At 35.1% G+C, this 72,089-nt stretch overlaps 4 protein-coding genes and 2 pseudogenes across 5 annotated transcripts; 3 read left to right on the forward strand and 3 right to left on the reverse strand.

Annotated features, from left to right (window-relative positions):
- LOC120193582 overlaps nucleotides 1-7,592 on the forward strand; it is a 7,917-nt pseudogene extending 325 nt beyond the window's left edge.
- A 10,566-nt stretch (nucleotides 7,593-18,158) lies between these two features.
- Nucleotides 18,159-23,558, forward strand: LOC120193738 (cyclin-dependent kinase F-4-like). Of its 2 annotated transcripts, none has more exons than XM_039196177.1 (19): nucleotides 18,159-18,339; nucleotides 19,085-19,342; nucleotides 19,570-19,985; nucleotides 20,098-20,133; nucleotides 20,212-20,290; nucleotides 20,518-20,586; nucleotides 20,658-20,747; nucleotides 20,841-20,979; nucleotides 21,074-21,176; nucleotides 21,268-21,320; nucleotides 21,410-21,476; nucleotides 21,644-21,752; nucleotides 21,883-21,948; nucleotides 22,041-22,109; nucleotides 22,233-22,296; nucleotides 22,397-22,513; nucleotides 22,812-22,843; nucleotides 22,941-23,019; nucleotides 23,317-23,558. In XM_039196177.1, exons 3-19 carry the CDS (start codon nucleotides 19,954-19,956, stop codon nucleotides 23,487-23,489), a joined length of 1,377 nt encoding a protein of 458 aa, XP_039052108.1. In that variant the 5' UTR covers nucleotides 18,159-18,339; nucleotides 19,085-19,342; nucleotides 19,570-19,953; the 3' UTR covers nucleotides 23,490-23,558. The 2 variants fall into 2 exon arrangements, with proteins under 2 accessions (XP_039052108.1, XP_039052109.1); XM_039196178.1 differs by having other exon boundaries at nucleotides 18,160-18,339; nucleotides 23,335-23,555.
- Nucleotides 23,559-24,713: 1,155 nt separating this feature from the next.
- Nucleotides 24,714-25,805, reverse strand: LOC120193584 (protein BREVIS RADIX-like). The gene is made up of 3 exons (XM_039196055.1): nucleotides 25,369-25,805; nucleotides 25,121-25,250; nucleotides 24,714-24,920 (listed from the first exon to the last, which is right to left on the reverse strand). The coding sequence occupies exons 1-3, from the start codon at nucleotides 25,767-25,769 to the stop codon at nucleotides 24,714-24,716; spliced, it is 738 nt and encodes a 245-aa protein (XP_039051986.1). The 5' UTR covers nucleotides 25,770-25,805.
- Nucleotides 25,806-32,384: 6,579 nt separating this feature from the next.
- Nucleotides 32,385-34,308, reverse strand: LOC120193454 (protein BREVIS RADIX-like). The gene is made up of 5 exons (XM_039195942.1): nucleotides 34,192-34,308; nucleotides 33,289-33,683; nucleotides 33,056-33,185; nucleotides 32,605-32,915; nucleotides 32,385-32,522 (listed from the first exon to the last, which is right to left on the reverse strand). The coding sequence occupies exons 1-5, from the start codon at nucleotides 34,306-34,308 to the stop codon at nucleotides 32,444-32,446; spliced, it is 1,032 nt and encodes a 343-aa protein (XP_039051873.1). The 3' UTR covers nucleotides 32,385-32,443.
- Nucleotides 34,309-49,232: 14,924 nt separating this feature from the next.
- On the forward strand, nucleotides 49,233-49,586 carry LOC120193585. The gene has a single exon (XM_039196056.1). It carries the CDS (start codon nucleotides 49,233-49,235, stop codon nucleotides 49,584-49,586), a length of 354 nt encoding a protein of 117 aa, XP_039051987.1.
- A 17,004-nt stretch (nucleotides 49,587-66,590) lies between these two features.
- LOC120193722 lies at nucleotides 66,591-69,241 on the reverse strand (annotated as a pseudogene).
- Nucleotides 69,242-72,089: the final 2,848 nt, after the last annotated feature.

Consider the following 72,089-nt stretch of genomic DNA (forward strand, 5'->3'; position numbering starts at 1 on the left):
ATCATTTTTATTCTCATTTTATCTAAAAGTATATGAAAAGTAATGGTAACGAGTGTCTTGTATTTTTATAAGGTAAAGTATACAAATAGTCCTCAGATTATAGAACGTTATTTTGTTAAGTCTTTAAATTATTAAAAGTTACAAAATAGTTCCTAACTATAGGATGTTATTTTTTGAGTCCCTCTACTATTAAAAGTTACAAAATGATCATCCGACTATTCATATATTTCAAACTCGTCATTTCCCGTTAAAAAAATATTTTAATGATGTCTACTAACATCGTCGTTGCTTTCAAGCACAGCCCGATAAATCTTTCAAGTTGTCCCTGCAACGTTACTGGTCCTTGTGCTGTGTGGATTTTCTTTCTACCTTGTGGAATCTTCCGTTCCGAGAAAAATCGGTTGGAGGGCAATATAGTGCAGGATGTTTCCATTACTGTTTCTTCTCTAAAGGCGCCGGTAAACCTCCTTCCAATTGAAACCGTTGCTTTCCCGGAATGCAGCACTGATTATCAGGATTATACTCCATGCACTGATCCCAGGGTAACACATGAGTGTTCATTTAATGATGTTAAGGCTGCTCAATGTTAGATTGTTGTGCTGATGAGTTTATTGATTGTCACAGAGGTGGAGGAAGTAGAGCTCGCATCGGCTTACTTTCTTGGATCGTCGCTGCCCTACAATGTTAGAGAGGAAGCAATGCCTGGTTCCACCTCCTGATGGCTATAAGCCACCTATCAGATGGCCGAAGAGCCGTAATGAATGTTGGTACAGGTACTAATATAGCTTGTTTTTAGCTATGCTAATTTAGGTCGAGTGGATCGAGTTGCTTCGTCTTTAGTTTGCATGATTCTAACCTGTTAATGTGATTTCAGGAATGTGCCGTATAATTGGATCAATAAGCAGAAGTTTAATCAGAACTGGTTGGGGAAACAAGGGGAGAAATTCATGTTCCCTGTGGTGGCACTATGTTCCCTAGAGGAGTTGGTGCATATGTAGATTTGGCGCAAAATATGATCCCTAGAACGAAAGATGGCACGGTTCGAACTGCTATCGATACTGGTTGTGGGGTGAGTTACTATTGATACTGGTGATTGTCAGTCTCTTCTATGCCTCAAATTTTCTCTAAATCTTGAACTCTTGTAATTGATATATTTGCAAGTTGCTAGTTGGGGAGGTGATCTATTAGATCGCGGGGTTTTGACAGTGTGCTCGAGCCGAGAGATAATTATGAAGCTCAGGTGCAGTTTGCTCTGGAACGTGGAATACCTGCAATCCTTGGTGTCATTTCTACCCAACGGCTTCCTTTCTCTTCAAATTCATTTGATATGGCTCATTGCTCAAGATGCCTTATCCCATGGACTGAATTTGGTAAGTAAATTGTCCTCTGCTCAGCTTAAAACTTGTTTTGATGTGCTTTACTTTGCTTTTCGTATCGACCTAGCACTCCTTTTGGCCGTGCACTTGCATTTTCTAAACAATAAATGCTCGTGATTTCAGGTGGACTATGTTGGGGAAAACGGGTTATTTCCCACACGAACGTAGTTTTAAAATTGACCTAAAATGTCAAGATTAAAACCACCAAAGGTTGCACAGCGGATAAACCTGTCAAACTATTGAATATTGAAACACAATGGAAAAGAACCAAATAAAAAACAATAAAAGAGAGAACACACCAAATTTACGAGGTTCGACGAGAATATCGTCTACTCCTCGGGCACCACACCGGATGATAACTTCACTATATCGCCAATATTACAACAAATGGAATTCTTTGGAATTCTCAAAGTGGGAGAATGAAGAATACAAGAGGAAGAGAGAACTTGTTTTTGGGATGATTTCTAATGAAAATACTTAGGCCTATTTATAGTTGAGTTTCAAGAACAATATGTTCAAAGTTTGGCCACCTACCAAAGAATTTTCCAATGTGTACAAGTTAGCCACCAAATATGAAATTCACATGTTCAAAGTTAGGCCACCAACCAAGATGAAATTTCCAATAAGTTGGCCACCAACCAAGATGAAATTTCCAACTTGTCAACTTAATTTCTAGACAAATCTAACAAAGCTCCACCTTGGCTTGAAATTACCAAGCCTACTCAACTTCTTCAACTCCCCAAATTTGTAGTGCGTCTAATTGCGCTCACAAGCGCCACACACCCGAAGGTGTTCATACTCTCAGGATGTTAATCAAGTTCAAACAATGATTGAACTTGGTTATTGTTACCACCTTGGTCATCATATCTGCAGGATTTTCTGATGTCGCAATTTTCTGAAGTAAAATCTTTCCTTCTTCAAAGATCTCCCGCACAAAGTGATACCTCACGTCGATATGCTTAGTCCTTGAATGGTAGACTTGATTTTTCGCTAAGTGAATAGCGCTCTGACTGTCACAATAGAGACTAATGTGACTTTGAACAACTCCCAAGTATTCCATCAACCCGTTAAGCCAAATTGCTTCCTTTACAGCCTATGAAACTGCCATGTATTCTGCCTCTGTAGTAGACAAGGCCACCGTAGATTGCAATGTAGACTTCCAACTTACTGGGGCTTTAGCAAGAGTAAACAAATACCCAGTAGTTGATCGACGCTTATCCAAATCACCAGCATAATCGAAATCAACATATCCAACCATACACTGACCAAGTGCTTCATCCTGTTCAAAAACTAAACCAACATCCACGGTTTGTTGGAGATACCGTAGAATCCATTTCACAGCTTGCCAATGTCCTTCTCCAGGATCATGCATGTACCTGCTCACAACTCCAACTGCTTGTGAAATGTCAGGACGCGTACACACCATTGCATACATCAAGCTCCCAACTGCATTAGCATATGGAACTTTTGCCATATACACTCGTTCTTCGTTAGTTTTAGGAGATAATTGAGAACTAAGTTTCAAATGAGAAGCCAATGGGATACTTACATGTTTGGTATTTTCATTCATGCCAAAACATTGTAATACCTTTCTCAGATATTACTTCTGTGTTAAACAAAGTTTCCCTCTCTGCCTATCTCTGCTTATCTCCATACCAAGAATCTTCTTGGCCTCACCTAGATCTTTCATCTCAAACTCTTGATTCAACTGAGCCTTTAATTTGTCTATCTCCTTTTGACTCTTCGAAACGATCAGCATATCGTCAACGTACAAGAGAAGATAAATGAAAGATCCATCTTTGAGCTTTTGCAAATACACACAATGATCATATTTACTTCTAGTATACTTTTGCCTCCTCATAAAGCTATCAAATCGCTTGTACCACTGCCTTAGAGATTGCTTCAATCCATATAGCGATTTGTTCAGCTTACAAACCCATTTCTCACAACCACCATCTTTGTATCCTTCTGACTATGGCATGTAGATCTCCTTGTCTAAATCACCGTGCAAGAAAGCCGTCTTTACATTAAGTTGAGCTAGCTCCAAATTCAACTGTACTACCAAGGCCAACAATATTCTAATGGAGGAATGCTTCACAACAGGGGAAAATACTTCATGTAGTCGATTCCTTCCTCTTGAGAGTAGCCTTTAGCTACCAACCGTGCCTTATAGTGAACATCTTTCTTGTTATGAGATCCATCTTTCTTTAAAAATACCCACTTGCATCCAATGGCTCTTTTACCTTTCGGTAATTGTGCCAGTTTCCAAGTGTCGTTCTTTTGGAGAGAATGTATTTCTTCATCCATGGCACTTTTCCACTTATCACTTTTCAAGCTTTGTATTGCTTCTTGGTAAGTGATAGGGATATCATCATCAACAACTGGAAGAGCATAGGCCACCATATCAACAAATCGAGCAGGTCTATGAATTTCTCTCCTTGGCCTTGTAACTACAAGTGTTTCTGGTGTCTCCAATGGTTCTTGGGTTTGAACCTCTTCATATTTTGATTCTTCTATTGGAGTTGAAAAATCAGCTGCATCAACTTCTGGGATCATCATCTGCTGAAACTCCACCTGTTTTGGAGTATGCTCCACCTGCTGCGGAGTACTACTTGTCTGGACAGCTTCACTTGTTACCTTCTTTACTAGGGCAGATTCATCAAAGGTAACATCTCTGCTACAAATTAACTTCTTGGTGTCTAAACACCAAAGGCGGAATCCCTTCACTCCATGGGTGATTCCCATAAAGAGAGCCTTCTTTGCTCTCGGATCAAGCTTGGATTCCTTCACATAATAATAAGCAGTGGATCCAAATACATGTAAGGAATCATAATCAGTAGCAGGTTTTCCAGACCATACCTCCAATGGTGTTTTTCCTCCTATCGCTGATGACGGCAGACGATTAATGAGATGGCCATCATATGTCACAGCCTCAGCCCAAAATGCCTTGCCTAACCCAACATTAGACAACATACATCGAACTTTCTCCAATAGTGTTCGATTCATACGCTTTGCCACCCCATTCTGTTGTGGTGTATATCTAACAGTGGAGTGTCGAACAATGCCATACTCATGGCAAACGTCAAAGAATGGGTCACTTTTATATTCCCCTCCATTATCCGTCCTAAGACGTTTGATCTTTCTACCAGTCTGGTTCTCGATCATATTTTTCTATTTCAGGAAAATTTGAAGCACTTCATCTTTAGACTTCATCGGATACACCTAAACTCTTCTGGAAAAGTCATCTATAAAAGTTACAAAATAATGGTTTCCTCCCAAAGACGATGTCTTTGAAGGACCCCATACATCTGAGTGAATATAATCTACAATACCTTTTGTATTATGTATAGTGGTGCCAAACTTCACTCTCTTCTGCTTTCCCATAACACAATGCTCACAAAAGTTCAATTTGCAAGCCTTTGCACCTTTCAACAATCCTTTCTTTGCCAGAATTTGCAAGGATTTCTCTCCAGCATGTCCCAACTGCATATGCCACAACTGGGTTGCGACCAAATCATCACCTCCGGAAGCTGTTGCAACTGCTCCAATAATTGTACTACCTTGGTAGTAATACAAATTATTTTTCCTGATGCCCTTCATCATCACAAGTGCGCCATATGTGACTTTTAAAACTCCATCTCTCATAGTGACTACTGAGCCTTTGGATTCTAAGGCTCCCAACGAGATGAGATTTTTCTTCAAACTGGGCACGTATCGGACATCCGTCAGAACCTTGGTTGATCCATCTTGATTCTTCAATCGAATTGAACCTATCCCAACAGTTTTACAGGCATTGTCATTGCCCATATAAACAACTCCTGTATTTAGTTCCACTAAATCGAAGAACCACTCCCGATTAGGGGACATATAATAGGTGCAACCCGAATCTAATATCCACTCATCGGAATGGAATGTTGTTGATGAAGCAACCAATGATATGTCAGAGTCATGTGCATCATGCTCTGCAATACATGCATCTGGTTCAGCTTCGGACAATCTTTCTTCCAATGGCCTTTCTCATGACAAAAGGCACATTCATCTTTTCCCAGTCTGGACTTCGACTTTGATCTCCCTCTCCACTTTGGCTTTTGACTTTTCGAGCGACCTCTTGCCACCATGGCTTCTGCTGCTTCGTACTTGCTCTCCTTCTTGGTTTTCTTCCTGAGTTCATAACTATACAAAGCAGCAGTTACATCTTTAAGGGTAACATTATCCTTACCATGAAGTAACGTTGTCTCAATGTGCTCAAATTCATCTGGAAGAGATGAAAACAACATCAAAGCCAAATCTTCATCTTTGAAGGTTTCATCCATGCCCAATAAGTCTTCAACTAGCTCATTGAACGCAGTGATGTGTTCATTCATACTGGTGCTTGGTTGATAATCAAATCTGAACAATATTTTCTTCATGTGGAGACGATTCTGAGAGCTTTTCTTCAGGAATTTTTCCTCCAAAGCTTTCCACATCTTACTTGCAGAAGTCTCGTTCTTGTAGCCATACTTCTGCTCCCTGGAAAGACAATATCGAATCGTGCTGCACGCCAAACGATTGATTGTTCCCCATTCTTTCTCCTCCATATATTCAGGCTTTTCTTCCTCAATAGCGATGTCTAGACCTTATTGGAATAAAGCGTCTAACACCTCGCCTTGCCACATGCCAAAATGAACGGATCCATCGAATAACTCCACCGAGAAATTTGCATTTGAGATCACCCTCCTCACCGGTCCAGATGAAGAGCTTGATGTCTCAACTGATCCGTATTTTGGCATTTTAATTCTAACGAACAATATTCAATATCACGAACTGTATCTTTTCAGCAACGGAACCACCATGATAACCTCAATCGAAGCTCTGATGCCAATTGTTGGGGAAAACAGGTTATTTCTCACACGAACATAGTTTTAAGATTGACCTAAAATGTCAAGATTAAAACCACCAAAGGTTGCACAGCGGATAAACCTGTCAAACTATTGAATATTGAAACACAATGGAAAAGAACTGAATAAAAAACAATAAAGGAGAGAACACACCAAATTTACGAGGTTCGACGAGAATATCGTCTACTCCTCGGGCACCATACCGGATGATAACTTCACTATATCACCAATATTACAACAAATGGAATTCTTTGGAATTCCCAAAGTGGGAGAATGAAGAATACAAGAGGAAGAGAGAACTTGTTTTTGGGATGATTTCTAATGGAAATACTTAGGCCTATTTATAGTTGAGTTTCAAGAACAATATGTTCAAAGTTTGGCCACCTACCAAAGAATTTTCCAACGTGTACAAGTTAGCCACCAAATATAAAATTCACATGTTCAAAGTTTGACCACCAACCAAGATGAAATTTCCAATAAGTTGGCCACCAACCAAGATGAAATTTCCAACTTGTCAACTTAATTTCTAGACAGATCTAACAGACTATATCTCCTTGAAGTTCATCACATACTCCATCCTGGTGGTTTCTGGATCTTGTCTGGTCCTCCTGTAAACTACTAAAACCATTGGCGTGGATGTAATATGACCGTCGAAGAGTAGAATTCAGATTATAAGAAGTTGCAGGACTTGTTGACTTCAATGTGCTTTAAAATGTATAACAAAAAGGATGATATTGTTGTGTGGCAGAAATCACACTCCACTCCGCCCGTGTGTCTTGGTTCTGAGGCCAGAACTTAAGAAATCAGACTTGGGGTCCCTGCCAAAGTGGCCGGAGAGGTTACAAGTTGCACCTGAACGCATCTCGGATATTCCGGGTGGGAGTGCCAGTGCTTTGAAGCATGATGACAGCAAGTGGAAGGTGCAATCCAAGCACTACAAGAAGTTACTCCCTGCACTTGGGACCAATGAGATTCGAAATGTTACATGAATACGGTTTACGGAGGTTTTGCTGGAGTTGTTATCGATGATCCCCTACGGGTCATGAATGTTGTTTCTTTCTATGATGCCAACACACATCATGTGGTCTATGATCGGGGCCTTATCGGAACTTATCATGATTGGTAACTTAAAATGCACTTACATGAAATCAGAATCCTAGGCATGCATTACCAGATAACACTGATGTTTTTCATGGTGTCTAATCCGGTGAACCTCTTTTCCAGGTGTGAAGCATTTTCAACATATCCTTGGACGTATGATCTCCTTCACCTCGACGGCCTCTTCACTTCCAAGAGCCACAGGTAGACATCGACTGCATTTCCATCCGATGTTCCTTTATATTCAATACTACTCTCATTGAGCCCTTCGCACTCTGCACTATGTTCTGGGTTGAAAACATTGTTGGTTTTGGCATATTTGATATGAAGTACATTCTCTTGGAGATGGACCGAATCCTACGACCTAAAGGGTAAGCATTAATCTGAGAATCCGGCGATTTTGTCGGTGCAATTGCCAGCAATGCAAAGAGATTAAGGTGGAGCTGCCGTAAATAAGACACTGAATACAGTGTAAACAAGGAGAAGGTATTAGTTTGCCAGAAAAAGCTATGGTATTCCTCTAACAGCAGTTGAAGATGACAAATCTTCCCAGCGTTGGAGCTGAAAAAAAAGGGAGTTCCGTAGTTGATACAGAATATCCATAGAAAATCAAGAACCTCTAAATTCATATTCATCAATTGGAGAATTAGCCTCCCAATTATATGATTAAGTTATAGATATATTCTTTGTAAAGCTTCTATACATACACAGTTTTTCTTTTCTTTTTTCACTATAATTATCTTTATCCGCCCTATTTTGTTTATCCCATGGATTCGAAAAAAAATTAAAAAAAATTTGAGTTATAATTATAACTTGAATAATTTAAAACTTTTAATAATTAATTTTTATGTTTCAGTCGAGTGACTCAACTATTCATTATATATGTATTGTACATATAGAAAGCTATAAGATATATATATGTATATCGTACATGGTTATATAAATCTATTTAAATTTTAATGATTAATATCGTATTATTATAAATATTTATAATTGAATTTAAACAAAAACTCGAAAAACTTGAATTTTATAAATTTGATTCAATTAAATTTTAAATAAAATTTGAGTTATATAATATGACTAATTAATTCAATTAATATAATTTTTTATTTATTTTAACTCGACTCGATCGAGAATTTATCACTAACAAAAAGTGATCCAATCGCGCGCTTCCAAGTGCCGATTCTGGAGCAACTCCTGATGTCGAATCACACGAGAAGGATGAAATTGTTAGACCGCTTTGCAGTGCATTTTGTTGGGATTAGAGGACATTTTAGGAGGTGTTTGGATCAAAGAATTTGAGATTTTCATGAGAATGAAATTCATATTCCTATATTTGGTTGGTCGAGAATCTCATTCCCGGTAATGTTTTATTATCAATATGTAATACCCAAAAATTCAGATAATGACCAAAATGAAAATTTTGAAAGTTTGATGGTCAAAGTAGTAAATTGGGAAAAGTTGAGGAAATTAAGTGATAAATTTCCTAAGAAGAATTTTATTCCATAAATAGATGGTTTACTCTTGAGAGTGGAGTTTTATGGAAATTATATTTTTGGAAATTGAATTTTAGTAAAGAAAAACTAGAAAGGGTTAAAGCCGGTAAGGAAATCGGTATTTCAGATCAAATTGGAATTTTACAAAAATTTGAAGGATGTTATAAAATAGTTGGAAATATTATTTTAATATTTTGGATTAGAGAAAATTGGTCTGGAAATGTGCAAATTTTCAGATTTAACCGAAACAATGGAATTTAGTGACTAAAATGTAAATTTTAAAACTTTGTTGAACTATGTTTTGATATAACAATTTAAGGCAAAATGTTTTTGGACTTGAATTGAATTTGCAAAATGTTTTTGGATTTGAATTGAATTTATTCAAAGTTTTAAAAGGTTTCAAAAATAATTCAAAGTCCATTAAAATCGGATTTGAGCAAAAATGCTAAATGGTGTCAAAGTGCATCCATGCATCCCTGCAGTGCATCCATGCATATGCACTAATGCATCGATGCATCAGGCAATGCATCCATGCATCCAAACATCGAATGCAATTAGTGCATCGATGCATCCTTGCCATGCATCGATGCATCCTTGCCATGCATCGATGCATCCTGCCATGCATCCATGCATCAAGTCTGCAACGGCTAGTAACGGCTAGTTTATTTGAATTTAATGAAGGGGTATCGATGCACCTTGATTATGCATCGATGCATAATGTTATGGGCAGCCTTTTTGAGTAGAAAAATCATCCCTAAACAACTCCAAAACATCCCCAACGGCTATATACAACATCAAACACATTCCAAGCTATAAATACAAGCTGAGGACACTTGAAGAAGCAAGAGAACAACTATCCAAGCAATCAATCATAAGAGAAGAAGTTTTTCATTCTTATTTTCATTCTCTCTTGTAAATATTGTTCTTGTGAGCTAAATTCTTGTAAACACCTACCTTTGAGAGGTTTATTTGTTTACTTCTTTTATCCTTTTGTAAAGGGGAAATGTTCTAGCTTATCCCTTTTAAAAGCTAAGGAAAGGTTCTAGTTTAACCCGGAAAAACTAGGTAGATTGTAAGGTTACTCTTTATCCTCAAAAGAAAGAACAAATTAGTGAATTTATTGGAAAATCCTTGGTGAGGAGATAAGGTAGTGGACGTAGACTTTGATTGAGAAAGTCGAACCACTATAAATCACTGTGCAATTCTCTATCTTTCAATCTCCTTACTCCCTAAACATAAAACCGTTCCGACTTGCAAACCGTTTCGGTTGTCGATTCGAGCTTCCGAAAATCCCAATAATTGGCATCAGAGCCTAACTCGTTAAGAAGGTTTAACCACCTTGAGACGATCCTAGAAGAAGCTATACCAATTCCCGACACAACCGAGAAGATGATTTCCACATCCGGCTCGTTCCACATGGAAGACTCCCTACCAACGGACAAGCCTCCATACTTCAATGGAGACAACTATCATCATTGGAAGAAATTAATGAAGATATTCATCCAATCCAATGATCTTGATGTATGGGAGATAATCGAGAATGGCTACTCTTCTCCAAAGAAGAACGAGAAGAAGCGGAGTGACAAAGAATGGAAGAAAGCTCAACTTAATGCCAAGGCCATGCACATGTTGTTTTGTGCATTTAGTCCTGAAATCTATAAAGGGGTTTCTTCATGTTCAAGTGCCAAGGAGCTTTGGAATAAGCTCGAGGAAATCCATGGAAACAAGAAAGAAGAACCAACAAAGGTGGTGTCTCTAATGGCTTATGAAGAGCCCGAGGTATCTTCTAACTCAAATGAATTTAATTCATATACGTTTTATGAGTTACAAGATGCTTTTAATAGGTTATATTCGGAGTTTGAGACCATGAACTCCAAATATAAGAAAATGATTTCAAAATTTAAAATTGAAAACGATTTTCTTTTGAAAACAAAAATAGATTTTTGAAAGCCAAAATGAAATTTTGAAAAAGATTTAGAGCTTTCAAAAATAAAAATTGATAGTTTTGAAAAACAAAATTTTGATTTAAAAGTTAAGCTTGAATGCTTAACAAAAGAAAAAGAAATCATTTTAAATAATTCATTTAGTTCAATAATGACAATATGCTCACATTGTCATTATCATGGTCATTTGGAACATACTTGTCCTTTGAAGAAAGGAAAACGTTTTAAAATTAGGCAAGTATGGGTTCCGAAAGGAACAAGGGGCATTGAAACTAACGTCCAAGGATCCAAAGCAATTTGGATACCAAAATCTACTTAAATGTCTCTTGTTGGTGTGTGGGAGGAATGGTGATGAGAGTGATAATATTCAAGATGCTCTAGCCACACATGAAAAAGGAATGGGTAACCTCTAAGCTTAATGCTTTTAATTTTGGTTATTTGGTTGCTCATTTGATTTTAAGCATGCATGAGTTTTGTTTTTAAATGATTATGCATCATTGTTTTAATCTCATGTATGTTGAAAAGCTGATTATGATGAACATTTTAAAGTTATATTAATTTTTAAGAATTTTTAGTTCATCATAATAAAATTTTGGTCAAAATTGGTTTTAATGCAATTGATATCTCTCTAACAATTGATATCAATTTTTCAAATACTTTGATTTTATAAATTTTAATTTTTGGCCTAAATTTGAATGTTTATGCATGTGGTCTAAATGAAAATGATATCTCTTTACCAATTGATATCAAATTTTTTAAATTGCATAACATTTTTTGGAAAACTTTATGTAAATGCACTTAATTTTAACAATTGATATTGATATCAAATTTCAACAATTGGTATTGCATAAAGTATTTTAGACTTGGATATATTGAATTTCATGTGCCTCTAACATATTTGTTATTCTTTGTAGAAATTCAATATTTTTTTTAAGTGTCATGAACTTAAAAGCTAAATTTTGTTTGGAATGTTATTATTGAGGGGGAGCTTTGATTTTTCAAATGATTTTTAAAATGTCAAATTTACTACTTACTCTCCAAAGTTATTTTGAACTTCAAAGATTGAATTATTTTTGATATAACAAAAAGGGGGAGAAGTTATGGTTTGAAAATTTCAATTTCTTAATGAAAAAGGGGGAGCTTAACATTTTCATATATTTTCCAACAATTGGTAACAATTGATATCATTTTGTTAACAATTGATATCTTTTTCATTAAACATTTTATTAAGGGGGAGTTTTGCCAAAACCAATTTTTCAAATGTTTTGTTATATCAAAAAGGGGGAGATTGTTGAACTATGTTTTGATATAACAATTTAAGGCAAAATGTTTTTGGACTTGAATTGAATTTGCAAAATGTTTTTGGATTTGAATTGAATTTATTCAAAGTTTTAAAAGGTTTCAAAAATAATTCAAAGTCCATTAAAATCGGATATGCTAAAGGGTGTCAAAGTGCATCCATGAATCCCTGCAGTGCATCCATGCATCTGCACTAATGCATCGATGCATCAGGCAATGCATCCATGCATCCAAACATCGAATGCAATTAGTGCATCGATGCATCCTTGCCATGCATCGATGCATCCTGCCATGCATCCATGCATCAAGTCTGCAACGGCTAGTAACGGCTAGTTTATTTGAATTTAATGAAGGGGTATCGATGCACCTTGATTATGCATCGATGCATAATGTTATGGGCAGCCTTTTTGAGTAGAAAAATCATCCCTAAACAACTCCAAAACATCCCCAACGGCTATATACAACATCAAACACATTCCAAGCTATAAATACAAGCTGAGGACACTTGAAGAAGCAAGAGAACAACTATCCAAGCAATCAATCATAAGAGAAGAAGTTTTTCATTCTTATTTTCATTCTCTCTTGTAAATATTGTTCTTGTGAGCTAAATTCTTGTAAACATCTACCTTTGAGAGGTTTATTTGTTTACTTCTTTTATCCTTTTGTAAAGGGGAAATGTTCTAGCTTATCCCTTGTAAAAGCTAAGGAAAGGTTCTAGTTTAGCCCGGAAAAACTAGGGAGATTGTAAGGTTACTCTTTATCCTCAAAAGAAAGAACAAATTAGTGAATTTGTTGGAAAATCCTTGGTGAGGAGCTAAGGTAGTGGACGTAGACTTTGATTGAGAAAGTCGAACCACTATAAATCACTGTGCAATTCTCTATCTTTCAATCTTCTTACTCCCTAAACATAAAACCGTTCCGACCCCTCTTTGCAAACCGTTCCGGTTGTCGATTCGAGCTTCCGAAAATCCCAACAAACTTCAAGGGGAATTTTGGAATTAAAAGTCAAAATAATTCAGCTTTGACTTTAAAATATGATAAGGATGAGTTGTCATGGTTTTATAGTGAATATGGAGATTCATTAATAGCAAAAATGAAATTTCCTATTGAATTGAATAAAATAATTCTATTATACTATATTAAGACATGTGCTAGCTTTATTTAATATTACAGTATTATGATGGGGGAGCATTTTCAGCTCATCTTCTTCTCCATGCCGTGGGTGTTCTTCAAAGGTAAGAGAAACTCAATTTTCAAGCAATTTACTTAGGATTTTGAGTAAGTTGTAAAAACAAAATTGTTATATGCGAAAAACGCTATATTTTGGTACCAATATTGTATGATAATCTTGTTGGTGTTCAAAGATACCAAATCTAAGGGTTTGTGTTCATATAAGGGATCATGAAATTAATGATGGATCTTGATGTTTGTGAGGTAGTTGATTCATATTCTAGCATGAAAGATGATTAGAACATGTTTAATCTTTCTATAACTTGTTCTTTAAATTTCAGCCATGAATGGTTTCAGTGAGAAAAATTATAGAAAAATATATATGGGTTAGAAATGATGAAGGAAGTATTTTACAAGCCTTAGAAAAATTGGGGATCATTTTGTAAGTTTTAAAAAGTTGGGGATCAATTCATAAATTCTGAAAAATTGATGGGTTATTGTGTAAGTGATATATAAGTGATGTACTATGCTGGAAAATGTTGTTTTGGAATTGAAATGAGTGTTAGAATGTGAAATATGACTATTTTAGAAGTTTGAAAGATTAGTGATTTAAGTATAACAATTGCATAGTTGGGGTAATTAAATATAATTATACTTTTATAAAAGCATTTGAATGGAAATAATTTCAATGCTTGAATTATTGGTATTAAGAATTTAAGTGGTAAAATGGTGAAGGACCATTTTGTGTAAATTGGAAAACTTAGTTCCAATGTTAAAAGGAATTATTAAGTATATTTTGGAGTTATTTTGGAATGTGTTTATGTTAGTACAATACTAACATATGAAATCATTATGAATGGTGATTTATACAGATTGTGATTAAATTATAATCGAAGCAAATTGAATATAAAAAGGGCTTATGGTGGACAATAGTGAGGCTCATATTTTTTTGAAAGACATAAAGTGTCAAGGTGAGTGCAATACATGCATGAAATTATATATGGATGCTTTATACATCATAAGGAAGACTTGCGATAAGTCGACCTTGTTTATATCAGCATGATTTTATATCATTTTTTATAAATTGACATTGATATGTCAGAGTATGAAATTATAATGCATTAATTTTGGAAAATGTGATATTTTATCATGAATATTATTTTGGGTATGAACTGCCCATTGTTAAATATTGATAATATACTTTACCATGGATGGATCAAATAAAATAGACTGTATGCCCAAGTCAGTTATTGAGGGACATGGTATAGTTGGCATGCCATAGAGTCCAGCAGCAGGCTGCATATTCGGGAATACACTAAAGGATACCTAGTGTATATGGTGGGCACGACCTTATGTGTCATATTCGGGACTGTACTTAAGGATACTTAGTACAGAAGATGGACACAACCTTATGTGTTATACTCGGGATAGCACTACGGTGCTTATATTTGACTCGTGTACCCAGGGTCCTCAAGGTTGTATATTGGGTTATTGTCTATGGTATATAGTTACGGAATAATGGCAAGTGTATTAGTAAAAATAAGCTTACGAGCTTATAGAAAAATGGTAAGTATTTTGGTAAATTAAACTTACGAGCTTATGAGATAAATGGTAAGAAATTTTATATTATTTTGATAATGGTAAAAAATTGAATATGCTATTAGCATGGTTTTATTGCATTGATTTTGAAATCTAAATTCATGCATGAATTGTATTGCATTGTTTATTGTTTTAATTGTCTTACTAAGTTTATACTTAGCGTGTGATGATTTTCACGCGTAGGTAAAAAGCCAGTAGTAGAATAAAGAGTTCGGAATGACATCAAGCATAAAGGAGTATATTTCAATATCAGTAAGACATCCTAAGTTGTAATGTTAATTTTATTAGTAGCATGTAATTATAAATGTTCTATTTGTTTTGTTAGACAAATTTGGAAACAAAATGGAATTTTATTGAATTTATATGTATTTTCGAAAGTTACTGTAGTGGTTACTGTAGCATGAACAGTAACCACATTTTAAGCAAAATTTCCAGAATGCATTTGGGGTACCGATACCCCCTACAGGGTACCAATACACCCACTGTTCACGAGTAATGTTCACTGTTACTGTTCTTACTGTTCATGGGTACTGTTCAGAAAAAAAATAAAAATCTTTTGAATTAAATTTGGTTATAATGAAACTTAATTTTTATGATATGATCTTTTTATAATATCATTTACCATTTTAAGGAAATAAATTTTAAATCACTTTTGATATTGGAAATGAATTTTAAAATTCGGGTAACATCTATAATCTGTATAAATATAATTATACGGGTTATGGGTGTTACACAATAGTAGATTTTTGGGGTATATTATTGGTAATATCATTACCTCTCTTTCCTTAAGTATTGTTGGATTACCGGCGTTTTGGATTAAAATGTCCTTAAATTTTTTTCTTCAAAAATATTATTTTTCTGTTATTGAATAATAAAAATTATACGAATGTTAAATTACAAATTTATCTTTAAACTATTTTAGATTTACAAAAAAGTTTATAATTAAAATTTTATATGAAGTTCAAGGGTTAAAATAAAATTTTACCCTTTCATTAAACCTTTTTATATTTTTCAATTTAAAAAATATATATATATATATAAATTTTATGAATTTAATTTTTTTTTGAAGAAAATATATAAATATTTTTTAACTTGTTAAAAAAATATATATAATAAGGATAATTTGGTCAAATATACATTCCAATAATCTTTTATTTCTTTAACCAAACACGATAATCTTACATTCCTGCTAAATCAACCAAACACAAAATATAATATTCCCAGTAAACATATTATCTGGTAATCTTACATTCTCATTAACCCTATTCTCTGATAATCTTACATTCTCATTAACTCTATTCTCTGATAATCTTATATTCCCACTAATAATCTTACATTCCGTAAACCAAACGCACCTTTAACGTTCAGGAAAAGCGGATAGAAAAAATAGTTTCAGAAATTTTAAAGGGACTAACCCAAAATGTTCCATTTTTTATGGTGCCGCCCCAGCAGGTAAGTTAGTAAATGACGTATTGACGAGTAATGCGAGAGGTCACCTAGAATACTTAGTTGGACATGTGGCTTTAATTTATGAGATTTATTAATGGATAGAGCCATTAAAAATATTTATATTATTTTAACTTTTTAATAAATTTGAAATAAATATAAAATAATATTTGTTTAAAACTCCCTACCCTTTAATAATGTTTACTTATATTTTTTTCATGCACGATACTTAAACCCAAGACTTTAAAATATAATAATAAATCTCTTGATCAGCGAGACCACTTGATTCATGTATATATTATCTAATCTTATATAAAATTGAATCTCAGTTGGTAAGAGCGCAAGGCTCTTAACCTTGTGGTCGTGGGATCGTGTCCCACGGTGGGTAATTCATAATTATGACTGCCGGAGGTCTCCCACGAAAGCTGCTATCAACTTGACGTTGGGGTAGCCTACTATCCTACCTCTCACTTACTCCATTACATATGAGAATAGGGTCAGCTAATTTTAGAATTGCTCGTCCAGCTCAGTTGGTACAACGCAAGGCTCTTAACATTGTGGTCGTGGGATCGAGTCCCATGGGGGGTAATTCATAATTTCTGACTGTCGGAGGTCTCCCACGGAAGCTGCTCTCAACCTGGCGTTGGGGGCAGCCTACTATCCTACCTCTCCCTTACCCCATTATATATGGGAATAGGGTTAGCAAATTTTGAATTGCCCGTCCAGCTCAGTTGGTAGAGCGCAAGACTCTTAACCTTGTGGTATTGGGATCGAGTCCCATGGTGGGCAATTCATAATTCTGATTGTCAGAGGTCTCTCACGGAAGCTGCTCTCAACCTGGCGTTGGGGCAACCTACTATCCTACCTCCCCTTACACCATCACATATGGGAATAGACCCTATCTTTTATAGTACTCCAAAATTTTCGATCAAATAAATTTATTTTTATAATTGAAGTATTTGATTTTTTTTTAATTTTTTTCTCTTTATAATTGAAGTTCATGATTGTTGTAATCTCATATTTTACTTTTATAATTAAGGGTTTAGGGTTTCTAATTTTTAAATCTCACCTTTTATATTTATAATCGATATTAAAGGGCCTTAATTTTTAAATCTCATATTTTACATTTATAATTGATGCCCTAATTTTTAAATATCATATTTTACATTTATAATCGATATTTGAGGCTCATAATTTTTTCAATCATACTTTTTACCTTTATAATTGAGGTCACTAATTTTTTTAATCTTACTTTCTACCTTTATAGTTGAAATTCCTAATTTTTTAAGCTAACTTTTTACTATTATAATCGAGGCCCCAAATTTTTTCAATCTCACTTTTTACTTTTATAATTTATGACCCTAATCTAATCATCCTTCTAAGATTTATTAATGTAATATTAAATTAATTATTCAAAGTAATAAAAGATACTTTCGGTCTATGAGGACTTCTTTTTTTACTTTCATTAAGGGTCTTAAAAATGTTCAAGATGACTCGGTACTTAATAAGAAAATAATTGAAAAATAAATAAAAAATGAAAATATTATGATAAATATAGTTTTTAGTTACGTTTGTTTTGATGGAATATTTAATGGTTTTTTTCAAATAGAATTTGATTCAAAATTTAGAGATGGTTTTCTTTTTGAAATAAAAATATTTATTTTTATTAAAAATCAAAGATAAGTAAAAATGATATAATATTTATTTCTAAATTTATCAATTTTATTTAAATATAAGAAATTAATTAAAAATATAAAAAATAGAGAATGATTAAACAAGATCTTATTTAACAATAAATTTGATTCCGACTGACCTAAAAATAGAATCGAATCAGAATTACGCCTTTTCTTGGTTCACACACAATGTGAACTGCCGCCTCAACCAATAACAGTATATAAAGCAAAGGCCATACCGTGTTTCGCATTATAATTCCAAACGCACACAAAATTCTACTTTTGCTAGAGAGAAATAGCGACGCTCTGGATTCAACCTCCTCCCGTCCTTGGCGACGGTGTTTATACCGCTTCATCTTCAGGTTTCTCTTTTTACCTAGATCTGATACGATTTCATCTTTTCCTTCTTTTTTCTTTCGTGTTCAGGGCAGATTAGGGTTCTTCTCAATTGGATATATTCTTCGATTTTTGCGTATCTATATTCTATACTTTGTTTTTCCGCATGTTATAATTACGGATTCCCATTGCTTAAGGTGATTTTACCGGTAAGGGTTTGCGTGTTTGATTTTGTTAGAAAATATATTAGGATTTGTTGCTCTCTTCCTAAATTAATCCGTTGATATTGCTGTTTCATGATGATTGTTCCACGGGGTTTCCAGCATGTTTGATTTTTTTCATAAATCATCATCAACATCATCACCACCAACAAACCTTGAGCCATCGTTGGTATCTAGAATTGAGCATTGATTTATTGTGATCTTTTGAGGTCGCAGCTAAGTGAGAATGTTGATTGAATGTTGCTCTAGACACTCTAGTCTCGGACCTTTTTTAAAAAAATCGCTTCATAAAATGAAAATTATTCCACTTTTTTTGCACATAGTTGCAATATGCATATTATATTCTTGAATTAGCATGTACCCTTTTCTGAGCGATACTATTTTTTCATCCCTTTATTTACTAGCAGCGATAAGTTTAGTTTAAGTATTGTTCATCAGTTATGGTACTATATCCTCATTTTGTAGTAGAAATAGTGTATCATATTGGTTTATGCGCCCTGGTCAGATATATCTAAACTGCAAGTTTCAATTGATGTTGTTTTAAGGTTAGATTGCACCTGACTTGGATTTAAAGAGATTCACTTTCCTTTTCAAGACATGGAAAAAGTGTGCTTCTGGTCAAATTGTTACCTTCTCCGAGTGTTTTCATTCCAAGAAGTACTAGATCGGCGGTTTCTTTTTCATGGAGATTTCCTTTTGGTTTCCTTTGTCAACTGCACTTAGTCCCCAGTCTCGTTTCATCACTCAACACAGGAGTCATGCTAGTTTCTTCTGAGATAGGTGTTGGATCTTTCGCAAACTTCTTCAAGTAAGCAGTTCTATCTTCTCTGTTTGATTAAAAATCATATAGGTAGGATCTGAATATTTTATTTGTAGTGAATTGATGACACAACATCCAGTTGAAGACTTTTGGAAAATGCCTATGCCTTTCAAGTGCCTTTATCTTTGCATAATTGTGTTTTGTTATACTTGTCAACTATTTGTGCCTTTTCTATCCTCTAATGTATTTTCCTTGCCATTATTCTATTTTCACAGGTCTGAACACTCTTGTTAGACAGTTGAAAGTTGCAGGCTAAGCATTAGCAGCTCTAGTTTTCAATTATTTTTCTGTTGTTGCTCTTGATGGGAACTTATAAGTGATGAGATATTGGTGTATCGAGCACTCTGCACCAGTTTCTATTTAGCCGATATGAGTTGACTTCAATTAAAGTTTTTAAACCAAGTGAGAGGATTTAATCTTGGGATCTTTCCTGTTTGATAGATCAAATCATTCATTCTGGTTGCTTCCTGTCAGTATGTTTTGTGGAGCTCATCTGTTCCTTATGACGATGCCTTGTTCTCTGCTTGAAGCTGTGGGTATAGTAATGAATAAAGCTCTGAAGCCCATCAACCATATTGTTTCTGATTTTATGCTTTTGCATGTTGCCTGAGGAAATTAATGGTGAACTGAGGTGACCAGCAACGCAGTTTGTTTATGTTTTATTGTTTCTAATACAATCAATCTTCTACTGAAGATATATGTCATAGGACTACCGTTGTTTCTTACACAACTGTTGAATAAAGAAAGGGCTACTTTTTCTTCTGCAAGAAAATGGAGAGGTATGTTGTTTTATCTGGGGGATGTCTAGAGGGTAATCATTTCTGCTAGTTTTTCTTATCAATTTTCGCATGTATTAGGTACAAGATAATTAAGGAAGTTGGTGACGGGACGTTTGGCAGTGTATGGCGAGCTATTAATAAACTGTCTGGTGAAGTTGTGAGTATGCCCACAATTTTATTTATTTGAAATTGTAAAAGCATGTCTTTTAATGTGCCGGTTCTGCTTCAATATTTTTGAATATATATTATCTGTTTTGAAGGTTGCAATTAAGAAAATGAAGAAGAAATATCCGACAATTTTATTTATTTGAAATTGTGAAAGCATGTCTTTTAATGTGTTAATTCTGATACAATATTTTTGAATATATATTATCTGTTTTGAAGGTTGCAATTAAGAAAATGAAGAAGAAATATTACACATGGAATGAGTGTGTGAATCTGAGAGAAGTTAAGGTAGTACGAGGCACTTTCTTCTGATTTTGCTTTTTTTTTCATATGCATGATAGTCTGTCTCATTTGAACAGTCACTGAGGAGGATGAATCATCCCAATATTGTGAAGCTTAAGGAAGTTATCAGGGAAAATAACATTCTGTACTTTGTGTTTGAATATATGGTAAGTTACAGCATGTATTTGTGTTGTACTTATAATTAGCTCTATGATATTTGGGGCTTTGATTACCTTTCTCATAACATGCTAATATTCCAGGAATTCAGTCTTTACCAACTCATGAAAGACAGAGAAAAGCTTTTTTCAGAAGTTGAAATCAGAAATTGGTGTTTCCAAGTCTTTCAAGGTCTTGCATACATGCACCAGTGTGGATATTTTCATCGTGACCTAAAGCCAGGTACCGAATGAATTTTTTGCCTACAAATTCATGTTTATTTATATGATATTTTCCCAAAGAAATATTTTGTAACTAACCTCCCTTCTCTTTGCAGAGAATCTGTTGGTTACTAGAGATACAATAAAAATTGCTGATTTTGGTCTTGCGCGGGAAATCAGTTCACAACCTCCATACACAGAATATGTGTCAACACGCTGGTAATTTGATACTTTGAGGATTTAGTTGGCCTTCCACCTTTTCTGTTCCTTTTTATATTTATTATGACTGTCTAAGCCTCGACTTGTTTAGGTATCGTGCCCCTGAAATACTTCTTCAGTCATACCTATATTCTTCAAAAGTTGGTAAGTTTTCATTGTAGTCGGTACTGATTCCCTTAAGAATTGAAATGCTGGCAGTCCTGATTATGTTTTTTTCCCCTCTTTGCTTACAGATATGTGGGCAATGGGTGCAATAATGGCTGAATTGTTCACCTTACGCCCCCTTTTTCCTGGTGCTAGGTATGTTCTTTTAATTTATTATTTTGTGCTGTGAACCTCCTTGAGATTATGCATAGCTTAGATATAGACAATAGGTTATATCTATTTATCTTTCTTATTTGTTTGACAGCTACAGGTATTCACCTTGTTGTTCACTGGCTGATGCTAACCTTTCATTATTCATGCAGTGAAGCAGATGAAATCTACAAAATTTGTAGTGTAATAGGTACTCCAACTAGGGTTTCGTGGCCTGACGGGCTTAACCTTGCAAGAGCCATAAACTACCAGTTCCCACAGGTCTTACTCTCCGAGTCATGTCATAGCATAATTCAAAGTTTTCTCTACCAATGCACAGTTAGTGTGGATTATCATATGAGTGACTGGAATCTAATATAATTTTTTTAAAATCTGTCATTGAACATTAAAGTTCCCTGGTGCACATCTGTCCATGTTGATACCATCAGCTAGTGATGATGCTATTAACCTTATTACAGTTAAGTGCATATCTGCTCTCTGTTGCCTTTTTTTAGTCCTCGTGATGGGATTGTTTCAAGAGAAATTGACATTTGCTTTGCTCGTTTTTAGTCTCTCTGTTCATGGGATCCTTCCAAAAGGCCAATGGCTGCCGAGGCCCTTCAACATCCATTCTTTCAGGTTGTCTTTTATAGTTTATTTTAGTGTTCTTAAATATTGTTCTGGGATGTTCTTTTAGGGAGTCAGAATGACAATCATGTTGTAGGTAGGGCTTTCCTAACATAATTTCCCTTTGATTTGCAGAGTTGTTATTATGTTCCGCCCTCTCTCCGTACCAGGGCAGCTGTGTCTAGAACTCCTCCAACAGGTTTGTTTGAAACTTTTACCAATTTTCCCCTTTTTTTTCTTTTTGGGAGAGCCTTTTACCGGGCTTTAATTTATTTGTTATTTTTAATTTGCATGCTTAGTTGGGGGGAAAGGAACATTGGAACAGCAATCAGGTAGGAGATTCTCTGGGACTCTACCTAATGCAAAACTGAGTGGCAACTATTCAACTGTGAAGACAAATGTATCTTTGGGCACAGGTAATGGAATTTAGAGAGTGTAACAATGCTTAAATGTTTCATTAATGATGTTGGATAGAATGAATATGCATTTGATGAATATATCATGTTTTCTTTTTTAGTTTGTAGTATAACTATAAGCATACTGCTCTTTTGCATTAAGTTTGAGTCTTCTCCTCGGTGATGGTATTAGCAATTAAATCATCAGTATTGTGAGCTATAGTTTAACCCTTAACTTGTGCTCCTGTTACTTTGTACAAAATGTAACTCATCAAGGTTTTATACAGTTGGATTCTTTAGTAATGGTTGATTCTTGCAGGTGTGCAAAGCAAGCTGAATATGGATAATCAGGTAATTGTAATCTGATATGCCCCGGTTTTTCTGCTTTTCTAGTAGTGTTTTTGTGTGCATTGCTTCTAAATATGGTCTTTCTTTTCCCACCTTAAAGGATCTTAGTTGGAATGACAAGTCCTCGAAGATCTCTGCCAAACAACCAAGGTGTTGGCCACCCGGAAGAAAGAGTCCATGTAAGTATATATATAATTGATTGGTCGTGTGTTTTTTTATCATGACTACTTGTTGAGTATTTCTCTCCGAGTATTAACCGCCCTTAGTAAATAAGGAAAATGAACCCTATATATAAGGTTAAATTTGATTCATAGTTGTGCTTTTGGATGGCAATAAAATAGTTCACTTTCTCGAATGATACACATTTTGGTTGTTGAATATGATTGTAATTGAACTTAAAGAATTTTCAAAAGCATGTTTTAGTGTCAGTCTGCTTTTGTATTTTGGCATTGGCATGAATATAAGTTCTGGTCCAGTTGCTGCTGCTGCTGCTGCTGCTGCATCCATCAACAAGGATCGGAGTGCCATTGGAGCTGCTGATGTAGCGGATAAGTTGTCAAACGTGACAATTGGGAAAGGGCGGCCCTATGTTCCACAGTTAAGGCACTCTACTTGTAAAGGCTGGGATTCAGTGGACAGCGGAGTCTAATGACATGTTTCTTATACCGACCCATTTGATAATTGAATCAGCAGGGAAAGTAGTAGCATGTAATGTTGAGAATTGAGATTGGCCTAGCGTCATGATTTCTAAATATTAATTATGCTTTTATGTCATCTGTTTGAGTGTTTTCCTAGTACTTGAGTTTATGTGTTGAGAATAGTTTTGTGTCTCTTTGACCTTTGGTTTGATAAATAAAGTGCAGCTTGCCAAATGTTGTTTTGTGTTTGGACTTAATATCAAGTGATTAAAAGAATTTTTCATTAAAAAAAGTTATATTTTTAGGTGTTATAGTACGTTTGTTAAACCATAAGTAATATGTGTTGATCTCCTATTTCTTTGAAATTTTTTATTCTATAAAAAGTTTTAATAGTATTATTAATCTTGAAAAAATCAAAATATTTTAAAATTATAAAATAAACATCAAAATCTTAAAAGTTTTCTTTCTAACTACTATGTCTTTGTCTTCGTTTTTTTTTTTGAATGGTCATTCACTCGTCGTCGAATTTTCACTACCGGTCATCCTTATTGTTGTCTCAATTTTTTTAAATCTATAAATCCTTAAAACTTAAATTTCAAATTCCTAATTTTAAGCCCAAAATTATTAGATTATTTTCCTGTTTTTGGGAGAGGGAAATGATGCAGCAACGGAGAGGGGAAGTGGCGAAGGATAGGTGGGTTATTCGACGGCGATGGCAGCAATGTTAGTGGCAGGTAGAGGCCGGTAATAGGTTGGAATGAGGGATTTTGGGATGGGTTTTTTTTTTATAATTTTAAAAACATATAAGTTTTTCTAGAATGAAGTTTTTTTTTATAAGAGTACTTTTTTACAAAGATAAAAAAGAATTTAAAAGATATGACTGAGACGTGTTATTTAATAATTTTTTAACAGTTCTAATAAGTATGATTTGAATATTTATTTTTATATTAAGATTTCATTAATTATCAAATTTTGTATAAAAACAACAGTTGAAATCAAATATTTTAATCTCTAAAGGAGGTAAAAAAAGCCTCCTGAAAATGGGCAGACAAACAAAAATAAAGAGAAGTGGGTAGTCCCGGCACAGCAGTCAAACAGAACCCGAACGAGTTGTCACCATGAATTGGAAATGACGAATGATATTTTATCAGTTGAATGTGTTTGTGAAAAGCCTAAGTGACAAAAGCCCACTTGCCTCGAAAGATTGTTCCCGTCTTTACTTCTACACACACTACTTACGTATGGAACGTATTTTGTTGCCAAAATTGAGAGGGAACATCCAAATACAAAACAAATTTACTTCCACTGCTTCTATCCCATCCCTTTAATTCTTTGCAGCAATGTGCTTGTATCCTAAATCTGTTCTCCTCCCACCACTGCTTCGCATTTACTTCTCCAAATCTTTCTCCTCCCATCCTCGAATAAGACGAATCCCTTTGCGTCTGCATTGTGTAGTTTCTTTCTGTAACTGCAACTTGGCATATTGTGTAGTTTCTTTCTGTAACTGCAACTTGGCATATTGTGTAGTTTCTTTCTGTAACTGCAACTTGGCATACTTGTATCATCCTCTGCATCTACCAATGTCCATGTACTTAGATATTTCGACGATTCACATAAGGCAAAACGGAATGAGTTGGTTTACCTCATCTTCAGATCTCGTGGGAGTATGTAATGCCTGACGGTTAAATCTCTGAACATTATAAAGCTCCATGATTCTATCATAATTCTCACCCCACCACTGTTGCGCTTGCCACTTGTTGAACATCTCCCGACTTCAATATTCAAAGCCCGAGTAACGTCAGTTTCCGTATAATTTCACTAACAGAAACTCAAAAGTACAATGTGATTGGAAACTGAAATCGTTGCCGGCATGAATGATCGATGGCATACCTGAACCGAATCCGTATTAGATCATTTCCTCCATTAGGAAGGGATACAAAAGTTATATGAACCCCGGGTTCCACTTGTGCCATCCATTCCTTAGGCTCATCCTCATCTTCCAACACCATATCCTTGGCCGAGAAAGATTCCCTATAGCCAGGAGTTCTATCACCACTGAATACCCCGGTGAATCTAGAGTCTGATCTTCCTGGATGATGATTGGCACTGGTGAAGTCCCACGCAGGTGTAGAACTAGTGCTGCCACCCATGTAGGGGTATGGAACCCCTTCAGAAGCAGCATCAAAATCCGGATACGGTCGACTCCCTTTCTTGAAGCTGCTGGAGCCTGTGCAGGGCTTGCATTGCTTGTAAGCTCCTGAAAATTTCAAAGCCATATCCTTCATCTGCATATTATCAGAATTCAAGTTAATGAGAAGCACAAAATAGAAAAGGTACGGCTCTGTATTCATCTCGGCTTCCACCAGATCATGTCAATGACATGGATTTAATATTCGGAAATACAATGAACAATAAATTTAATATAAAGTCAATGACATGGTGTATGTTAAGAAAAGACAGCCCATATGCCCACCTTTCAATCACAGTGACCGACCCAGGGCACCTGGGGGTGTTTTCTTAATATACACCAATTGTCTTTTCTAAAGATATCCCACTAATTGTTTCCTATTTGCTGATAATAAAAAGCAATTTTTGTTTTTTTGATAAGTAAATTCTTTCTTATTATCCAAGAAGCAGCAGAGAAAACGCTGCTACAACAAATACAAAGCCAAAACTCCTCCTAAGAGGATGGATGTACTCCCCAAGCTATACAAAGGTTTTGATTAACCTCATCACCTCTAACAGCTTTCCTATGTACCTTCACCCTAACAATCCCTTCAATTGTTTCCACAATAAAAAGAATTTTGTTCCCTCTCTTTATTAAGGTATCCATGCTGGACATAGAATTTTAAAAAGGTTGGAATTATCTATATTTTGAGACCTGTAAAGAAGCTACTAAGTGGAAGTAGGGAGGAAATTATTGGGCAGGAATCATGGAAGTGATTTTGTCCATTAAACCCCAAACTAAAACCAAGAGAATATGTAAACCCATATGAAGGGGAAGTTTGTCTGCATCTGCCTATTACCGAGGCTCCTAGAGACCTAGCCCTAAAAGAAAGTTCTTTAAAAAGGTGGGATCTTTGTACGAGGCCGAGCGGCTGATGAGGATATCAGCTAATTGCGCTTATACAGCTTTCGCACTATTCTATTAATTATTGGCTGATAGAGATAATTTGTAAAATAATGTCTTTAATTTTGACTAAATAATAATTTTAGTTTATATTATTTTATTAGAGTATTTCAGGATATGAATATGTCTAATATTTAATCAAATAATTAATTTAATTAATATTTTTAAGATTATTTTGACTTCAACGTTTTATTTTAAGATAAAAATATTCATATTTTAGAGCGTTGATCATTTGTTGATTAACAATTTTCATTCACAATAATCTTTTATTCTAAGATGAAACGTATAAAAATCAAAATATTTTTTAAAATAATACCAAAATAATTATTTAATTAGATATTGAATATATTTTTTATCATTATACTTAGCTGATACCACGTTAAATTAAAACAGTGGGTGTACACATGCATGAATAAACGTGAAAGGAAAGATGACAAAGAAGGTGGTGGTCCCGAGGCTAAGGATATCGGCTACTTGGGATTATGATTTTGTTTGTTTTTCCCAAACGAACCCTAAAGTAGAAAAAGACAACAGAAAAAACAGAAGCAAAGCCTGAGTGAGCTTTACAAGAATGAAAGGAAGTGAAACCTGTGTGGTGACTGGTGAGGCTTTTGATGGCTTCTTTACTGCTTCCACTCCCTCCTTCTACTTCTTCCCCTCCATCCCCCATCTGCTTTGTGCACGTAAACATTGTCTTCTTTCTTTAATTCCTGCAAAAGAAAACTAACATGTGGAAACACATGGGGTTCATTCTTTTATGAGGATGATGATGGGTCTGCTTGAACCAAATAGAACATTCTTCATGCAGGGGTTGGTTCAAAGATGGGGAAACATCATGTTACAATAGAATAATAGGCTGTCCAAATGAGAGAAAAAAATAATTTATCTAATCCAGCCATGTTTGGCAGCAAAGAAAAACAAAAAAATAGAAAACAATACAAAATTCAGACAAAAAATACTAGTAGACACGAGGAGACGAAGATAAAATGAGGGCGTGGCATTTATATAGACGGAGAACTACACTTGACGCAGAGGCTGAGACTGAGAGTCAGGGTTAGTGAGTTGATGGCAACTGGGGCTTCTGCCGTTAAATAACGGGGAAATGTGGTCTGGTTTGTTTGTTATTAGAGGTTAGAGTCGGAGGGCAATCTTATGTAAAATACCCTCAATAATTAATTATTTAGAAAAATAACTCCTAAATATTATTTATAATCATAAAACCATCCACGTCTAATTACCTCGTGTTTTACAAAACACGTTTTAAAGATTTTGTGTTTTGCAAAATGTGAGATTCATTCAATTTTCAAATAACTTTAATTAATTTATAGATTAAGAGAAATATAAATGTATAAAACTCTAGTTTTGTAAAACGCAGGGTCGTAATTATTTTTTTGTGAAGAGTGAGATTTGTGGTTCATTTTCTAAAAAACTGATTGGGATAATTTTCTAAAAAAATATTGTTTGAGAATTATTTTTCAAATAATTAATTATTTTGGGTTTTTAACGTAATAACGCCGAGTCGTAGAGGGGAGAACACATAGGACCACGTGTTTTGCTGATGTAATAAAGATTTGGGATCTCTTACGTGTACTAGAAGTAGGGTACGTGGCTGAGTTTGATTGGTTTAAATTCCAACGTCTGCAGTAATGGCTGGGATTTTATATCATACAGTGATTAGAATTCAAGTGTTATATAGTTATGATCAACCGTCCAATCACCATTTTATATTATATTAATAATCATTTATATAACTTTAGTAGTAAGAAATAAGTAATCTCGGTGTAAAAGAATTGATGTTTTTTATTTAAAGTATCGAGTTTAAACACTAATAATGTTAGTGGTGTAAGAGTTCAATATCAATTACTGAAAATTATATAATTGAATAAATATTACCTTATAGTTATCTCGTATTAATAAAAAAATTAATAGATTTTTACTCACCCTAGAAAATTGATTTCTTTTTTTTTAAATATTTTTTTATTAATTTTTGAATTGATACTTTTTCTTACTTCTATTTTTCATTAACTTTTTAAAAGCTAAAACTTTTAAATTTTGAACCTGGATTATTTTAAATAATTAAAATATTTTAAATTTTGGTCATGATTGTTCGGTCAGCATTTAAAGTGAAAGACGTTTCTTAGGAAAAGCACATCTCCGGTCGTCTGCCCCCTTCTATACCTATAAAAACACCCTCCCTTGTCACCTATGAGACAAACAAGTAAAAGAAAACCTCTTGTCATTATTGTATATAAAGAGGATTGAGGTATAATTCGAGTTTTGGTATGTTTTGATAACTTTTTATTTAATATCATTCATTTGATTATTTTAACTCAACATAAAATGAGCTACTTGTAGATATTTACAAAGATATGCTAGGGTTACAAGTTGTTTGAAAGTCATGGCTGAAACCTAGTGCAAAAGAAGTAAATCCCTTGTAAAATAATACATCATCAAGGCAAGTCATGGTTTGTGTGGCGCATTGCTTTCTTCGGTTGGGCTTTATGTCCTTAATTCACTTGGGAATGTTCCAAATCTGCACAATTTGAATATATTAAAGGTTGGATTCCAATTTTCAAATATAATAGTGTGAATTTAGATGATATTTATTTTACTGTGATTATCTAAATATATTCAAATTCTAATCCCTAAAGATTTATATATATATATATATATATATACAACTAAAGCCTAATAAAGTAGGCTAAAACTAGCACATTCCAGGTAAACTAATGTGAAGGCAACCCAGAATCCAGATTCTTTGATTTCTTTCTTGAAGGTTAATGTCAATGGGGAATGTATATACAACAACAACAAAATCCTATTCCCATATGTAATGAGGTAAGATTCAATGGGGAATGTATATGTTTGGGGTAAATTTATAAAAAAAATAGGAAAGGTTAAAATTAAAGTGGAGAAAATTCATCGAGTGATCTCAGTGATTAAGGGGAGTTTTTTTCTCACTAAAAATCTTGAGTTCAAGACTTCAAGCAATTGTGTTTGTAAGATTTGTGTGCATTATTATCGATTAAAAAATATTAGGATGATTCCAAAAAAAGAGAAAAAAAACAGAACAGTGGAAGCATGGTACTGCATTAACATACGACGATTTCAATTTAATCTCTTCATCAAGTTTTGTATTACAACAAAACCATGAATACCGTAATTCTCGACCTGAATACTAAAATCCGTATACCTCCAAGAGGTCTTCTAAGGTGGCGGGGACAAAGCTCCCTTAGGGTTCCAAGGGGCTTCGGCTTTGTTAAAAATTATATATTCGATATAATTTTGATTTAATAAAAAATTGGTTCATGTAAAAATAAATATTTAAATTTAAAAATATAAAAAATTATTAAATATTTAATCAAGTAGGAGTATAACTAAAGAATTATAAGTATGTGTTATCAAATTTTTGGTCTAATTACAATTTAAGTCATTATGAGTTTAAATATTAGACAAATTAAAAGTTGTCTTTTGAGTTTTGAGTTTTTTTTTTAATTTAGGGTGAATACAATGTAATATGTGTACAAAGACTTTAAACTATTTGACAATGAACGCTCATACCCTTACATACCAGTGGCGGATAGAAGTGTGCATTATCGGATATTATCCGATCCAAATTTTAGGATATCCGAAAATTTCGAATACCTAAAGTAATGATCTGTATCCGATCCGAAAATTCGGATCGGATATCCAAATATCCGGATCCGATCCGATTTTTTGTTATTGTTGCCAATAACTAGTCTTGTATTTTTTTTATCATCGGTTCAAAAGTATCAAAACAGAAAATTGTACTGCTCAACAAAAAACCATCAACCATAAACAATTATAGAATCATTCATATATAGAAATATAACACAAAACTAGTTATTAATTAGTATATTTTAAGCATTAGACTTCTACATGCACAAGAGATAAAACCGGACTTGAAGTTCAGATCCGGAATAGAAAAGAAAAAGAAAAGGAAAGTAAATCAGCATATAAATGAACATCAAAAATTACTTAGGAATTGTGTATGTAGAGGTTCAGGAATCGTAAAGAGGTTGTCTACGTTAATCCGAGAACTAGACCTTTGAAGCACAAAAAGTAGTCATGGAAATGCAGTTTTTAAACAAACAAATAATTGAGTAAATGCTCCTCGGATCCAACCATTTCATCAAGGAATTTATCTTTTGTATCGCCGAAAATCGTTTTTGAGAATTACCTTCTGCAAGCCCAGCATTCGATATTCTCAACCCAGATTTTATTAACAATCTTTCCTAGGGATGGCAAACGGGCGGGTCGGGTGCGGATACCCCTCTCCATCTCCATACCCACCTAATATTTTACAATCCACCACCCGCCCACCACCCATGATGGGTACAAATTTTCAAATCCACACCCGCCCACGCGGGTACATTTTCAAATCTATCCCCACACCCACTACCCACTAGCGACATACCCATCTAGACCCGCCTGACAGCAAACTAATGGGATGTTGGAGTTGCTTCCCAGACAGTTCGTGATGGGGTAGCAGCGCATGCTTCAATTTGTTAGAGGAGTAGCTCTACGAATGTTATGGAGACATATTGTAGGGAGTATGTAGTCGCAGAGCTGGATTGTTGTGTTGCTTTCGATGTTAATGCTCATAGTGCGCCTAATATGGGTTTTGAGAGGCTAAAGAACATAAAAACTGATGCTTTTGATGTTAATGCTTATAGTACGACTAATTTGTGTTTGGATGGGCAACATGGGCTAAAGAACATGGAAAGTGACGTGGTTAGTGGGATTATGGGTTTAATCAAAGAGTCGAATATTTCCCTAATTAAAGACCAGATTAAAGACCTTAATATTTGGATAAATTATATGTTATATATTATACAATATTAAAATTTATAAATTAGTCTCTAAAATTACACCTAAATTCATAATGGTCCAAAATTTAATAGATATTTAGCTGGGTGGGCGGATGCGGGGCGGGCGGATGCGGGACGGGTAATGTCTCAAACCCATTACCCGCCCACCACCCACGACGGGTACCACTTTATAAATCCACACCCGCCCACTATCCGCTAAAATTATACCTATCCCCGCTCCAATTGGAGCGGATACGGTGCGGAATCCACGAAACTGTACCCGTTTGCCATCCCTAATCTTTCCTCAGTTTCTTCTCTCTCTCCTCGGTCTTCTTCTTCAGCAAGCAAAGCACTTCTCTCATTGACTTGTGTTTCGAATTATAGAAAATAGCAACAAAAAAAATTCGGGTTTTCGTATAATCCAAAAATGGTATATTTTAGATCCGTATCCGATCCGATAATCCAAAAAAATTAGATATTCGATCCATACTATCCGAAAATTGAAAAACGGATCAGATATCTAAATTTTCGGATCGAATCAATAGATCAGATCGGTCGGATCGTGTTTTTTTTGCACACCCCTAGTGGCGGATGCACTAACCCCCATAGGGACCAAGTACATCCCTTATTTTAGAAAAGTGGTTAAATTTAACTTAATGTGTTAAGGAAAAAAATTATAATTTTTGCATACCCATTATTTTTAAAAAAAAGAAAATTAAAATTTTGGACTTCCATTCTTAAATTTTTGGATCCGTCACTGATACATACGTGTTTGAACTCGAGATCTCAAGGATAACAACAATCCCTTAATCACTAAGGTCACTTGGTTCATGGTGAATTTCGTATTTTAATACCTAATAAATCTTTATATATTTTTTTTAAATAGTCTAATATTTCAACCCTTTCAGTCATGTGGTAAAAAAGCCCCCTGAGAATTGGCAGAACACATTCATATCCACCGCTGCCCTTCCATTTGTAACTCTGGTGCAATACTATTGTACATTTAAAGGTACTGTGCTTGTATCCTATCTCTGTTCTCCTCCCACCACTTCTTTGCATTTACTTCGACGAATCTTTCGCGGCTGCCCAATTTCATAATTCAGTCTTTGAACAAGTACAAACATATATTCTTACTCTACGTTGGCCAGAGATGAATTCCATTACCTGAATCGGACACGCCGGAGTTCCCTGGTGCCATCACCCAACTGTCTGATGGTAATATAAACCCCGGGTTCATCTTGTTCAACCCATTCAGCCTCAATTTCACTGGCGTTGCTAACCGAAAAAGAAGGTTCATCTCTCGATGAGGTCGTCGTTCTCGCAGCATCAAACAATGATGCATCGCCTCTTGTGCCACCCGGATTTAAAGCACTAGGCCCTGCACTGTAAGGTTTATAGTTGTTCCTGGGTGTCCAATGAGGCATGGGACTTTCCATTGCTGATCCCATCCTTGAATAAGACGAATCCCTTTGAGTCTGCATCGTGTAATTCTTTTCTGTTAGTAACTTTAACCTGAAACACTTGTATCATCCTTTGCATCTACCATGCATAATGTCCATGTACTAAGACAATTCGTTGGTTCACAAAATGTCTTAAACGGAAGGAGGTGGTTTACCTCATCTTCGGACCTCGGGGGAATATGTAATGCCTGACGATTAAATCTCTGAACGTTGTAAAGCTCCATGATTCTATCATAATTCTCACCCCACCATTGTTGCGCTTGCCACTTGTTGAACATCTCCCTACTTCAATATTCAATGCCTGAGTAACGTCAGTTTCCGTATATATATATACATAATTAACTCAAATCATTGCCGGACTGCCGGACTGGATGGTGGATCGGCATACCTGAACCGAATCCGTTTTAGATCATTTCCTCCATTAGGAAGGGATACAAAAGTTATATGAACCCCGGGTTCCACTTGTGCCATCCATTCCTTAGGCTCATCCTCATCTTCCAACACCAGATCCTTGGCCGAGAAAGATTCCCTATAGCCAGGAGTTCTATCACCACTGAATACCCCGGTGAATCTAGCGTCTGATCTTCCTGGATGATGATTGGCACTGGTGAAGTCCCACGCAGGTGTAGAACTAGTGCTGCCACCCATGTAGGGGTATGGAACCCCTTCAGAAGCAGCATTAAAATCCGGATACGGTCGACTCCCTTTCTTGAAGCTGCTGGAGCCTGTGCAGGGCTTGCATTGCTTGTAAGCTCCTGAAAACTTCAATGCCATATCCTTGATCTGCATATTATCATAATTCAAGTTAATGAGAAGCACAAAGAATTCAATGTCCTAACAAATATCTACAGACCTAGTCCATAGGAATAACTCAAAAAAAAAAAGTGGGGCGGGATTCTTGTTACCCTAAGTCACTCAAATAGCTACTAGCCTAGGTTCCCATAGCCCATGCAAAACAGTGAGCAGTGCAGTGTACTGAACTGATATATCAACTGTACCATAACCTAGCCGTTTCACTCGAAAGGTTCTTACTTTCAACCACTGTTTATTAAATTTAAAACTCTCTTTTGTCGATTGGATTCTCCAAGGATGTTGCCTTGACTTTTTGGTTTTCAATGTACAAATACAATCCTCAGCTTCATCTCTTAATCAAAGGTGCTAAAAACTTAACACAAGATCTAGATTTTACTCTCATCCTACTCTATTTTAAATAGTTTTCTTGTAACATCCTAAAAACAGAAAGAAACTTGAACATATAATATAATATATGACTCTATATTGATATTAGAACCTGCGTGGTGAGGCTTTTGACAGCTTCTTTAGAGCTAGGCGCGCCATTTCCACGCGCTCCTTCTACTTCTTCCCATCCGTCCGCCATCTGCTTTGTGCAAGCTATGCACGTAAACATTTTTTTTAAGAAAAAAATATTGTTTGCTTTTGATTTCTAGTTTTCTTATTGTCTTCTTATCCCTGCATAAAAACAAAGAAACATGTTCAGCTGGCATTGTGTTGGACCTATTTCAAGTGTCAAAGAGACAAGAGAATATCGGGCAGCATTGAGAGCTTGAAAACTACTATTTGGCATCATTTATTGTTCGAAAACGACGTACCCTCAATGCCCCAAATGCTCTTTCTCTTTTTTTATTGGCTGTCATTCTTTATATCTCTGATATCATTTCCTCCGACCCTGCTCTGCTCTGCTTTTCTGCACAGCTACGATTCAAAACTGGTAGTTTTTCGTTCATTAAAAACACATACTCAGAACAGTAGCTTTAAAGGAAAAGTAATGGTCTGCTTGGTTGTTGAGAAAAAGAAAAAAGAAAAGCTAGGAAGAAGAAGACCCACTCACCCTGGACAACTTTAATAACCGAGTAAAGCCTTCGAAATTCTTGAAACGAAGAAATTTTGCTCCTTTCTTCTACAGCTTGAAACTTTGAAAGAAAGAAAAAACAGCACAAAGCTTTAATATCTGTGAAGGGAAAATCCAAAGGATTTGTGTTGAGAACATGAGCTGGAAACGTACACCAATATATCAGACCTTCCCAAAACGGAAAGTTTTGGATATGGAAACCCAGGGGATTTAGAATTTGGCAAATGAAGCCAAAAATAGGAAAAAAAAAAAAAATCAGACAGAAACACTCGGAGAGATAAGGAGAAGGAAACAAAAACAAGGAGTTGCATTTATAGAGACAGGGTCAACTACACTTGACTGAGAGTCGGGGTTAGCGAGTTGACGGCATCTGGGGGTTCTGCCGTTAAATAACGGGAAAATGTTGTCTTGTTTGTTGTTACTTATTAGAGGCAAGAGATCGGAAAGGGAAGAACATGTAGGACAACGTGTTTTGCTGATGTAATAAAGGTTTAGGATATCATACTTGCACCAAAAGTAGGGCACGTGGCGAAATGCGATTAGAATTTGAGAATAATTTATAGGGTAAACTACATTTTTAGTCATCAAATATCACTTTTGTTTCATTTTGATCAGTCAACTATATTTTTTTTATTGAGAAAATAACCTCAGTGACCAAAAATGCTTTATAATATACGATTTTAACCAACTTTTTTTGGATTTGCCAAAATGACCAACTAAATCGCAGTGCGATCGATAATTCGCAACGCGATCTCCGGTATCGCAAATCAGTTTCCAGATTCGCAACGCGAACATCGACTATCGCAACGCGAACTTTGACTATCGCAATGCGATTTTCCAAATTCGTTGCAATAGTCAAAGTTTGCGTTGCGATTTACCACGACCACAACCACGAGACGAGACGGACGGCGGCGGCGCGCGAGAGTCTCTCTTGTTCTCTATCACTCAACAAGGAAGTGGGAAAGCCAAGCCTTAAATACCATTCCCAATAGTGTTTCCAATACTATGTGAGATTGAGCATTACCAACACTTGTTCCCAATACTATGTGAGATTGAGCCTTAAATAATGATATTATTTGTGAATTATAGTTAATGACTTTAGTATTTGTATGAAAAGTGTTTGTGGTTCGTTTAGTTTTCATACAATTCTAATTTATTTTCAATTGATTGTAATTGCACGATAATAATTTTTTTTATTCTCGCGAGTGATGCAATTTTTTTGAATGTTTTGCTTAAAATTGCAATAATCGCGATTGATTGTAGATTGACTTTTAATTATGACATATTTAATCGTATAATACTAATGCAATTGGTTGTTGATTCAGTTGTTTTAAGGTGCATGATTGTTAATTGTTTTAAGGTGCATGATTGTTAATTGTTTCCTGAATAATTACGTCCACGCGAATACTATCTTTTTAGAGAAAATTCTTAAGAAACAAATGCAATACCACCAGTCGTTGCGATTTTGGACTATCGCAACGAACTTGGAATAAATCGCAACGCGAACTTGGAATAAATCGCTTGGAATAAATATCAACGCGAACTTCGACTATCGCAACGCGAACTTCGACTATTGCAACGAACTTGGACTATCGCAACGCGAACTTGGACTATCGCAACGAATTTGGAAAATCACATTGCAATAGTCGAAGTTCGCGTTGCGATAGTCGATGTTCGCGTTGCGAATCTAGAAACTGATTTGCGATACCGGAGATCGCGTTGCGAATTATCGATAGCATTACGATTTAGTTGGTCATTTTGGCAAATTCAAAAAAAATGGTTAAAATCGTATATTATAAGGCATTTTTTATCACTGAGGTTATTTTCTCTTTTTTTAAAGCATATCTAATATTTTATTTTGGTGAGGATCGAAAGGCTGTTGATGTGCTGGTCTGGAAGATCAAGGAAGAAGTCAGGTTGAGGGTTATGGGGGCGTCTATCAAGCAGGGAGAGGTAAATGTTCAGTTTTTTAATAATTAAAGTCATAGGAATTAGAAATTTATTTTGAGGTGTTAAATTTAAAAATTACATGAAGGATTTTTTTAAGTGAAAAAATTAAATTTTAAAATTTTTTGTTGTTAAATACTTTTTAGAAAATAGGGTCAATTTTTTTAAAGAGTGCTAAAACTTTTTAAAGGGTTTTGTGTTATTTATTTATATTATATATATGTATATAATTTATATGAATAAATTAAAAAAATTAAGGTGTCAATTGATATCTCTCAATACATACTCCGTCAATGATTGAGGTATTGTGTGATTGGTTGTTAGTTGGAGGGGGTTTATCTTTCTTTCATTGTTTGTACTGAGCTGAAAGCACAATTTTTAGTTTGCTTTCAGTTGTTTTGTGTCCTTAGTGGTGTTAATTTGTAGCAGACTCTGCTTTCTTAGGTAATAAATTGTAATTATAAAAAAAAGAATGACCAAAATGTAATTAAAATGAAAGTTGGATAACTAAATATGTAATTTACCCTAGTTTACATTGGTAATCCATATTGATTTATGAGAATAATATTTATTTAGTTAAATGATATTTAAATTGTTTTATTTAAAAATATATATTTTTTATAAAGACGTGTCACGTAGGAAGTGATTTTTAAAAATATACATATTATTTTGATTAAATTATTAAATATAGTTCAATATATTAAGGGAAGAAGAAAAAAATTAAAAAAATGACAGATTCATGTTATTTAAAAAAATACCCATTCATTCGTGACAATGAAAACCTTTTCCTAAAAGGTAATGACAAAAAGTTTACAAGCCCATTAAGTATAGAATCTTTGGTTAACATTAAGTTTTGGCTTTAATATAACCATTAGCTATATTAGATCTCTCTCTATACATACATATTACATAGCTAGGGCTAGGGCTAGCTTTAATAACGTTTTCTTTCATGAGAAGAATGACCCCCCTCAAGTAATTAAATGAATAATTTTGAGGGAATGGTAGGCTGAAACTTCGTTTATTATATATGCATATATATTAAATTATGTAATATTTTTCTTCTAGGGAAGACAAGGAGGGTTAGAGTGCATACATGGATGGTCCAATCAGACTGATGGTCGTGTAGTACTTAGATGCCCAACATCTAGTGAAGGAATCAACACTGCTACAAATCCAAATTGGAATAAGAAAACCCCAAATTTATTTGGAAAAGAAAAGGAAGAAAGGTGTTTCTTTGGTTTAGGGTTATGGTACTAGATTCTTATTCGTCTCACTTGGCCAGGGACTGAAGAAAACATTGATGTTCAGAGATTATAGTACTTCAAGTAGACATTTGATCACTGACTAAACTAAACCGGCTGTGACGGATCACTAATCCTTTGGGAAGTGTTTCGTCTTTTTGGGTGGGCAGTTGCAGAACTATTAACTTGCTATTGTCGGTTGTCAGTAGCTGTGGTTGCAATTTTGGAATTTATGGGCAACTGTATTGTATTGTATGTGTGCTTTTTAACTTAACCAAACTGTGTTTTGTCCTTGGCTTTAAGCAAAGAATTGTTGGGGGCAAAACAAAACAACTCAATGCCACCACTTCTTCTTTTCTTCTCTAGACTGCCAACTAGCCACTGTCTTTTCTTTTGGGGCTAAGCTTGAATCAAATAATATTATCTTTAATTAATATAGAGATTGCCCTCATGGCAAGCCATGGGACTGCTAATCTTTTGGTTCAAAGTCGTTCTTGCAAACATCTTTTTAAGCAAGAAAAAACGTAGTCATGGTCCTCCCCCTTCCACTCATCTATTTGATTATTTCGGTCACAATTTCAAAATTAAATACCATCCTTATTACTTTAATGACCAACTTTCGGTTTTTTGTTCATTTAATCTCTATGCATGTAAACAAAGATCTCCAATGCAACTTATATTTATGTAGCACCATATCAAGAGGGAAATAGATTTCCAAAATTAAGTGATAAGTAAATATTGGTTCATTAATTATCCAAGTTTAGTCAAATAAGAGTTATATTACAAGGTTGATTATAATATATAAGACAAATCATATTAGTTGGTAATTTATACATATCGATGGTCCATAGAATTATCTTGAGCAAATAATTAGAATAACTATTATATTGTTTTTATTTTAAAAAATAACAAGGGGTCTTTAACTTTTTAAAGATATGCTACATCTTGCATTGCATGTAGCTATATAGGTACGTTCGCAAAGCAAAGCATTACAACTTACATCTTCCCCATAATAATAATTATAACCAATATCTTGTAACCTATTTGAGAAATAAAGGAAAAGATCAGTAGAATATATGATGATCCGATCTCACCTGCAATCGTTGTTTTGATTCATATCACATACTTACGTGACCCATTAAAGTCGATATTGTAAGTGAAAAAAGGCATTGGATGCAGGCAAAGTTTCCTTAAAACCGCATACAAAGCTTCAAACAACTTAGAATTTCAAGCACCTTGTTTCTTTAACACAAGTACCCACAAAATGTTCCTTTATTTCAAAATAAACCAATGCACTCATACTAGACATTTTTATAGGCCGGATTCAAATAAAATGATTTTGTTTATACTTTTTATTCAGATTTAACTCGATTTAAAATACGAGTCTATAGATTTATCTAAACTCAATTCAAGTAAAATGTATAAAAAAATTAAGTCTAACCCGATCCACCTGAACTGACAATGCAGTCGATACATAGCAGCAACTCAAAACTGGCATATGCTTATGGAAAAAAAATATTAAAACCGAAGATTATGTATGTAGCATAAACAAACCAATGAGAAATGGCAGATCATATCAAATGCACCCAAAGCATATTGAACTAGCCTAACACTACCAACATTCATGGTAAACTAAAGTGGAGGCAACCCTGGATTCTTTGATTTCTTTGATAAAAAAATTTATTTGATTTCTTTCTTGAAACTTGTCATGGACGGTACTTCTTATGGAACTAGAGTAACATTTGGTCGGTAAGTGTCACTTTTCCTTCAAACTAAGAAACATAGGACTAAAGGAAAGAAATAAATGCCCTCTATATTCAAATGAGTTAATCTCACATTTTATCCCTGAACTTTCATTCCATATGTAATGTGGTGTATGTACAACAAAAACGTTTATTTAATACCTATACTATTCTACTGTATAGATTAGTTTCATACCCCCAAAACTTAAACACTGTCAAATTTAACTACTGATTTGACAAACAACAAATAAATAGATGCCATGTGCGTACTTTTTGTGGCAAAAGATATGATTGCTAATTAAGAGTTCAACCTTCTAGATTTGTGGCATCCTTACAAAGCTCGAAAGCATGGATGGATCGATGGAGCGGTTGAGATAATCGTCTCTTTCAAATTATTATATTTTGAATTTTTTTATTTGCATCTTTTATTGATAATCTATTTTTATCCCTATAATTTTATAAAATCATTCCTCAAACATAAAATAATGTGTCTATAGTAAGTGCTACTTGATATGAACAACTAACGACTCCATTTTGTTTCTTTTGTTTTGCGAACAAACCCTACATCCTTCCGAACAGTAACAGCTAGCTATCACGACAGCATTAATACTACACCAATGATGAAAGTAGCAGAAAAGAAGATCCTGTTCCAGTTTCAGAATCAAACCTAAGCGGAGGGCGTTCCAAATCGGCTGCGGAGATCGTCAATTCCTTTCTCAAATGACTTTGAAAGCTCAGAGATGGAGGTTTTGCAAACTGATAATAGATTGGACAATAAAATTATAGAAATTTCATGATTCGAAGATTGAAATGTGAAAATGTGAAAATGTGTAACGTGATGAAAAGTAGTTTTGATAAGTAAAACCTGATTAATAATCAACCTAATCAAAATTAGTTTCCAAATTATCTTTCATAAAGGTCCGATTAAATTTCAACAAATCAGCCCACTCTGCTAAGCATAAAGAATGCAAAACATGGCAATATTAATGAAAGACCTGTCGCAACCATATTTCGGTTGGGCCCCGAATTGGGCTTCGATTTGGATTAAATGGGTTAGAGTCGCCACCGATAATTTATTTTAAAACAAATGGGTTGATCAGATACCCTATTTCTTACCTGATCTGCGTCTTTCCAAAGATGTGTCGGGTTCGGGAGTCGGTTACAGCCAAGGAAGGATTAGTACCATTGTACTGCCCTTTCGGTACCAATTAATTTGTTAGTTGTCTTAATTGCGAAAATTAAAATTTAAATTGAAATTTAAAAATTCGATCATAATTATTTACCTTTTGATCGATTGAAATTAACTCTAAAAAAGTCAAAGAAGGTTAGATTGAAAACAAATATTAGATAAATTGAAGGGAGAAATAAATAAATAAATAAACCGCATGGTTACTTAGGATAAATAACAATTAAAAATTGAACAACAGACAAAAGTAAGCACACATTTAAGCTACTTAGACTCTGAGTTTAGGAGCACATCCACATGAGCTACCAAGACTATGTTTAAAGCAACATATGTACAGATATAGATGAATACTATAAAGAATAGTAGAATACTTCAAAATGTTGTAATCCAAAACTGACACTTTAGCTAGTAAATTTAACTCCAAAAGAATAAAAAGAGAATTCATACTTACACCTAATCAAAATATTACAGAAGTTCACGATGAGCTATAGCAACAGCGACATGTGAAGAACAAATTGCAAAATTCGATTAAAATAATGACAAGAGGCACAATTTTGAATGTTTTCACAATTAAACTAATATATATATATATATCCAAATAACGTGAAAATCCTAAAATGGAACCAAGAACAAACCCAAGAATTAAAAATACCTCCTCAATGTTACCATCTTCTCTGTTGGATTAAACCTACGATGGGTACTTTCAAGTTGAATTTTGATGGTGCATGCCCTCGGCCTGCTCTACCAGCAATTGGCATGATTTTGGGCAATAGTGATGGCATTGTTATGCCAGGACAAGCGTTCCTTGTTGGTGTTCCTCGTTCAGTAAGTGTTGTGGAAGCTTTGGCGATCGCATATGATGTCCGATTGGCGATGAGTATTGAGTTGTCGAGGGTGGTGATTGAAAGTGATTGCTGGAATGTTGTTCAACAGTTCAATATTCGCGACGCTCGTCAACTCTTGGCCGCTCATCCTCACATTTCAGCTAGGTTTATCTATCGGGAAGTTAATGGCGCTGCTCCTGCTCTTGCAAATTATTCTTAAGTCGTATCTACACCTTTCGATTTCCAAGATGATGCTCCAAATTGTATTACTAAGAAAGCTTAGCATTCCCTCCTTCTAGAAACAGATCGTGATTGGCGACGCCTAGACGCAGATGAAGACGAACAAGAAGAAGACTTGGAAAAACGAAAGCTCCATGAATTTGACTCCATTTTCCCGGGAAAATAAAGCAGCTTCTTCTTTTACGATCCATCAAAACTCTCTTCCTCTAAAACATTCTCCAAATCGTTTATATAATGCGGCTCGACGTTGGATTCAGTGAAGAAGGATAACACGTTGGAGCAGATCATGTTGGCTTTGATGCGAGAGTCTCGACCGCCTATACTGAGTTGAAGCCAACCTTTATCCCGTTCTTCTTATTCTTGATTGTTATCCTTGGAGCTGGGTTCCTCCTCATTAACACTATTGTTAGTTCTTGGTTCATCAAGAACCGGAGGCAAATTATTGTTTTGATATGTTTTAGTGTGAAGATATGGGAGGACGAAAAGGAGATTAAACCTTGCAAATCTCACTTTCCATCACCCCCTCAACCAAACTGCCCCTTGACATTTTATAAATAATATATATATAGGAAAAAGAAATGGGATTTGGTTTGAATTAGTGGGGGTAGTGGTTGCACGATGGAAAGGGAAGTTATTGGGTTGAGTGGGTTGTTTGCTTGAATAATGGAGATAGTGGGGTTGAACATGGGACCTGAAAAAAGAAAAAAAATAATAAAAATATTATTAATAATAATAAAAATAATAATCATAAATAAATAAATATTTTTTTAAACTCGAACAAAAACGAGTGTCTACAACTGCCCCTCTTTGCACATTCTTGTGTTAACAAGAATAGGGCAAAGACGAAAAAAAGACAATCAGTTTTTGTCCGGTCCTCTCAATGTGATTGGGCTTCCTGGAATTGGGCCTTTTTCTTCTTCTCGGTTTAAAAATTTCGGCTTGAAAATTCTTCCAGAAAGTAGTTCCTCGTTGTTATCGAGCTGAATGAAATCGAACTCGTTAGTTTGGTGTTTCAAGAGAAACATTTTCAAAGGTTTTTTATGTGTTTCAAGAGAAACTGTCTTAAGAGAGACAAAATTTGTTTCAAGTAATTGTCTCAAGCGAGATGACCCCTTGTTTCGGGAGAAACAATCTCAAAGGCGATCGATAATCTGCTTGTTCCTGAAGATGAATGTTATTGGTAGGTACGATTCCCTTCGTCGTGAAGTTGAAACCGTGGATGACCCCTTCGTTGTAAAGTTGAGCCTTGAATTGGATATCCTTCGTCGTGAAATTGAAACTGTGGATGGCCCCTTCGTTGTGAAGTTGAAATCCAATGTAAGTTGCGCTGTTACGAGGCCAATATCCTTCGCCGTGAAGTTGAAATTAACTCTGAAACTGGAAAATTTGTTGACAGACACTCATTCTTTGAGTTGGATATCCTTCATCGTGAAGTTGAAATCCAATATGGAGATGGATGTTGCTTGTGTGCACGATTTCCTTCATCGTGAAGTTGAAACCGCTGGTGGCCCCTTCGTCGTGAAGTTGAGCCTGAAATTGGATATCCTTCATCGTGAAGTTGAAATCCAAGTAAATTGCACTGTTCCGAGGCTAATATCCTTCACTGTGAAGTTGAAATTGACTCTGAAACTAGAAAATTTGTTGACAGACACTCCTTCTTTGAGTTCGATATCCTTCGTCGTGAAGTTGAAATCCAATATGGAGATGAATGCTGCTTGTGTGCACGATTTCCTTCGTCGTGAAGTTGAAACCGCGGGTGGTCCATTCGTCGTGAAGTTGAGCCTGGAATTGGATATCCTTCATCGTGAAGTTGAAATCCAAGTAAATTGCGCTGTTCCGAGGCCAATATCCTTCACCATGAAGTTGAAATTAACTCTGATATTGGAAAATTTGTTGACAGACACTCCTTCTTTGAGTTGGATATCCTTCGTCGTGAAGTTGAAATCCAATATGGAGATGGATGCTGCTTGTGTGCACGATTTCCTTCGTCGTGAAGTTGAAACCGCGGGTGGCCCCTTCGTCGTGAAGTTAAGCCTGAGAATTGGATATCCTTCGTCGTGAAGTTGAAATTCGAGTAAGTTGTATTGCTCCAAGTCAAATATCCTTCGTCGTGAAGTTGAAATTGGTTCTGGAACTGGGAAATTGTTTGTTGACAGTCAGCCGCCCCTTCGCCGTGAAGTTGAGCTTGTGCTGTCTTGAGTCCAATGTCCTTCGCTGTGAAGTTGAAATTGGATCTGAAATTAGGGAATTGTTTGTTGACAGTCAGCCGCCACTTCATCGTGAAGTTGAGCTTGTGTTGTCTTGAGTCTAATATCCTGAGTTAAAATTGACTCTGAAAGTTATTTGTTGACAATCAGCTGCCCCTTCATCGTGAAGTTGAGCTTGTGTTATCTTGGGACCAATATCATTCGCTGTGAAGTTGAAATTGGTTCTAAAATTGGGAAATTATTTGTTGACAGTCAGCCGCCCCTTCGCTGTGAAGTTGAGCTTGTGTTGTCTTGAGTCAAATATTCTTCGCTATGAAGTTGAAATTGGCTCTGAAACTGGGAAGTTGTTTGTTGACAACCAGTCGCCCCTTCGTTGTGAAGTTGAGCTTGTGTTGTCTTGAGTCCAATATCCTTCGCTGTGAAGTTGAAATTGGCTCTGAAACTGGGAAGTTGTTTGTTGACAACCAGTCGCCTCTTCGTCGTGAAGTTGAGCTTGTGTTGTCTTGAGTCCAATATCCTTTGTTGTGAGGTTGAAATTGGCTCTGAAACTGGGAAGCCCCTTCGTCGTGAAATTGAGCCTCAAATGGCACGATATCCTCCGTCGTGGAGTTGAAATCATGGATGGGTGGGTACGATATCCTCCGTCATGGAGTTGAAATCGCGAATGACCCCTTCGTCGTGAAGTTGAGCCTTGACTTGAATATCCTTCGCCGTTAAGTTGAAATCCAAGTATTGTATGTTGCGGGTAGACACGATTCCCTTCATCGTGAAGTTGAAACCGTGGATGACCCATTCGTTGTAAAGTTTGTCTTCGAGTCAGATATTCTTCATCGTGAAGTTGAAATCTACTCTCGAGAAAATTGTGTCGTTTTGAGTCTAATTTCCTTCGCTGTGAAGATGAAATTGACTCTAAAAGCTGTAAAAAAAAATATGTGTGCTAAAAATGATAAATGTGATGCTCTTAAGTATGTATAAGATGCATGCAACATGAATGAATTATGTTTTATCTCTTGGATTGGAGTCCCGTGTTTTGTCTGCCAATATGATCCATGGAATCGATCGTGCCCCATTTTCTTCTCGAGCTTTGGCTTTACCGACCTTTCATATTTGAGACTGTCCTATTTGAAAATATTTTTTTTCTTTTTTTTTGTTTTAGGAGGGAAAACAATTTTGTAAAATATTGTTCGCAATTGAATCAAATTGTAAACATGAGTTAAAAGTATATCAAAGGAATCAATAGCTCTTTTTAATGCTTTCAGAGTTATTACTCTTTGACAAATGTTCAAATGGATGAGTCAGCTATTAGGTTGACCTAAGGTTTCAGCCAAAAAAGGTAATTTTTTTGTTATTGCAACGTGCTTTTTTGGTTTGGCATTTTAATTGGGTGCTGAGAAAATGACGCAACTAGCATGATCAATTACTAGACCTTTTATTTCGGTCCTCTGAAATCTTCCATTTGTTCAAGCCTCGCAAGCTCCTCTAACAAAGGTAGTGCATAAATATCAGTATAAAAATGAAATTCCTGAGTGCTCGTGTAAAGTTGACTATAATAGGTGTTCCTTAACTCCCTTAGTCCATCATTACCAAAAATTTCTTGTTTAGATAAATTTGATTTAATTTACCATTATCTGGCTAGCAAATCCATAAAGCCAGGGCGTTTAACCAATTGCTTTAGAGGGAAAACTTAATATTATAATCACTTTTATCAGGTTAACTGAAGGGTTCATCTCATCACAAAGTCTTCATCCTGACAATAGCAGTGGAGCAAACACTAAGTTGCCAAGTGTCCGAGCAATGTCATGGTTTGAACGCAATCTATTCATAAAGCCAGGGCTTTCAAGTTTCCTCTATAACCAATTGCCTTAGCAGAATAGCTCAGTTTTACGGATTTAATTTCTTAAGATTGTCAAGAAGAACCTGTTATAGTCTAGGTGTTTTTGAAAGTCAAAGAATCTCATCTTTAGAGTTCAATTTCCAAACAACTGACCTAAACTAGATTTGATTACTCGACTATTCCATCTGTGAGGATCATTATCATCACTGAACGTCTTAAACAAAAAGTATAAAAATGTCATATGCAAAAGGATGCCCCATGTTGTCTGCACCATATGAATTGAAAATGTTATATTGGTTAATTGCAAGAGCAGGGTATGATGTTTGAGGGTATATTCTGGGTAAGGTCAAAGTCTTTATTTTAAGTCATGTTACTTCGTCAAAGATCTGTAACTTTGAACCATTTACAGAGTTTCTTAATTCAAATGATATTCAAAAAATTGTAAGTTTGCAAATGTGATTCATTGCTTAACATCTTTAAAGTAACATAAATTTCTTTAAAAGTCCTTACAAAAACTTGAGAATGAAAAAAAAATGAAAAAAAAAATTCAAACAGAATGCCTCAAATGATGAAATGATCTCCCTCACTTGGATGCCCCTAAGTTTTTGAAGTCAATCCAGTTCTTGTTATGTATTTTCTGTACGATTCTCTTGAATGTGGAGTAGTTCTCATTTGTGTGCCCCGGGACACTGTCGTGATATTCGCAATGGGCACTCTCATCATACCACTTGGAGTATAGGGGCTTAATGGGTTCCACTAGATATGGTGACACTACGTGGGTGTCAAAAAAAATTGTTGGTAACGCTATTTCGTAGGTCATGAGAACATGATCGAAATGTTCCCATTTTTTATGAGACATACGAAAAAAGAAAAAAATAATGCGAAATATGCAGGAATGCATGATGCATGCAATGTTCGAGGCATTGATCCAAAAAATATGTCTGTTATTATGAATAATCCTTATTGGGGACACAAGTGTTTTATCTTTTAAGAGACAAAAATATCCTGATAGCTTCTGACATGTTGACTAGTCTTTGTCTGTCACCGGTTGAATAACCTGTCAAACCGATCTGGCTTCGCTGGATGAACTATGCAAATGTTGAGTTGTTTTTTGTACTGGCCCAAGAAGTCTCGAATGATTGCATCTCAGACATTTATCTTTTGTTGAACCTGTTCTCAACAAATATGTTATTGGAGCCCTCAATTGATAGGAACTATATGAAGTTCATTTGTCTGTTTCTTGAATTTGTCAGTAATGGTCTCCAATTTTAGCTATCGTTTTGTCATTGTTGTCTTTGAAGGGACTCCCTTCATCTTTCCCTTGCAACCTTTGCCAGTCAGTTCTTCAAAGATAGACTTTCATTGTGCTTGATGTAGACTCGGTTCATTCTGAGTCCTTTATAATGCAGCAGAGTGATACACTCTTCAATTATGGGCACCACGTCTTCTGGATTGAATGCGACATATAGTCGCATTGTAGACTGTCCTCTGCATTTTCATCTCTTGTATTACAACCCCTTTGTCCATTAATGCAAATTATTCATGTTTAACAAACACATTTTTGGTGGATCAAAACCTCATTTTAAATGACGCGAATGATGAAAACAAAATAAAGGAGAACAAAAAATAAAAAGAGTTAGTAAGGTAAATCAAAACAATAATAAAAATGAAAAATCCTACCCCACATGATATCTACCCCACATGCTTTAATTCCTACCCGGACATGATCTTTATCTCGCATGCTAATTTCAAACAAATCCTAACCGTATATTTGTCTAGTTCGCATGCTTTGAACAGAAAGTAAGGCAGAAAATAAAGCAGCCTAGGGTTTGGAATGAGGTTTTGGGGTGAGCTCTAATTCCCTGTACTCTCCCGGTTTAGGTTCTAAAAAGGTACTCGAGTTCTCCTTGCTAGTGCCCCTTGGGCTTGCCAGACCCTTAGTCCTAAACCCATCACAGGCTTGTGTGGACTAAGTTAAACTCGAGAGGATACATTCCCTTATGCCCATACGGAGAATAAATTCACACGAAGGCATAAGGTATATGAATCCCGAAGGTTACTTACTAGGCCCATACGGTGAATAAATTCACACGAATGTGTCGCTTTCACCCCCACTTAAAAGGGTTTGGAGCTCGGGTATAGAGCCTGAGATGAAATTTTTTAAAAAATCTAAAATCATTAAAAAACGTCAGTACAACTATTTATTTGAAAAAATAATCAAAAATAAATAATAAGAATCGAATAAATAAATTAAAATTTAAACTTGTAATTTTCGCTAAAAAGACAACCAGAAATTAATTTTGGTCTGACTCACTTACCTGTCCCCAGCGGAGTCGCCAAGCTGTCGCAACCATCTTTCAGTTAGGCCCCGAATTGGGATTCGACTTGGATTAAATGGGTTGGAGTCGCCACCGATAATTTATTTTAAAACAAATGGGTTGATCGGATACCCTATTTCTTACATGAGCTGCGTCTTTCCAAAGATGTATCGGGTTCGGGAGTCGATTACAGCCAAGGAATGATTAACACCCTTGTACTGCCCTTTCGGTACCAATTAATTTCTTGGTTGTCTTAATTACAAAAATTAAAATTTAAAAATTCGATCATAATTATTTACCTTTTGATCGATTGAAATTAACTCTAAAAAAGTCAAAGAATGTTAGATTGAAAACAAATATTAGATAAATTGAAGGGAGAAATAAATAAATAAATAAACCGCATGGTTACTTAGGGTAAATAACAATTAAAAATTGAACAACAGACAAAAGTAAGCACACATTTAAGCTACTTGGACTTTGAGTTTAGGAGCACATCCACATGAGTCTACCAAGACTATGTTTAAAGCAACATATGTACAGATATAGATGAATACTATAAAGAATAGTAGAATACTTCAAAATGTTGTAATCCAAAACTGACACTTGTTATAATTTAGCTAGTAAATTTAACTCCAAAAGAATAAAAAGAGAATTCATACTTACACCTAATCAAAATATTATATAAGTTCACGATGAGCTATAGCAACAGCGCCATGTGAAGAACAAATTGCAAAATTCGATTAAAATAATGACAAGAGGCACAATTTTGAATGTTTTCATGATTAAACTAATATATATATATATATATATATATATATATATATCCAAATAACGTGAAAATCCTAAAATGGAACCAAGAACAAACCCAAGAATTAAAAATACCTCCTCAATATTACCATCTTCTTTGTTGGATTAAACCTACGATGGGTACTTTCAAGTTGAATTTCGATGGTGCCTGCCCTCGGCCACCTGCTCTACCAGCAATTGGCATGATTTTGGGCGATAGTGATGGAGTTGTTATGGCAGGACAAGTGTTCATTATTGGTGTTCCTCGTTCAGCAAGTGTTGTGGAAGCTTTGGCGATCGCATATGATGTCCGATTGGCGATGAGTATTGAGTTGTCGAGGGTGGTGATTGAAAGTGATTGTTGGAATGTTGTTCAACAGTTCAATATTCGTGACGCTCGTCAACTCTTGGCCGCTCATCCTCACATTTCAGCTAGGTTTAACCATCGGGAAGTTAACAGTGCTGCTCCTGCTCTTGCAAATTATACTTAAGTCGTATATACACCTTTCGATTTCCAAGCTGATGCTCCAAATTGTATTACTAAGAAAGCTTAGCATTCCCTCCTTCTAGAAACAGATCGTGATTGGCGACGCCTAGACGCAGATGAAGACGAACAAGAAGAAGACTTGGAAAAACGAAAGCTCCATGAATTTGACTCCATTTTCCCGGGAAAATAAAGCAGCTTCTTCTTTTACAATCCATCAAAACTCTCTTCCTCTAAAACATTCTCCAAATCGTTTATATAATGCGGCTCGGCGTTGGATTCAGTGAAGAAGGATAACACGTTGGAGCAGATCATGTTGGCTTTGATGCGAGAGTCTCGACCACCTATACTGAGTTGAAGCCAACCTTTATCCCGTTCTTCTTGTTCTTGATTGTTATCCTTAGAGTTGGGTCCCTCCTCATTAACAGTACTGTTAGTTCTTGGTTCATCAAGAACCGGAGGCGAATTGTTGTTTTGATATGTTTTAGTGTGAAGATTTGGGAGGACGACAAGGAGATTAAACCTTGCAAATCTCACTTTCCATCCCCCCTCAACCAAACTGCCCCCTTGACATTTTATAAATAATATATATATAGGAAAAAGAAATGGGATTTGGTTTGAATTAGTGGGGGTAGTGGTTGCACGATGGAAAGGGAAGTTGTTGGGTTGAGTGGGTTGTTTGCTAGAATAATGGAGATAGTGGGGTTGAACTTGGGACCTGAAAAAAGAAAAATAAAATAAAAATATTATTAATAATAATAAAAATAATAATCATAAATAAATAAATATTTTTTTAAACTCGGACAAAAACGAGTGTCTACAAGACCGTGTTGAAATAACAGTAGCAATGATAACAAGTAGCTCGACAATACCACGAGAAGAAGTGTTCTGTGCATCTGCCATGAATTCTGCATATGAAGCCTGAAATTAAACATAAAGAAAAAAAATAGATAACAACATCGGAACTGGAAAGAAAACAATTAAGAATCGAAATATTTACTTTCATTGCTTCATGGCTGCTATCAATCTTTTCCGATATCTTATTGTATTCCTTTTCCGCTTCCTCCAAAACTTGTTGGCATGCTTGCATCTGGATCTAACAAATTAGGGAATTAATATTTCATTCAGATAGAATTAAGAAGAATATTAAAGTATAATTCTAACAACATTATTCAAATTTAAATGTTCCCTGATTCTATGCAAGATCAGACGGATAAGCTGGAACCAGAGAGATAGAGAGAGACCTTGAAGCGCTTGTGGAGGCGAGAGTGAGTGACGTCGAGATCCTTGAGAATCTCATAGTAAGAACGATCAATGAGGTTCCGCTTTATATCATCCAATCAAGAAGATGTGAATTCCTTAAGATCAGAGATGGTTGTGTTGGGACCGTCGGTGTACCCCATGGCGCAGCGGAAACAAAACTCGACGGTCTCACCAGCGATCCAAGTACGAAAAACTGAAATCGGAAGGAAGAGATGCGAATACTCACACAGTGGGTTCCTTGAAAACAACAAGAACATCAGTGAATACGGTGGTGTAGATCGATTCGAATCGAAAGCCTCCACAAAATCACGTCTCGGCCTCTATTCAGTTCACCCGATTGTGAGCAATATTTGTATTCCCCAAAAATGTTTTGAGAGAAAATGGCTTAAGGGTTTGTGTTTGTTGCAAAAACGGCTGCTAGACCTAACACACCCTTTTATAGCCAAGTTACCCTAATCATATTAGGGTTTTATTATTTCAAATTAATTAAATATATATTTAATTAATTGGAATTTAATAATCCTCTTATATCCAAGTTACTCTAATCATATTGGGATTTTATTATTTCAAATTAATTAAATCTATATTTAATTAATTAATTGAAATTAAATATTCGGGATTATTAAAACATATATTTTAGTAACGTACAACAAATTGTACATCTTTGCTCGTTTCAATCCTAGGGTGTGACCTTGTAGGTTCTTATAACGTTAGCAGTAATTATTAGAACAATTCTAATATTACATACAATGAGTGACATCTAGCAATATATCATTGTCACCTAAGTTACAAGAAAATATGATTCGACATATCATCTTGGTGATTACTCTTTTATGTATTACATTCTTATGTCCTTTATATCTAGAATAGACACAAGTCTTAGAATAGTCACACTTATATAGCCCATCTATTGTTTCTTGATATCTAGAGTAGACTTTAATTAACGAATAGTTTATGATATCTCATATCAACTTATTCGAGCATGTCCATGCATTTCTAGTCTTACTCAATCATATCAACTTATTCAAGCATGACCATGCATTTCTAGTCTTACTCAATCAAGTGGCCTGTGATATATTTCCTATTATGTAGGAAGGACAAATCCTATCTTAATCATACACACCCACTACATATATTGAGATATATTCAATAACAGTCTTTATAGAGCAACCAGTTACGGAGCTTGTTTAGCTGCATCAAAACATACAACAATATATGTTGGGATAGTATTGATCTCAAGTCTGAGGATCATACATATAGTCATCACCATGAGCAATGTTATGATTGTCACATAATAATCCAAGACATATGCTTATGGTCGGTCAATCCAATACATTGTTCTCTAACAATATAATCATGTATCAATTCTGACATCTCTATGTCAATGACAACTCATTGTCATCAATCAATAACATGTTAGTCTTAAGCGTATTATTATTGTCTATGCCCATAATAATACTTGACTAGGGATCTTTTAATAATAATAATTATGTCATTATATGGACTTTATTATCTTCTAGTTTATGTTAAACATATATAAATGAAAATAATAGCGATAATGCCTTTATTCAATAAAATCGGTAAATAAAATTATTATTACAATCATCATATGATTGGTCTTTGAGCATACTCTAATAGATTGTTGGGGTTTTGGTGTTGGTAGTGAGGAGTGGAGATTGAAGAAAGCGGAAGCTGAATTCGAATGGGAGCCGTTAGCTATATTTCTCTTTCTTTTGCTGAAAATGGTTGATTTGGGAGGAGACTGGTTTTCCTCTGGAACAGGAGATGTCATTGGCAATGGCGACCTTCGATTGCTTCTCCTCTGCATTTTCGTTCGCAGCCAGCGTTATTACTTTGAAATGAGCCACTTTCTGAATGGACATTTGTATGTGCTAACTGAGCGGCGGGTTTTATTCTTTTCAAACTTTGGTAACTTTCTCGGAAATGTTTGGGTTGTGGCAGCTTGCTAGCTAAAGATTGACAAATTTCTTTTTTGATTCGAGGTATTTTAATTAGATCTAATTTAATATGAATTTTTAAAAATATAATTTTATATTATTATTATTTGGAGAAGAGAGATGAAATCAAAACAAATTTGAATTTAAAATATGAGTTTTATGATCAAACTCGATTCTATTAAATATATTTTCAATTACATCAATGTATTTTCATTTTATTTAAGAAAATGTCATTCTCTAATATATATAATTTTTTAATTTAATTTTTTCTATTTTTTCATTTTCTTTTCTTTTACCTCTTTCTTTGTGAAAATTATATTTTAATATTTGTGTTATTGATATTTTTTATGATTTAATATAGATATCAATTTATGAGTTGTTGATATTTTTTAATGTTTTGATTTCATTATGCCTCTAAAATATTTTTCTTTGGATAATTGTTATTTCTCTAAAAATACTCTTTTCCGACTAAAATTTTGTCTATCGAGCTCTCCGAAAAAATCCTTCCACTAATCAAGACATCTAAAGTTCCTATCTTCAAACTAGTTATCTTATCTTGACAAAACCTCTAACAAACCGACGTGATATTCAGTGTCAAATCTACTGTTAGGCGATCATATATATATATATATATATATATATAACATGTCAACCTACAAGTATCAATTATGACCTTAGGCTTAACACTGACATTGAGGGTTACTTTAAAATCTCTGAGTCAAGACTGAAAATGAGGGTCTTCTCGAGTTCTCTAAGACAATCATGACATCTTCTAAACTAGACAACTTTGATCGTCTATAATTTCTCTATGAACCGCCAATTGTGGTTTTCATCCAAATCAAAAGAGTCGAATCACATATAACAGTCATAACTCAAATGTTACCATTAACAATTGGTGTGGTGAGCATGAAACACCTCATGATAGTCGAGATGCACACCCAAGCACAAAATAACTAATATCACCCTATTCTCTACTTAAAATTTTCCCCGATTCACTTGGATTTTTCTGGCCAACGACTGTATATCAAATTGCAGAACTTGCATGTGCAACCTCGACCTTCATAAATAGTTTAACTGTATTTACAGTGATAGGACTAGTTAGCCCCCAGGCCCCAACATCACAATGACATACGATAGAGAGACCAAAAAAAATGGTAGACAATATAAATAATGTAACTTTAGTAACCATCACATAGCTAGTAGTTGCGAGAGCAACCTCCCCAATGATTTTTTAGACAAAAGACTAGTCTAGGGTAAACTTATTAGTTAGTCCTCTGTATCCTCTTTAGATTAGATGAGATTATTTATATTATAGATGGGAAATCCATTTACACTTTAGACGAGACAAAACTTAGAATAGATCTTCCTTTTAGCATACTATGTAGTACTTGAATATATATTTTAATTCAAGTACTTTAATATATTGAATGCATACAAAGATCAGAGTTATTTCTTTTTCTATTTAAGTACTAAAACCCTCTAAAAGTATCTTATCCATTATATGTTGTCATAATGTTTCTGTTGTGTTGTTACGAAATGTCTTCTCTCTGGTTATGAGTGTCGAACTGCTACATTCTAAGAAAAAAAATATTTATCTTCTTATCAACCAGTCAGACGAATTAAAATATTTCTGTTACACATAAGTAATATCGAAATATCTCCAATTTTTTCATAAAAACTTTAAAATATCTCTGCACATAAATAAATTAGATGTTGAATATTATTAAAAAAAAGTATCAAGGTTTTATTTATTTGCTTTTTTATTACTAGAAGTCTAAAACTTGGGATTTTAGACAAGCAATGCTATCTGAGCTACGCCCAAATTCCCTTTGAGCGTACAACATTGGGCTTTGCATAAACAACAGTGGAAAAGCTTTGTTGAAGCCATATGGACCAAGGCTTTTGCTTTAGTTAATTTAATTTTCTTATCCCGAGATGTTGGACATAGCCATCTCCGGTTGTTATGCGACAAGAGGGCCATCATCTCCGGTTGTCATGCGACAAGAGGGCCATTATGCCTTTTAAGGATCTATTCTCCATTCATAGCAGTATTATGTTGAAAAAATACCTCTTATTTTCATATATGTACAAATGTGTACAGATTACATATATATATATATATATATATTATTAACACTAAAGTAACTGCTCCTAACTAATTTCTAACAAATCTCTAACAGCATAACAATACTCTCCAACTAATTTCTTATGCTCAACACTCCCCCTCAAGTTGGGTTGTAAAATACATCTTTTACTCCCAACTTGGATAAAAGATATTCATGCTGTGAAACTCCAAGGGCCTTTGTTAAGATATCTGCTTGCTGTTCTGATGTTGGAACAAACTCTGTTTGAATCAGTCCCTCTTGAATCTTTTCCCTTATAAAGTGACAATCTATCTCTATGTGCTTTGTTCTTTCATGAAACACTGGATTGGCTGCAATCTGCAATGCAGCCTTGCTGTCACTGTAAACTTTTGCTGGCTGATCATTGTTGATTCCAAGCTCTTTTAGCAGCCCTTTCAGCCAAACAAGCTCCGAAGTTGTCATGGCCATGCTCCTGTATTCAACTTCTACTGATGACCTTGCAATAGTGCTCTGTTTTTTTTGACTTCCATGACACCAATGACTCTCCCAGTTTAATACAGAATCCTGTTACTGATTTTCTTGTCATGGGACAAGTTGCCCAGTCTGAGTCACAACTTGCTATAAGCTGACAAATGCTCGAAGCCTTCAGCATAATCCCTAAACCAGGATTTTTCTTAATGTATCTCACCACTCTAAGAGCTGCTTCCATGTGCTCCCTTTTAGGTTGATGCATAAATTGACTTAAATGTTGAACTGAAAAAGCTATGTCTGGTCTTGTATGTGTTAAGTACAACAACCTTCCAATAAGCCTCTGAAATTCTCCTTTATTAGCCAGTTGACCCTTTTCTTGATTCTGATGTTGCTGAAATGAACTATCATAGTCCACTGTAGTGAGTTTGGTATTCTGCTCCAAAGGTGTTGCAGCAGGTTTTGCACCACCAATTCCAGTATCTTGAATAAGCTCAAGAGCATATTTCCTCTGATTTAGAAGTATTCATTCCTTTGATCTCAAAACTTCTAGACCAAGGAAGTATTTCAACTCACCCAAGTCTTTCATTTTGAAATTTCTATGCAAAACCTCTTTCAATTCTGCAATCATCTTTACATCATTACCAGTAATCATCAAATCATCAACATAGACTAAAAGAACCACAATATTAGTCCCATGCTTCTTAGTAAACAAAGAATAATCATATCTACTCTGATCATATCCTGCTAAAAGTAGAGATTCTGTAAGTTTAGCATTCCACTGTCTTGAGGCTTGCTTTAAACCATAAAGGGACTTTTGTAGTCTACATACCATATTCTCCCCCTGGCTACAAAAACCTTGAAGCAATTCCATATAAACTTCTTCATGTAAGTCCCCTTGCAGGAAAGCATTATGAACATCCATCTGCCATAAGGGCCAATCAAAAATGGCAGCAAGAGCAAGGACAAAGCGAACAGTTGTAAGTTTAGCAACAGGGGAGAAGGTTTCTACAAAGTCAACTCCTTCTCTCTGATTATAACCCTTAGCCACAAGTCTTGCCTTGAATCTCTCAACTTCTCCGGAGGCTTTGAATTTCACTCTAAACACCCATTTACACCCAATGCACACTTTTCCTGGAGGCAAAGAAACAAGAGACCAAGTTTTATTTAATTCAAGAGCATGGATTTCCTCCTGTATTGCTTTAACCCATCGAGAGTCAGTTTGAGCTTCTTGAAAGTTTTTGGGTTCAAGAGAATGAGAAACAAAAAGTATAAAGGTTTGTGTATGAGGTGGTAACTGAGAATAAGAAATATGGTTAGATATAGGATACTGACCTGGAAGAGAAGTGGATTGGCAGGTATGAACAAAATCATTCAACCAAGATGAGGTTTAGAAATTCTAGAAGACACCCTAGTAGAAACAGTACTAGGAACAGAAACATGAGGAATAATGTCTGGAACTATATCTAGTGAAGCATTAGGAAGTTCTGTTGAACTAGGAGATAAAGGAGCAATAGAAGATTTTGTAGAATGTTGTGGTAGAACTGAATCTGAAGAAGAAGTTGGACTAACTTGTGAAGGAAATGAAAGTTGTAAAAAATCAGAATCAGAAATGGTATGATTAGGAGGGAAAAAGGAATGATCAGAAGATGCAAACTTAAAAGGAAAAACATCTTCATGAAAAACAACATCCCTGTTAACAAAAAAAGTTTTTGATTCAAGATTAAAGAGAATGTAACCTTTTTGAGTAGAAGAATAACCAAAAAAGACAGAATGAATAGCTTTTGAAGAGAACTTGTCACTATAGTATGGCTTAGTTGCATAAAATAAACATCCAAACACTTTGAGATGAGATAGATTTGGGGGTTTTTGATAAAGCATTTCAAATGGTGTTTTCCATTCAACCACAGAGGATGGAAGTCTATTGATGATGTAACATGCAGTAAGTACACACTCACCCCAAAACTTAAGAGGCACATTAGATTGAAAACGTAAAGCACAGGCAACTTCTAGAATATGTCTATGTTTTCTTTCAGCAACCCCATTCTGCTAAGGAGTGCCAACACAAGAACTTTGATGGACAAGTCCAAGAGAGGAAAAAAAAAGGAGAACACTCAGAGTTAAAAAATTCAGAACCATTGTCACTCCTAATTATTTTAACTGTAGCAGAGAATTGAGTTTTAACTAAAGAAAGAAATTGTTTAAGGGATGAAACAACATCATTCTTATGCTTCAACAGATACAACCAAGTCATTCTAGAATGATCATCAACAATAGTTAAAAAGAAACGATGACCACTATGTGTAGAAACCCTATATACACCCCACAAATCAATGTGAATAAGCTGAAATGGAGTAGAGGACCTAGAATTACTCATAGGGAAAGGCAACCTAGGTTGTTTAGCTAAAGGACAAACAGAGCATTTATGAAGTAAATCTTGCTGAAATTTAACAGATTGCAAAAAAACCTATTTTATTCATCTTGGAAAAGGCAGCATGCCCTAATCTAGCATGCCAAATACAAGTATTTGATCTGGCAGAAGCCATACAAGAAGCAGTAAAAGAAAGTTGATTCAAAGCAGAAGACAAACCAGAATCAAAAGAAGACTCAAAAAAATATAGGCCTCTAGATTCCCTACCAATCCCCTTCATCTTTCCAGTGGAGAGATCCTGCAGAAGACAAAAACCAGGATAAAAAGTGAGGAAGCAACCAAGATCATGAGTGAGCCGAGACACTAAAAGTAACTTGTGTTTAAACTGTGGAACAAACAGGACATTTTCAAGTTTATAGTCTGGAGTAAGAAAACAAGAACCAAGGTGAGTAACAGGGACGTGTTTACCATCAGGAAGATTTATGAAACGTGTAGCAGAAGCACAAGGAGTAGGATAATCCAAGCTCTTAAAATCATATAAAATATGGTCTGTTGCCCCTGTGTCAATAATCCATTCAAGCGAAGCATTAGAATGCAAGTGATTGTTAGGAAGAATACCTGCAAGATTGACAGCCGAATCTGTAGAGGGAGACTTGTTCAAGAGCTGCAGAATTTGATTATATTGTTCTTGGGTGAATACTGGAGCAGAAGGAACAGGGATAGAGCGATTAGAAGGAGGCATGGATTTAACAGAAACACTCGAATTCGCCTCAGTACTGGAAACCCCTTTCTTTTTTGTAAACTTGTAATTCGGAGGAAAACCAATCAATCGATAACATTGATCCTTCTTATGACCTTTAACTTTGCAGTAGTCACAGGTTCCAGAAAAATGCTTGCGTTCAGAAGAAGCAGTGGAATTAGAAAACAAAGCTACTGTATCATTCGCAGCAACCACAGATAGATGAGACCTTTGAGATTCCTCTTGAATCAGCATAGAATAGGCTTGATTCACCGTTGGCAGAGGTTGCATTAACAAAATCTGACTGCGAATTACCGAATAGGAATCGTTTAAACCCATCAGGAACTGAAACAGCTTCTGCTGAACGAGATGCTTCAAGTTCTGCTGGGAAACTGCACAATCACAGGCAGTGAAGGGAATCAAGGACTCGTACTCTTCCCACAGCATCTTCAAACGAGTAAAGAATCCAGAAACAGTGGATTCACCTTAACACAAAGTTGCAATCTCCCGATGCAAAAAAATATGCGAGAACCATCCACCTTATCAAACCTTTCTTGTAAATCATTCCAAACAGAGGCCGCACTGGAAGCGAACACCAGCCCAGCTGATAAATCTTTGCTAACGGCATTCAGAATCCAAGATAAAACCACTGCATTGCACCGATCCCATTGCACTTGTAAAGCATCGATGTAATCACTACGCTGACAAGAACCATCAATAAACCCTAACTTGTTTTTTGCCAGCAATGCAATCTTCATTGAGCGACTCTATATGCTGTAGTTATCTAATCCGACGAGCGGCTGAGAGACAAGCAGAAACCCAGGCATATCGGACGGATGAAGGTACAACAGGTGAGTGAAATCGATCTCCTCGGCAGAAGGCATTTTGAAAAAAAGAAGAGGAAATGAATTTGGGGAAAAAAAGAAATTGATCGAGGGAGAGTAGAAAGAAAAAGGAATAACAAAAGGGTGCCAGAAAAATGAAAAAAATAAAAGATGGAGGACTGAGATTAGGCTGATACCATGTTGAAAAAATACCTCTTATTTTCATATATGTATAAATGTGTACAGATTACATATATATATATATTATTAACACTAAAGTAACTGCTCCTAACTAATTTCTAACAAATCTCTAACAGCATAACAATACTCTCCAACTAATTTCTTATGCTCAACATATTATAATTCAAGATCTCCAAAAGGATTATAAGGAAGATGGGCACGACGACTGAAGACCAAACTTCAAGCTCCAAAGGTGGGTTCAACCCTAACCAGATATGGACTATGTAAGACATGTACCAAGTGGAATTGTCATCTCAATCCCAAGAGAAGAGCAGCAAGGGGAAATCCTCCCGTAAAAAAGATAAGAAGCAAGATGAATCAACCGCAGGATTAGCGGCGGTGGCGACAGATCCCAATCAAAACGATTCCGGCGTACAGATCTTGCCAGTGAAGAAAACAATGAAAAAGAAATACGAAGCTACACGCGCCGTGCATGGTTTTAAAAAAGACGAGATGTCTCTCGAAATAATGCTTCTCCAAGATGGGAGGGCTGGTTCCTTAAAGACGATCGGATTCGTCAGGCAGCGCGGCGTCTGCAAAACAACCCTTTGCAGGACGACAAAGGAAGGAGCATTATTGATAATACCCTTCTTGCTCAAGAGTTGGTTAAAGGTTATGGCAAAAACTCTATCTCCTTAAGATGCGTTTTGAAAATCGATATTCAAAAAGCTTTTGACTCCATTAATTGGGGATTCATCTCACAAATTCTTAAAGCTCTCCAACTTCCTCAGGCTTTCATTGCTTGGATCGAAGCTTGTTTCACAGGAGCTAGGTTCTCCATTTCTTTTAATGGGACATTAATTGGTTATTTTAAAGGTGCAAGAGGTCTAAGGCAGGGAGACCCTCTATCCCCTTATCTTTTTGTTCTAGCAATGAATATTTTATCTCGGATGCTTAATTTATCTGCCGAAAGAGGAATGTTTGGTTTCCATCCTAAATGCAGGAAAATTAGCCTAACTCATCTATCGTTTGCTGATGATCTTTTGCAAGGGTAACATTGAATCTGTTGTTGGCGTACTCACTATTCTTGATCATTTCTATGAAATATCTGGGCTTAAACTGAACCCTTCCAAATGTGAGATTTTTTCTGCGGGGATTACATTAAGAACTATTGAGGAATTAAATCTTGGTATTCCTCTTGTCACCCGTAAGCTTACCGAAAAGGATTATCAAGCTTTAATTGATAACATCAAGCTCAAGCTTCATCATTGGACTGGGAGAAATCTCAGTTATGCAAGCAGATTAGAGCTCATTAGATCAGTCTTATTCAACGTCAACAACTACTGGTGTAGACAACTTGTTTTGCCAGCTTCAATCCTTAAAAAAGTGGAACAACTTTGCTCAAGGTACTTCTGGAAAGGAGCAGATAAATCTGCTGCTGGTGCTCGTGTGAGCTGGGAAATTATTTGTCTATCCAAATCGGAAGGTGGCCTCGGACTGAAGAACATTAAATCTTGGAATAGAGCTTGTCTAATTAGTCTAATTCGGAAAATATTAGCGGGAGATAGATCACTGTGGGTTACATGGTTAAAGGCATACGTTTTTAAGGAGGATGACTTTTGGCAATTCCGAGCTGCTGCAAATGTAAGTTGGAGTATAGGCAGAATATTAAAATCAAGGGCTGAAGCTCTTCCAATTCTTTCAGTCGGTTCTCCGCAAGTAAAGGAAATTTGGTACTTGATTCGATCTAAAGGGCAAAATATTTCATGGCATAAAATAATTTGGTTCCCATTGCATATTCCGAAGTTTAGTTTGATAGCTTGGATGGCTTTACTGAACAAATTGACAACTAGATACAGGCTTCTTCGAATGGGAATTAGTACTGACGGTATTTGTGTTAATTGCAGCAACTCAAACGAGACAAGAGACCATCTCTTTTCGCACTGTTCACTAGCAACAGATCTCTGGAACTCAATTCTGAACCTTAATGGGATGAAGACTACTTATTTATCATGGGAAGATATGGTTTCGAAGGCATGTTTATCATGGAAAGGGAGTTCTCTTCTTACTACCATTTTTAAACTCTCTTGGACTGCTTTTATCTACTCTTTGTGGCAGGAAAGAAATCAGAGAATGTTTTAAGGACGACGTAGAACGATCGAATGCTTGCTCAAAGATGTTAAAGACGTTGTCGGAATCCGCCTCAGGAGAACTAATATTAATAGACTTGATAGTACGAACTTAAGGCTTTGTAAGGTTTGGGGTATATTCTAACCAATCATTTTGTAGGTTGTTTATTTGATTCTTTCGTTGTAGATTGGTGGATTGGTTGTAATTAAACCTTGAGTTGGGTAATAAAATCATAATTATCCAAAAAAAAAAAGATATAGTTACAGTGGGACGAGATATTATTAAGGGTTTGAATTCTTACGTTTATAAGTGAAATAAATTGAATTGAGAGGGTCGTATTTTGCATTACTTGATTTAAATTAAAAAGAAAAAAAAGTATTTAATCGTGTTTGATGATGTTGGGGAGGCAGAGGGAGATGAATACTACGACAAGCTCGAGGATTGCTTCAACGGAGTTCCAAAGGAGAACGGAGGGGAAGTTATTGTGACGTGTAGATATGAGGAAGCGGCGAAGAAACTGGTGTGGGACGACAACTTGCATCGTCTTCAACCGCTGAACGATCCAGACAGCTGCTGGTGGATATACAACGAGGCGGTGAGGGCAAAACTTTCGAGATAATGTTCTGAAAGAAATTAATTCACGAGCTAATGCACTCCCAAGATTAATTGCTCAAATAGGGTGAAATCCACAGTGTTGGCCGTAGGTCGCCATGCACTCTGGGCGACCTTGTAGGTCGCCATGCACTCCGGGCGACCTACCCTTGCTCAAACAGAGAGAATGAACGTGAGAATGAATGTGTTGCATGGCACATGCACGTCCCAACACATAGGTCGCCATGCCCTCCGGGCGACCTCCCCTCGCTCGGCTTCCCTCGGATTCCCTCGCATAGATCGCTCGGTTGCCCTCGGATGGCCTCGGTCGGATGGCCTCGGATGCTCTCGGATGGCCTCGGTCGGATGGCCTCGGATGCCCAGCGTGTTGGGACGTGCATGGCACATGCAATCTCTTGTAGCTCGTCGGGAAGACATGGCGACCTAGTAGGTCGCCCGGAAGGCATGGCGCCTTATTTGAGCAATTAATCTTGGGAGTGCTTTATCTCGTGAATTAATTTTTTCTAGAATATTATCTCGAAAGTTTTGCCGGCGAAGATAAAAATAATAAGGGTAAACTAATTATTATTCATCTAACTATTTACTTATTTTTTTTCGATCATTTAATTATTTTTCTTTAAAAGTATACGTAACGTTATAATTTGATTTCATTTTAATCATTTATTATTAAAAAATAATATAAATATTAACGTGATATTTTTAAAAAATCAATGATGTGGCATTAATTTACGATGACAACTTAGAAATCCAATCAATTATATCTTGAATGGGTGAGAGAATTCGTTTATCTGGATTGTAAGACACGGCTAATGGATTATTTGCTCAAGCGAATGAGAGAGGGACAACCATGAAAATGAAGCTAAAGCCAACAAGTAGTGGTAGATTCAAAAAAGAGAGGAGACTTTCTTTGGAGGTAAACAAATAGATAAAAGTGAAGAAATCTATAGACAAACGCTGCCTTATTTGAGTTGGCAGTACTAGCAGATCGATCATGAAGACGTAAACTTCCTAGACTACCCACATATGGCGTAATGAATCGATGTTGATCGAATAAGATTGTGTTCGTGTTTGTTTATTTATTTTTAAATATATTCTTGTATGATTCGTATTCATTTAAATTTTTATATCATATTTATGTTCGCTTATTTATTTCTGACGGTGTCTTTGTTTGTCTGTTTAGCATTCACGAACATAATCGTTTTTATATTCAAAACTCAAATAAAACCAATTAAATAAATCTTATATAACATCCACAACAACAACAAAATACAATCTTTAAACTTCAAATTTTATCATTAATTTAATTTAATTCCTACATTCACTGATATTTAAAATGTAAAAAAGTAAAACGTAAACGAGTCATTAAATGAGCTTATAAACAAGCTTGTTCTTGAACATAAAGGAATGAGTTGAAATACGAGTTTATTTGTAAACATAAATGAACTGAATACACTTTATGTTCGTGTTCGTTCATTTAATAAATGAATAAAAAAATGTTTATATTCGTTTTTTTAATTTAACAAATGAACATAAATGAAAGTTATATGAACGATTCATGAACAGTTCATCGAACACTTTGATAATTTACATCTTAATATATGTTTTCTTTAAGTTATAAAATAAAATGGGTAAATTAAATATTTAGTCACACACCTATTCTTGTTATTTCATTTTAGTCATCCAACTATTTTTTTTAAAATCATATCTAATGTTATGTTTCGGTTTTATTTTGGTCATCTGCTGTTAAAAAATAAACATAACTCCTGATGTGGTAATTCTTTACTTTTTCAATGGTGATGCATTACATTATGGTCACATAATAACATTACCGTTAATTTTTTAGCAAGTGATCAAAACTAAACCGAAATATAATATTAGTTATGATTTAAAAAAACCTAATTAAGTGACCAAATTTGAATTATAGAAATAAGTGATGGACTAAATATATAGTTTATTCAAATAAAATGAATAAATAAATCTGGTAAAAATAATTTTAAAGGGCAGGTGATAGTCGTTTGAGGGGGGGGGGATTCCCAAGTCAAGTCAATGCCTTCGGTCAATTATTGCAGCCAAAAACATAAAAAGAAGATAAATCTTTTTCATTATGAAAGTACGAGGGTTAACTTTATTTCGTTTAAAAAAATAAAAAAACCTTTAATATATTATTTATAACACATATGTTATTTTAATTAATTTAATATTTATACTTGTTTTAACGTTATATATTTATTATTTAACTATATTATTTTTATAATTATTATATGTATCCTTTTAAAATAATTCAATATATATTTATTCAATCAAAAAAGACTTATGTTAAATTTAGCCTTTAACGTTTGTTTCAATGGTTATTTTGATTTTTTTTTTGAGTATTTTGACATTTTAATATTTTATTATAGGAAAAAAATTCTAAACATTTGATAGGATATTCATTTTGACTCTTAGGTAGTGTTGGTTAGCATGAATCCTTTGAAATTGGTGAGAATTGTAATCCAATTCTACCATTTTCCCATGTTTGGTTCAAGTTTTCTAAGAGAATTGGAATCCCTCATACTACCCTCATCAATCTTTTGGCAACTTATTCATATATTGAATAAAAATATTTTTTTATTATTTCGGGTCGGGTTTTTAATTCATATATTCGGGTCGGGTCGGGTCGGTTTTTTTAAGTGTGATATTCGGGTCGGGTAGAGTTCGGGTTTATGGTGAAAAATACCCGACCCGAAAATATATATAATTTTACCTTATATATTTAGGAATAATTACAATAATACCCCTCTCTATATAATTTTTTTCAATTAAGTCATTGTTTTTATTGAATAAAATATTTTTTTTATTATTTCGGGTCGGTTCGGGTCGGATTTCTAATTCATATATTCGGGTCGGGTCGGGTACGGGTTTAGGGTGAAAAAAACCCGAAAAAATATATAATTTTACCTTATATATTTAGAAATAATTACAATAATACCCCTCTATATATACTTTTTTTTTCAATTAAGTCAATGTTTTTATTGAATAAAAATAATTTTTTTTATTATTTTGTGTCGTGTGGGGTCGGGTTTCTAATTCATATATTGAATAAAAATAGTTTTTGGTATATTTTTTGGTAACTAATTAACATACTCCGATTGGAATGAATCGAATTATTGCTCTATCTTTTGGTAACTTATTAACATATTTTGATTGCGATGATTTTAACTTATGATGTTTATTAGCATGATTTTTATAATTTATTGATATGAATAATCAATCAATAAAATGAAATTTTAATATTTTTTTAATTTTTGTATAATATATTACTATATGTAAGTTGTAAAACAAACTAAAATAAAGCAAAAACACAAGAAGGGCAATTCTATCATTTTACATTACTGAAATCAAATTCATCTAACATGTCTGCGAACCAAACAGAATATGAAATTGGATTCCAATTCCATTTCCTGCCAACCAAACAGAATATGGAATTGGATTCCAATTCCTGACAGATTTCAATTCATTCATAGATTCCAATTCCCTCAGAAACATTCCAGCGAACCAAACGCCACCTTATTCTTTTTTTAACACTTTTGTTCTCAATATTTTATTTTAAGATAAAATTATATTTATTTTAAAGTATTAATAGTGTGTTAACTAATATTTTTATCTATATAAGGACTTTTTTTCCGTAACATGAAATGATAAGGAACAAAATACCTCAAAAAAATGATTATTTTAATAAATGTTATAAACTAAATTTAAAATTATGCCTCTTTAAATATTTTACGATACCATCAGGACCATTTATTATTTATTTGAGCGGCAGATAATTATAAACAAGCATGTCTTGCTCCATACCAGTTCTTGATGGGCACATAAGCAGATTAATTAATTCACTTAGAATACAACCTTACTTGGAAACTTGCAAGGTTGAACCGTTGGTGGCTCTGTCTGGTTGTGTTAACAGCTAGCTGACCGAAGAAAACGGGGTAGATCAGAAAATAAATCGTATAGTACAATGTTTTATCCAACTCTTGCTTGGAAACTTACAGACAGTTCATTTTTTATGAATTATAATGAGACTTGAGCATGTCCTGTTCCATTTTCTTCAACCTTTTAGTATATCAAAATAACCAGCCTTTCACTATTTCAATATATATATATATATTGGACCGTTGGTGGTCTCCGTCTCGTTCTATTACAGTGGGACATCATACGTCCGACTCTTTCTTGGAAATTTTCTTAGTGTAGATTTTTTTTGTTAGTAACTTGTAAATGAAAAATAAGAGAGCATTTGAAGAAAACACCATAATCTATGATTTGACATTATATTACACATTACATTTCTCCACAGGTAATTTGGAATTGAGCACAAATAAGGCATATGTAAAGAAAGACAACGATGAAATGTGGTAGTCTATTTTCCCACAATCAATTTAGCCCTTGCATGCCCCTCGTTGATTTGGAACTGCTCCCCAAGGCCAAAGTGAGCCATGAGCAACCAAATAAAAGTAATGAGCTCCCCACCTTTGCTGACCTGCTGAGCGTGCGTGTTTGCTCTGCAGTGACTCCCTGCGTACGATAACAATTCCACCCACACCCTGGCCATCAATTTCCATTTATCCAATCCTTCCTCCTCCTCAAGCTTGTTTAGTTCTTGGGCCAACATGCTGGCATCGAACAGAACTGATTTACTTCTATCTCCCTTCACCGCCTCCGGTTTAACATCCGTCGTCACCGAAAGAATCGCCTCACAGGCCTTGGCTTCTACGGTTCCACTCCTTTTCATGTTTTTTGCCCGTGATGGTAAAACCTGGCTGTCAAAGAATCTTTTAGCCTCAGCGCAGGTGTCCCTAAATCTTATTTTGCCAATGCCTCCTACAGCAGACATCATCGTTGGCTGCCATATTAACAGATACTACATGTAGTCCGAGAGAAGCTTACTAAATTCTCGATGACTGATACTTTCCTCGTTCAGTTTCTTTCCACCGGGAGCGTGGACATAGTAGCAGAGATCAGTAGCAATGTGCCACAATAGAATGCTTTCGTCGTACGGAACATCGGTTATGTATGGCATCAGCGTGCTGCGGTCAACTTTCGTATCGCTATCTACTAGAACCCATTCGCCTCTGGCAGTGGATATCCTCTTGGCCGTTTCAGGATCGTCTCCATGGTCGGCTTTTGGTTTTCAGTTCCTCAAATATGAATTCCCATAGCGATTTAATGAATGGCTCGCGGCATACATATATTATCTCATCTATGAAGTCCTGAAGTCCCATACTTCCCATGATGAAATCATGAGCATAGCCAGAAAAAACACCAATCTTTTTGATGATTTGATTCAGCACATCGATGTTCTTGAGCTGGTCGATGACAAAGGTGATGGCGGCGCTGATTTTGTCCTTGATAAAAGATAATCCCTCTATGACACCAGACAGTAAACCGACGACTGCTTTCTTGAATTTTTTGATCAAATCAACAACTAAGTAGAAACATCCATCAATGTGTAGGAAGGTGCTGATGTTCTCAGCGATAACCAGTGGCCATCTGGTGAACTTGTGGATTCTACTAGTATGGCTTTTCAGGCAAAAACTTATCAAATTGAAGGATGAGATCGAACCGGACCACCTTCGGAACAAAATGGGAGTTGACAACACCTCATGATAAATCTCATTCGGTTTAAGATTCTCTTTCACCACACAGTGACAACATCCCGGATTCTCTTTCGCGTTAGAATTCGTAACTTTCGGTTTAAGTTCCATCTCTTCTGCTTCAAGATTTGTTCTACACTTGCATCTTCTCCACCATGGCTCCCTAAACCGAAGGAAGCATGTGAAGATCCTTGCCAAGCAACTGGAATCGGAAGCAGGGTCCTTGATTGTAGCGTATGTCCAGTCGGAAAAAATGAGCATCAACAGAGAGAGAACATCCAGGGCCACAGCACCGAGGAGCAAGGTGTAGGTGATCCCCACATCAAATTGGTTAAGATCGTGTTTCTTTGTTCTGAAATGGAAGAGACAAAGAGCTGCTACAATGGACCCAAAGGCTATACCTCGGAAAATATATCCCCAAATGGAATACACAACTTGAACTTTAGTATATAGAACCTCGTATATGAAGTTGAGTTCAACCTCGATGACCCTGAGAGCGTCGACGGCTCCCCTCTTTTTGAAGAACTCCCGGCTCTCGTTACGCTCACGGAAGCTGAAGATGAGATCCACCACAAGCCCTTTGAAGATTAGGAAGTATTTATAAGCGTAATGCACCACTTCGAGATGATTCAACTTACCTTCCTTCACTGGCATATCAGTAGCCCTGGCTTCTTTATCAGGCTCTGGAATCATGATTATTTGAGTTGGGAGTTTGTTCTTTTTCTTGGAAGCGTATTCCTCCATAAGCTTCGCATAGTTGGGACCAGGATCAGCGTCTTTGAGCATGGAATCTCGGAATCTGTCCAAGCTCGCAAGATACAGAGCACGCGTCCGCTCCGCATACTTGATGGTTCCGGCAACAAACATGAGCACGGAGGGGACCCAAATCCCCTGTTCGTTGGGAGTGATTGAGCAAAGACATAAAGAGCAGCAACCGCTTGAAAGCCGAGCCCAAGCAAGTGCCTAAGCCAAAGTTCGTTATCTTCGAGAGCAAAGGCAGTGATTGTATCAGGACCACCGAGATGCAACAAAAGGAAGGGAGCCCAGAAAGCCAGAAGATCAGCGTTACCATCATCTTTAGAAGTAGAGGAAGTAGATTTTTTGGAATCGCTTTGGCTATTGGAGATGAGACCCACAGTGAAATTAGCAGCCGCATCGGCGAGCAAGTAAGCCGACCAGACGATCAAGATCAAGAATCTTTTCCTTGTAGATTTGCGGTACGGAGCAAGCAAAACGAGGAAAGTCTGCAATGAGAGACTGAAGAGAATGGTGCCTCGTATATTCCATTTGTCCCATACCCTCCTCACCTCTGGCGGGACAGGGTCGACCATTTCTTCTCTGTTTCTTCTTTCTTTTGGGTTGTATATGGTAACCGGTGTGCAAAACTCGGTTGAGTTCAGAGATTACTAGCAAAACGGTATCATTTATTCATTTGTTTATTTCTCAACCCTTAAGGCGTGTTTGGAACATCCAATAAGTGATTTTACCTGACAGCTAACTTAAAGTCAATATCGAGGTCAAGCTTTCCAAAAATAGGGTAAACTACTCCAAGTTCACTAAACTATTGGTTAGATTCTTCTTTGATCACTGAACTAAATATTTTATCAATTAAGTCACTAAATTTTCAATTTGATTTCAATAAGGCTACCCAATGGAATTACTGATGTGACAATCTAATAAATTTATATAATAATATATTTGATCTTTATTATTTATACATTATATCAGTTTTATACGAATTAAGCTCAACCTAACCTACTTAAATAATTTACTTTTTAATTTAAAAATAATAAATATTAAAAATATGATTTTATATTAATATTAATAATGCTATAATTAAATTAAATTTAAAATATTTCTTAAAATATTTGAACTTTATGTAGATAGTGTCGAATTGACCTACGAACTGATATTTTATCTAAATTTAATTAGGTTCTAAGTTAGATATATGGTCAGCGTAAGATTCACATTCTTTATCTAAGTGTGCAAGTTATTATTAATTTTTTTTTAATTTGATCACTTAATTATTATCATAATTTTATTTTGATCATTAAATTAATACTATATTTTTACTTTACATAAGAGGATGAAAAAAATAGGATTTGACCTAAATTTTTATAATATATGCTAAATTTGATATGATAATGAAAAGTTATTCAACTTTGGTATATATATATTTTTTAATGATCTATGTAATTTTTAGGTTTTAGTTGTAGAGATAATTTTATAGGAATATTGAAGAGTTTTGGGATAAATATTGAATTATGAGATATAGAAATTACATATATTTGTTTTTACTTTAATAAAACATGTCTCGACTCTCGTCACTTGTTAGGAGAAATTGATAAAGATTAAATAATGACTCGTTTACTTAATATTACAAATATTTTTATTATTTTAATGAAGAGCCCATATTTCACATCACATGACAAAGAGTAAATATAAATACTATTTAATTATTTAATAATAAAGAATGACTCGTTTACTTTATTCTATTTAATTATTTTGTCGGGAGTAAAAATAATGGCACGTCTATTTTATTTTAATAAAAGGCTTAGTGATATTTTTAACGTTAAACTAAAAAATATTATTTTGACTTTTAAATCTTCATATTTTATTAGCAGAGATTTTTAAATTTTTTATATTAAATTATTATTATATTTCTGAAAAGATACTTCGAAAATTATTAAATCTCAATTAATAAATATCTCTAAAAGACTCTATTATTTGAGTAGAGCCTTCAGAAGTGAAGACATTATACTATCTCTAGAATAGTTCTCTGTAGGGATCGTTCTCTGGAGTTTATATCTCTCTGTCTTTTATGTGATTTTCGACAGAGTTAAATCTGATAGTTGATAATCATACATAGAATCCATCAACATATAAACAAATATAATTATTTTATGCCTAACACCACCATCGACTAGGGTCGATATAAAAACCTCTCAATCATGACTGATAAATAATTTGACCTTTAAATTTTAGATAAAAGGACACCTTAAACATTGAATTTTAGATGAAATATCAATTTAACTCTTAGATCCGATCAAAGTCTTTGTCGTCAGTCATTAATGGCCACCATCGGTCATTGTTGCCAATGATCATTGGATCCAATAATTCTAAATTCACTCATTTTATATTTTTGACATCTTAAACGAGAATTTGATATTCGTTTCATAAAACGTACCTAAAACGTTATAAATTTGATATTTGTTTCTTCGAAAAATATCTTGAACTCTACAAATAAGATGCATGTTCCCTTTTACGCGGGATGAAACTATGGTCTAAGCATAGAATGGAAAAATTAAATGTCCCAAGTTAGATTCCATTATGAACGGGTTCTTCTGACTGGCATGCTTAGACTGTTGAGGAGTCTTCAGAGATAAAGCAGAGTGAAAGCTGCAAGAGATAAAAAATAGCTTCATTAGAATATTGAAACAAACACCATAAAAGCATTAATGATGCATTAACTAAGCAAATTTGGCCTCACTTCGGTATTGTACGTTGTTTGAGAAAACAGAACAGCGCAAAGGCAGGCTGGATTCCTGACTTTTTTTTTTCTCTGATGCTGTGTTTTGGCTATGCTTCTAACTGTTTCTTTAAGTATAAATTGTAGAGAAGTGTTTTCATTGAGTTCAAGTTGTATTCTATTGTGGAAATGAAAACCCCCGTGAAGTACAAGTAGGGCTGTAAATAAGACGAGACAGATTGCGAGCTACTCGAGATCGACTCGATCTTGACTCGATAAATACTCGGATCGAATGGACTCGACTCGAGCTCGAACTCGACTCGAGTTCTTAACGAGCCGAAACGAGCTACTCGATACTCGACTCGAAAAACTCGTGAGCAGCTCGAAAAAAATGTTATATTATAATTTTAGATTTTTTAAAATTACATTATTAAAAATATATTAAAAATACATTATTTATGAATAAAATATTCTTGAATTGAAAAATGGTTAAAATTATTTTGAATAATTTTTTATATTTATTTTAAATTAATAAAAATTATTATCTAATGATAAATATTAATATTCTAATGATATATTTGTAATAACTAATTTTTTAAATGTTGTTATATTTTGAGGGTTTAGGGTTCAAATATCATAATATCAATGGTTTAAGCATTTAATATAATATACTATTATACTTACCTCATAACTAATTTTTATTTGATAATAAATATAATAAAAAAAATGATTCAATTTAAATATTAATATTTAAAAAATATATCAAAACAAGTATACTCTCTCTC

This window comes from Hibiscus syriacus, unplaced genomic scaffold (genome assembly GCF_006381635.1).
Source record: "Hibiscus syriacus cultivar Baekdansim isolate YM2019G1 unplaced genomic scaffold, ASM638163v2 tig00116996_pilon, whole genome shotgun sequence".
NCBI lineage: Eukaryota > Viridiplantae > Streptophyta > Magnoliopsida > Malvales > Malvaceae > Hibiscus > Hibiscus syriacus.

Excerpts from the sequence above, each read along its gene's own strand:
- LOC120193738 (XM_039196177.1), top strand. The coding sequence starts at position 19,954 with ATGTTGCCTGAGGAAATTAATGGTGAACTGAG. Across the intron at positions 20,134-20,211 it reads TTCTGCAAGAAAATGGAGAG|GTACAAGATAATTAAGGAAG; the intron begins GTATGTTGTTTT and ends CGCATGTATTAG. Across the intron at positions 21,321-21,409 it reads CCTATATTCTTCAAAAGTTG|ATATGTGGGCAATGGGTGCA; the intron begins GTAAGTTTTCAT and ends CTTTGCTTACAG.
- LOC120193584 (XM_039196055.1), bottom strand. The coding sequence starts at position 25,769 with ATGCAGATGAAGGATATGGCTTTGAAATTTTCAGGAGCTTACAAGCAA. Across the intron at positions 25,251-25,368 it reads CTAATACGGATTCGGTTCAG|TCGGGAGATGTTCAACAAGT; the intron begins GTATGCCATCGA and ends TGAATATTGAAG. Across the intron at positions 24,921-25,120 it reads CCACGAGATCTGAAGATGAG|ACGCAAAGGGATTCGTCTTA; the intron begins GTAAACCAACTC and ends TACACAATGCAG.
- LOC120193454 (XM_039195942.1), bottom strand. The coding sequence starts at position 34,308 with ATGTTTACGTGCATAGCTTGCACAAAGCAGATGGCGGACGGATGGGAA. Across the intron at positions 33,684-34,191 it reads TCAAAAGCCTCACCACGCAG|ATCAAGGATATGGCATTGAA; the intron begins GTTCTAATATCA and ends GATAATATGCAG. Across the intron at positions 33,186-33,288 it reads CTAAAACGGATTCGGTTCAG|TAGGGAGATGTTCAACAAGT; the intron begins GTATGCCGATCC and ends TGAATATTGAAG.
- LOC120193585 (XM_039196056.1), top strand. The coding sequence starts at position 49,233 with ATGGGTACTTTCAAGTTGAATTTCGATGGTGCCTGCCCTCGGCCACCT.